The 70,646-nt window shown below is 46.4% G+C and overlaps 2 protein-coding genes and 2 long non-coding RNA genes across 10 annotated transcripts in view; 2 read left to right on the forward strand and 2 right to left on the reverse strand.

The window, feature by feature from the left end:
- Window positions 1–1,318: 1,318 nt before the first annotated feature.
- On the reverse strand, window positions 1,319–22,145 carry LOC118550037 (uncharacterized). Its single transcript, XR_004924371.2, has 4 exons — window positions 22,046–22,145; window positions 3,901–4,018; window positions 2,869–3,011; window positions 1,319–1,828 (listed from the first exon to the last, which is right to left on the reverse strand). It is a non-coding gene; the product is annotated as an uncharacterized LOC118550037 (long non-coding RNA).
- A 1,913-nt stretch (window positions 22,146–24,058) lies between these two features.
- Window positions 24,059–30,020, forward strand: STMN1 (stathmin 1). The gene is made up of 5 exons (XM_036114686.2): window positions 24,059–24,195; window positions 25,866–25,938; window positions 26,431–26,603; window positions 28,787–28,978; window positions 29,504–30,020. Exons 2-5 carry the CDS (start codon window positions 25,926–25,928, stop codon window positions 29,573–29,575), a joined length of 450 nt encoding a protein of 149 aa, XP_035970579.1. The 5' UTR covers window positions 24,059–24,195; window positions 25,866–25,925; the 3' UTR covers window positions 29,576–30,020.
- Window positions 30,021–57,872: 27,852 nt separating this feature from the next.
- Window positions 57,873–58,692, reverse strand: LOC144381967 (uncharacterized). The gene is made up of 2 exons (XR_013448332.1): window positions 58,178–58,692; window positions 57,873–58,116 (listed from the first exon to the last, which is right to left on the reverse strand). It is a non-coding gene; the product is annotated as an uncharacterized LOC144381967 (long non-coding RNA).
- An 11,706-nt stretch (window positions 58,693–70,398) lies between these two features.
- The window catches only part of PAQR7 (progestin and adipoQ receptor family member 7), a 10,880-nt gene continuing 10,632 nt past the window's right edge, over window positions 70,399–70,646 (forward strand). For all 7 annotated transcript variants that reach the window (XM_036114792.2, XM_036114772.2, XM_036114811.2 and 4 more), the window contains exon 1: window positions 70,399–70,646. This exon is cut by the window's right edge and continues 105 nt beyond it. The gene's annotated coding sequence lies outside the window, so the exon portion shown is untranslated.

Raw genomic sequence — 70,646 nt, forward strand, 5'->3', positions numbered from 1 at the left:
TTTTAGAAATCCATTGTAGTGGACATCTTCTGTATGTGCCTATATACGTCTCAACTTCTAATTATTTCCTTTAGGTCGATTGCTATGAGAGAAATTGCTCATTAGAATCTACTCATTTCTACTCACTAGTAGAAAATAAGAGCTCTCGATCTCAGCACACTGGGGCTTCCTGGCTATCACCTAGGAAGCCTTGTGGGCACAGGAAACTGATCTGTATGTCAACAGAGGAGGAGGGACCATTGCCACCAGGGACAGACGAGTAGGTTCTTGGACCAGGGCACCCCTCCCTTAGCAGTGCTTGAATGAATGGGGACAGCCTATATTTGCCATTTCTGTGCTCCCAAGGTTGATTAACCTCTGTTCCAGTTAGCACATTGTTTCTTTAGGTGTATGATTATATTCTAGTGAATTACAGTCAAATCTTGTTGACCCTGGAGCCCTTCTATCTCATTAAGGCACTTTTTCTTAGCCCCTTATTCAGTAGACCTGGAAGGTTCTGGAAGGCTCCTGGCCCCTGTGAAATTGTATGCAGAATTTTGAGTGTATATTCAAATGTGCATTTTTCTGGAGAGAGGGTGTGTACATGTATCAGATTTTCAGAAATGGGTATTGTACTCAGAGTCTTGTACTCAGGGTTTCACATACATTATCTCATGTTATCCCCACTGAGTCAAGAACCTTGCCCCAAGTTATCAGTTTGGGCAAGTTAAAGAACCACTGCTTTCTTTCTTTCTTTTTTTTAAAGATGTATTTATTTATTTGAGAGAGAGAGAAAGAGAGAGACAGGGAACATGGTGGGGAGGGGCAGAGAGAGAATCTTAAGCAGACTCCCAGTGCGGGGCTTGATCTCCAGACCCTGAGATCAGGGCCTGAGCTGAAAACCAAGAGTCAGATGATTGACCGACCGCGCCACCCAGGCGCCCCAAAGAACCACTGCTCTGTGAATCTTTTCTGGGGTACAGTTGATGCCTGTCCTGTAAGGAGGTCCTGCCCCCCCCACCTTTTTTATCTTCCTAAATGATGAACACGTTATTGACAGCAATATACCCACACCCCACGCCAAGTGAAGCTGTGGAATGGCTTTGTTGATTCTTCCTACAGACTGAGCTCCACTGTCTGTCTCAGCATCTCTAGTTACCTGTTTTATTCTCTTATTTACAGATCCCTGTGTGAGCTCAAATTAGCTTGTGAACTAGTGTCTTGTGTCTGTGTCTTGCCCTCTTGCCCACTGTGGCGGCTTGGATGACATCTTCCGCTCTCCTGTCTTCCGAGAGGTAGGCCCGCTGTCTCTTTACTCTCCCTTTTACACCATCTGAGTCTAGAAACTTTAGGGTTGTTTTTTTTTTTTTTTTTTTTTAAGAGGGCCCCACGTCCTCTGGGCATCCTCCCTAAGGCATCCTTGCTTCCCATCTTGGCTTCTGTGGCCTGGATCACGCTGCTGTCACAGCTTTTTTCTTTTCTTTTTTTTAAGATTTTATTTATTTATTTGTCAAGTATGAGTGTGTCAAGCAGGGGGAGTGGGAGAGGGAGAAGCAGGCTTCCTGTGGAGTAGGTACTCGGGGCTCGATCCCAGGACCCTGGGATCATGACCTGAGCTGAAGGCAGCCGCTTAACTGACTGAGCCACCCAGGCGTCCCTAACTTTAGGTTTTCTGAAGGACCATTGGGTTGCTTTTTATCAAAAGTGGTATGCATTTCAATGTTAGCTTTCCAGTAGAAAGTCAGGCAAGAGGCTTTTCAACATTTGTTTATTCACTGAATATTCGTTGATTTTCCACATACTGTTCTAAGCACTACAGGTATGCTGAAAATCCTCGCCTTGGTGGAGCCTAGGTTTTAGGGGAAGAAAACAGATGGTAAACAAATAAGTAAAAATATAGTAGGTCAGAGGCTTTTAGGTGCTGAGCAGAGGAAGAAAATAGGGGCAGGGCATAGAGAGTGCCAGGGACGGGGCGCTGCATGTTTACTTCGGGTGGTCAGGGAAGGCCTCGCTGAAGAGTAACGAGTGAGCAAAGGCCTCTTGTGGTGTAGTGGAGAACATGTGGGTTTTGCGGCCAGACAGGCCCAAGTTCAAATCCTGACTCTCCACTTTTAACTGTGTGGCCTTGGGCTAGATCTTAGCTAGACCCAGCTTTAGTTTCTTCCCTTAACAGCATGAAGATACAAGTACCTGCTTCATGAGAATGCTGTAGGATTGGAACAAAAGAATATATAAAATGTCTGGCACCAAATACGTGAATGGGAGCCACTGTCCTAGCTTTTGCTACATGATCCTGAGGGTCCATCCAGTCCAGGTTCCCTTCGTTTTGGAGGAGGGTCTTACTTGGATCCAGAGTCCCCAGGGGAAGGGCTGGAGTCTCCTCCCTTCCTGAGTCCAGCACCAAGAGGAGGTCTGAACCTTCTCTAGTGATGATTTAGATGCACGCTGCTCTGCAGCAGTAATGTGAACACTCCTCTCCGAAAAGAGAGGCTTTTTGTTCTTAAGGAATATTCTTTGTATTTTTTTCTTTTCCCTTCCTGACAAGGGTGTGGTCTGCCATCCGTTCACTGATTGCAAAAACCTCCACTGATTCCACACCCTTGATCTATTTCCATCTCTCTACCATTTGTTTAAAATAAGGAGCTCATTGCTATTCTGCCCACGGCTGCGTCTAAATCATAACTGGGCTGGGAGTTGAATACATTTTTCTCTCTTCTGCTAAATACCACTTTTATCTTTGCGAGCCCACAAGCCCTCGGACCACAGTCTGCTTTAGCAGTCCAGGCGAGGGCCGGAGGACCCCTCCCTAGCTCAGAGTGAGCTTCCCTCCCCATGACCTGTGTGTCTCCCCCTGAAAATCCTCCCACACCTGGAGCTAGCCAAAGCCACCTTCCAAGCAGTCCCCTCCTGTTTTCACTGTCCTTCACTCCTTGGTGGGGGTGGGTGCTCTGTGAGCCTTTGCATCTCCAGTCTGTCCTGTGAAGACTTGAGTCTCAGCACCCTCTGGACTTACGTCTCCCCTTTTTTGACTCCTGTTATAGGAGGTAGAAGATTGGCAAAATGAGGGATTCAAGGAACCACAAAAAGCAATTTCATAAACATGACTTAAAAGCGACTTTTGATTCTAAAAAGAAATGATGTCATGCTCTAAATTCAGCCTGAAACTCGTGCTTTTTCATCTCTAATCTTTTCCCGTCTAAGCATTAACTCCTCCCACGTACCTCCTTTTCCTTCCCATGAGAAGGGTCAGCATTATTATCATCATTTTATAGACCATCAAATCAGCCCCACTGGGGAGGAAGGCAGTGGCTTGGCCCAGATTAGGATGTGAGGCTCCCCTGAGGACAGACGAGCCTGGAGTGTCCCTTGACTGCCTCATTATTTTAATCATTATGAATTTTTCCTTTTCAGTTAGCACTTGTGATAAGAAATCCTTGCCCCCACCATCGAAGTCATCGGGTCTAAGGAAAAAGATTAAGTGCCCCATTCTGTTGTTGGGACAACTGAGGGTCACTGGGAAAACAAAGGGTGAAGGCCCCAGAGAGAGTCGGGAGTACAGGATGGGGGATCAGAGCCAGCCTCTGCCTCAGCTGCAGAAATGGCCCTCTGAAGGAAAGGCTTCCCCAGCAGGGGAGGTGGGTGGCCGGAAACAGGCTCTGAAGCTAGTCAGCCTCTATTCAGTTCTGATTCTGCTCTTTCCTGGCTGTGTTCACCCTGGACAAGCTATTTCACCTTTCTGAGCCTCAGCTTCCCCATCTGTAAAATGGGAATCATAACATTTCTACCTTGAGATGTTGTTGTGAGGATTACATGAGATGATACGTAAAAAAGTGCCTAGCGCAGTGTGCAACAAACAGTAGCTGTAATTATTAAATGCCTCCAGTATGCTGGACACTGTGCCGGTCACTGGAAATACTTAACATGAATAAGGCAGATTCCTCGCCTTTGAGGAGTTGACTGTCTTGTGGATGGAACAGGCAAGCATTTACCACGCAGCGCATTGGGAGTGGCACTGTCTATGGCGGTGGAATAGATCTTCCTGTCTCTAGGCGAAATTATATGTGTGAGAACAGAGGCTGAACCCATGACCTTAATAATGGAAATGTAAAAAAAATCATAATAATAGCAAGTAGCAACTGGCCATTTCCGGGGAGAGGGTGTAAAATGTCACAGCGACCAGTGATTTCATTTTCTCCCCGGCAAGTCTGGTGATGAAAAATGGAAGCGCTGAGTGTGGCTTTTCTAGGGTCTTAATAAAAGTAATTGTCCCTAAGGCCCTGTGCATACCAACCCCTCCTCCAGCAAAGGCCAGCAGGGTCAGAACTGGTGTGGTATGGGCTCCCCACCCACCTCTTGGGGGGGAAAATAAGTAGCAAAATGGCCAAAGGGCGATTTGGGAAGAGGCTGCTGGCCAGAACCTGGTGAATCTAGTAAGCAGATCGCCGGGGCGCCCGGCTGGCTCAGTCGGTAGAGCATGTGACTCTTGATCTGGGGGTTGTGAGTCTGAGCGCCATGTTGGGCATAGCGATTACTTAAAAATAAATAAAGTGACCGCAAAGTAAGCAGATCATTTTTATGAGGTCAAGGAATTTAGGAAAATGCCTTTTTGCAGGTTTAGGTTAAAGTAGAACCCTCTCCACTGTGCTTCCTTCGGTTGCCTATGGGACGTGGCAGGAGAGGTGGGACTGGTATGACAGAGGGCAGTTTGCCCTGTCGCCCTGCCAGTGACTTCTGCCCACACATAGAGCTGCATCTGACGGCATGTCCTCGTGCAGGTTCAGACTTGAGGCCTTGTCCACCGTGCTTTGTTTGCCCTGTCATTTTTGTTTTTCCCCTCACATGCATATGATACTTTAACAGGGTCTGAATTCTTTTCAGCACTGGAAACCCACAGATTCTATAACACCTCTGTGAAGCAAATACCTGTCACTTCTTAGGAAACTGAGGCTCAGAGAAAGTAAACAATTTATCCAGGATGAAATCACTAGAATGTGGAAATCCCAAATCTGGAACCCAACTCTGCTGGCTATGAGCCCAGTGCTTCCACAGTTCTAGATGCTTCCTTCCCTAGGGCCATGGATTTGGGCTTTTGCCAAGAAGGAGAGCGTCCCCCAAAGGGCCGAAGATTTGTGTGGCCTCAAAGCTCCCTTCCTTGTCTCAATGCCCCCTTTCGTGTGGGAGGTCACAGGGACATGAGGAAGCCAATGGTGGGGGGTGGAATGAACCCCAGCTTCAGAGGCAGGAGGTCTGAGCCATCTCTCCTGTGACCTTGAGCAGGTCACTGTCCTTCTCAGAGTCTTGGGGTCCTTCTCTACTGTGGGGAGTCTCTGCCCTCTCCCTGCCTACCTCTTGGGTATGATGAGAATCAAAATGACAAATAACATCAGAAATGCTTTGAGAGTATGAAAAGCGTGGTAACAAATGCCAGGCACGATTCTGAACATCTTCATACAAACATGAGGGCTGGCGGCGCTCAGATTGTTTCTCTCTTGCACTCACTCAGTGCTGGAAAAAATGCTTACGGAATCCTTCCCCTGTGCCAGACACTGTGTTCAGTACTGAGGACCCAAGGAAATCTCCAGGCTTTGAGGAATTCAAAGGGAGAAGAGACAGATCTAGACAAAGAATGACAGGACCTAGATGTGAGGACTTTAAAATGATGTCCACAGTTGAGACCTCTCATTGAGGTGTCCCAAGGTGCTGTGGGATTTAGAAAGGGGTGTGGTGAGCAGCGGGTGGGACCAGAGAAGGCCCCACAGAAGGAAGATGAGTAGGAAGGTTTGCGGATGGGAGTGGAGAGGAAAGGACACGCACGAGTCTGTGGGTGGTGCAGCGTGCTTGCAGCGGGGGCTGCTCGAGGAAGCGTGGTGGCTGTTTCTTGTTGTCGGAATGGAGCCTCGTGGTCACCCTGGAGTTCTTTTTGCGGGGTGTTTAGGCAGGTATGTCTGTGTGTATTGGGTTGCCTTTCTGGGTTACAAGAAGCCTGTGTAAATGAAATTCGGTGACGGAACTTTGTTATGAGGGTCCCCTGGAGGGGGGCAGATTTTCTGTTGCTGTTTTAAACTGTCCCAGCTGCTACCCGGACAAGTTCAGGGTCCCTCGCTTCCAAGTCAGTGCAGTGCTGTTCAGGTTACAGCCTGAGCTGTAGGGTCCCGCCAGCTCTGTGAGCTCCTAGTGGTGGTGGTTCCTCAGAGAGAGGCCGGTTGCACTGGTTGGCTGCTGACTGGCATAACTGGCCCCAGGGTGCAGGGTTTTCAGCCAAGCCCCCAGGGCAGGAGTTGGTTTCCCTTGGGTCCAGCATCCACCAGCCATCCCATCCCGGGTCCAGACATGACTGGTTTTGATCACAGTCCACTACAGCTTTATACAGAGAGAACTCAGGACGCCTCCCTCAGAAGGAGCTGTGAATAGGGAAGGTAACTTCGCTTTCCAGAATTCATCTCAGGGATGGCATTTAATCTGCATAGACTGTGTTATTTATCCTGTGAGCCCTTTTCAGTTGGGACATTAGGGACCGAAGTTACCATTTCATGATTTCTTTTTTCTTTGCTCAGTCCTGATCTTGACCCAGTTTCCCCTACGGAGAGCTGTGTGGATTTCTGTCTTGGACAGAGAGAGTTGGAGCGGGGGAGCAATCTTTAGAGATCACAGTCCTACCTCACAGATGGGGAGAGTGGGGCCCAGAAGAGGCAACAGACTTGCTCAAAGTTGCACAGGAAGTTAGCTGCAAGGCTAGGCCCAGAACCAGGTCCGCTGACTCGAGTCAGATTTTTTTGGTTGGTATATAAAGGTCCTTCTGTGCTTTGGAAGTGTTCATGAACCCATCTGCTGTGTACGAAGCAATATGTCATATCCTGGGAAGAGACAGCCGTCTAATCCCTGTCCTCTAGGAAGTTACAGCCAGGGTAGCAGAACACAAATAGAAAAAAGATAGCTGTTTGATTTAAAACGGCCCTGGGGGAAGCCAATATAGTTATGCAAATTTGACTATGTCTCCGGGAGAGATCTGTAAAGTTCCGAGTGCCCGCCTAACCCTCCATGAGCTTCTGAGAAAGGTGATCATCAAGATTTTTTGTTTAGAAAAGGAAAAAAAAAAAAGATTTCAGTCTTGTTAGAACCAGACAGCCACAGCAGGACTTCTGGCCCAACCATAGGCCAGCAGAGAGCAGTGAGGAACCTGAGGGAATGCAAACGAGTAAGATGGGGGACCTTCTTGCAAGTGAACCTGTTCCCTAAGCCATCTGTTCTTGCAGATCCCTCCTAGCAGCCCAGAGCAACTAGGGAGCAAGACGGGGGTCTCTGAAACACAAATCACCAGTGGCGACAAGGCCATTGGGCAGGAGGCTGTTTGTCTTTCCTCTCTCTCAGTGGGTGGAGTTTATAAAGGACACACGGAGGATTTTTTCTGGCTGGCCCAGTGTCCTTCCCATGCAATGGCTAGGGGATGCTATCAGAGGCTCCTGGGAGTGGCAATGGATTGGCTTCCAGAAAGACAAGTTAAAACCCTGCTCCAAGGTAAGCTCCCGGAGCCTGGACCCTGGCAAATTAGTCTTTTGGCCTGGTTGCCATGGAGACAGACAGGCAGCAGCTGCGCTGGGAAAGGGACCAGCAGCTTCACCAACATCTAGGATTCTGAGAGAGCCATGGAAGGGGAGGGGGCTTGACACCGCCCTTTCTCCCCCAGATACAGAGGCTCCTGTCTGTCCCCCACCCCCCCCACCCCAGTACCCAGACTCAGAGGATCTGGTGAGTTGCCAGGGTCACAAAAGGGGCCACAGCAGCGCTGGCTCCTGAAACCCTGCTTTTCTTCTTCCAGGCCAGTGCCCTCCTGCGGCACCATAATTGTCTCCTGCTCAGCTTTGGGAGCAAACAGATCTTCCAGTGCTGAGCTCCTGGGCCCTGGGAGGGTTCCCCAGCTCCCTCCTTGGAGGTGAGTCCCAGAGTGTTGGCCACCGGAGGCCAGTTGGGCCCCATGCTCTGTCGCAGTCTCTCTGGAAAACCTGGCAGAGGCTATGTGGGGATATGACCAGTCATTGTCTGGGAAGGGAGCTTGAAGCTGAGCCTAGAGGGAACTCGGCAAATGATGGGGTTTATTGTTCCTTCATTTGATGCTAACTGATATCATTAATGTGTGGCTTGAAGCCTTGTCCTCCCTCGCCTGGTGGAAAACAGTCCCTGGCTCTCCCTTCCAATGGGTTATCTCTGGAAATTGAAGGTGGGAGAGCAGGGGCCTGGGATCCAGGTCACCTGCATCCACTTTCCCAGCAGAGCTGCCAGAAGGTTGTGTCTCAGCATCTCGGTTTCCTCTTTGGTAAGAGGAGAAATGAGCCTGGTATTATCTGGGGCTTTGCACGCCTGGGTGGTGCCTGTGACCAGGCTTGTTACCTAAGAGAGCAGAGCCCTAAAACAGGGACAGTGGAGAGCTGGAGAAATCCAGAGGCTGCTACCCATCAGCCAGGACTTTTGATGTTGCTGTTTTAATTATGAAGGTAGTTCATGTGTGGGCGTGAAGAAAAAGTCAGTGCCAAAGTATATAAAGTAAATTGGGAAAATGACCCATCACTTCAAGCCCCAATCCCTCATTCCTGCTGAAAACCATGCATAATTTTGTTATGTATCTTTTTAGATCTTTCTCTATGCGTATACGTTCCCCCTATATTATGTTTTAATTACACAAATGATATGAGAATACGTTGTCATTATAAGAGAAACAAACACCGCAGATAAATGTAGAGTCCAGAGCAGAAGTCTCCTTTTCAGCATATTCCCTTCCCCAAAGACAACTATTGGTAAAGTTTAACATCCTCCATACATTTATGTACAAACACAAACACCGAGTTTCAGCTTTCCTTTCTTTAGCATAAATGCAATCATAACATCCATATTCTTCTGCAAGTTGCTTTTCCTATCACAATAATACGTTACCCTGGGGCGCCTGGGTGGCTCAGTTGGTTAGGCACCGACTCTTGATTTTGGCTCAGGTCATGATCTCGGGGTCATGGGATCGAGCCTCACCTCAGGCTCCTTGCTCAGTGTGGAGTCTGCTGGAGATTCTCTCTCTCCCTCCTCCTCTGCGCTCTCTCTCTCAAATAAATAAATAAATCTTTAAAAAAATATATGTTACCCTGTAGATTTTTCCACGTTGATATACCTACCCCATTCTCCATAACTGCTGCTTAATATTCTCCATTATGGATATTCTGTACTAATTAAGTGGTCTCCTCTGATAGACACTTGAGTTGTTTATAATCTTTTGTTATTCATATTATGCTCTGAGCATTTGTGCATCTATCTATTTAGGGTTTATTTCTAGAAGTAGAATTGCTAGGTTAACATGTTTTTGTATCTTTAGTTTTTCTAAATACTGTGGGGATTTATTTTTAAGTGTGTGTGTGTGTATGTGTGTTTAATTATCCAAGACATGGATGCTCATTGCAAAAAAGTGGAAAAGTATAGAAAGCTGTGTAGGGAGAAAAAAATCACTCACAGTCCCTCCACCCACTTGCCACAATTGTTTACTTTTTGGCATGTTTGCTTCCAATTATTTCCTATGTCCTACTGTTGTTACAGTGATCAGATCATACTGCAGAGATCATTTCTGTCCAGCTTTTTTTATTTAACATAATACACATTTTCCTATGTCACTAAAATGTTTTTGTAAGCATCCTTTTTATGATTTCATGATAGGCATTGCATGTACATACCATAATTCCTTAGCTATTCCTCTGTTGTTGGACTTTTGAATTGCCTATATCTTTTTCACTGTTACACCTCAGTGAATATCTTTTTGTATAAATCTTTGAAATCCAGTAATTTCCTTAAGCTAGATTCCCAAAAGGAGAATTACTGGGTCTAGAGGTAGGATTTTAGTGCATCTGTTTTTTTAAGTGGAACTTTGAATTGCTAATGGGCACGCATGGTACATAATTCCAAAGGTACTATTCCACTACGCAATGAAAAAAAATGTCTATATCGTATTTTTTCCCTCAGCTGTGGTGTTCCTCCATAAAGGCAACACTATTACCTGGTTTCTTGTGTATCTTTCTTAGAAAAAATATATATATACATATATATATATATTCCTGTTTTCATTCTTAGAAAAAAAAATATATACATATATATATATTCCTGTTTTCATACAGAAATAGCATACCAGATGCATACTTTTGTACTTTCTCTCTTCACTTAATATTTTTTGATGATTGGTCCATATATAAAAAGAACTGCATCATTTTCTAGAAATATTGCATAGAATTTCTTTAAATGGATGTGCCATAATGAATTGTATTGAAATGTTTTTAGGTTGGTTCCCATCTTTCGCTGTTGGAGCTACGCACTAAGGAATGTCCTTACATATATACCATTTTGACCCTGTGCTAGTGCATCAATCTATAGAATAGATTCCTTTGAATGGAATCGCTGGGTCCATGGAAATGTGCATTTTCCATAATGCTAGCTGGTGCGGTCTCCTTAGAAGGTGCCAATTTCCTCATTAAAGGGCAAAGAAAGTTTTTAAAGCTCTCGATTCAAATGGCCAAACTGCTTTCCAGAAAAGTATTACCTATTTACACTCTTGCCAGCAAAACACCAGCGCTCGGTTCCCTCCTCCCACTGAGTAAAAATAGCATGCCGGTGTTTGTGGGGTTTGTGCTCAGTCATCCTTTTTTCAAAAGGATCTGTGAAAGACTAGTGGAAGTGAGCAAATAGTTAATTTTTAAACCTAAAACAGTTTTTTTTTTTTAAACACATATTTTAAAAATGTCCTAATCCCACTTTTGCCACTCTGTATGTGTGATCTTGGGAAACTGCGTGTCCTCTCTGAGACTAAGGTCTTAGAGTTGTCCAGAGGAGGAGATGAGATCATGCACATAGTACAGTGCTTGACATATAAAAAGGGCTCAAAACGTGGTCCCTAAGAAGAAAAGTTTGCTAAGGAAAAAAATGCCAGCCCTCCAAGTAATCCCAAGTGTGAGGGGAAGGGAGCCTTCCAGGCTCTGAAAAGAAGGCTGGGCGGTGCCAGCTTTGTTCTTTCCCTCAAATTCTCCCTCTGGTCTTTCCTGCCTTGAAGAAAAAAAGGGAAATCTGGCCAGCAGCCCCTGGGGAGAAGCACCTCACACCAAGACTAGCTCTTAAGAGGGGCTGGGATCTGGGACCTCACCCAGTTTCCCCTTGTGCACCTCGGAGGAGGAGCGCAGGCAGGGTTAGTCTTCATCCTCCATGGGGGTCCCTGTCGCAGAGCCTCCGCAGACCCGATCGGAGCCTGGGAAGTGAGAAGTGCTGGCCCAGCCTTGTGTCTCTTACTCCGAGCGGCCGGGCTCCAGCATCTCAGAGCTGCCCCGGTGGGCGCAGCCCTGTGGTCCTTGGGACTTGTTGTTAGTGCCGTTCTCTACAGCGTTCGCTCCCTTCCAGCCACTCAAGCGCTGGCTGCGGGGGGGGGGGGGGGGGGGGGCGCCCGGGCAGAGCCAGCCCACCCTCAAGGTGCTGCAAGTGGCAGGGAGGGGTCGCCGGGGCTCGTGCTGGGTGCTGGGTGCTGCGCTCGGCTGGGCGAGCCTGGGATGCAGGGTGGCCTTCGTGGGCTCCGCACCTGCACGAGTCCCAAGAGGCTTGCCCTCCCCCACCTCCCAGAGCGGGGCTGATGCACTGAAAAATCAGCTGCTTAGAGACGCCATTTCTGTCCCCACCCTTGTCTGGGCTGGAAGAGCCAATCACATTCCTGTGTGGAGCTGTGAAAGCTGCAGGTAGAAACCGCCTCGGGTGGGAGAGCAGATCCGTGGAGCACAGTGAAGCCATTTTCTGGGAGGATTTGGAGCCATTTCCACTCACAGTAAAATCAGCATGCTGGAGAATTTCAGCCATTCCCTCCCCACCCACCCCCTTCTACCACAGCCTTTCCCTTGATTTTCCAGGGAGAACGGACAGTGACCATATGGTGTGGTACAAACATTGAGCCCTGTGGAGCCAGGGGGTGTGGGGGCTACTCTTGGCCCTGAACCCCCAGCCTGCTCTGTAACTGAGAAAGCAGCCCTAGGCCTGTCTTCTCATTTCTAAAGATGCAATGAGGAATAGAGTTAGACCATGTCAGGTATTGGTGAGGTTGTGGGGAAATGGGTTTATACCCTGTGCCCTGACAATTCTATTTCTTGGTTTCTACCCTGGAGAAATATTTAGATGGTATATTCAAGGAGGCTGGCCACTGCAGGATCATATCTAATAACAAAGCACTGAAAACAGTTCAATGACCATCAATAGGGAAAGTATAAATAAGAGTCTGTTTTCATAATGGGCCACTATATTGCAGTTAGAAGGAATAAATTGGATCTATATATGCGGGGACATGGACAGAGCTCAAAATATATTAAGACAGAAAGTTGCAGAATAATGCATACAGCATAATACAACTTTTGCAACATATCAAACAGAACTGTGGTATATTAAAACATATATAATGCATTTTTTAAAAAATAAAAAGATACATTCCCATCTCATAAGAGTGGCTTTCTCTGGGGAGAGGAGCAGGGAGTTGGGATAGCCAGTGGAGGTGAAAGTGAATTTGAGCTTTCCTTATAACATTCTGATTTTTTATTTAAAAAAAAATGACAGTGCGTTCATATATTGCCCAAGGAATTTAAAACTATAGAGTCATAAAGAGAACACTGGGGAACAAAATATGTCAAAATGTAAACAATGGTTGATTCCAGATGGTGGGGAATGTGAGTAATTGTCTTCTTTGTACTTTTGGGGGTTGGTTTTGGTTTTTAAAATGCAGGGAAGGAGTTCAAGAGTGACTGTAAGACCCGTCAAGTCCCTCAGCTCAAAGAGCCTGTGATCTTGTGATTCTAGGTCAGCATCCCTGAAGTCCTTGCCCCCCGCTGAAGGGTTTTCAAGGGCCCTTGTGCTCCTGCCCCAGCCATCCCCCAGGCTTGAATCCAGTCTTACCAGTCAAAACCTGAGACCACTTGTGGTTCACTACTGTGCTTGGCTGACTCTCTTTTCTGGGCATTTAGTTGCCCTGTTTCCTCTTCCTGGCACCTTCTTCCCCTTCTGGAGACTACCAGAAGCTAGAAGCATAGCAGATTCTCCCTCATAGCCCTCAGAAGGAACCAACCCTGCCATCACCTTTGATTTCGGACTTCTAACTCCTAGAACTGTGCACCAATACATTTCTGTCAGGGGCTCCTGGGTGGCTCAGTCTGTTGAGTGTCCAACTCTTGTTTTCAGCTCAGGTCATGCATGATCTCAGGGTCCTGGGATCAAGCCCCACAGTGGGTTCTGCATTCAGCAGGGAGTCTGCTTGAGGATTCTCTCTCTCCCTCTCCCCCTCCCACCACTCTCTCTCCCCCTCTCTAAAATAAATAAGTAAATCTTAAAAAAAAACAAAAACAAAAAAACACTAAATTCTTGTCATTAAGGCCACCACCCAGCTCCAGCTTGTGACACTTTGTTAAGGCAGCCCCAGGAAAGTAATACACCCCACACCCTCCTGCTTAGATGGGGGCCGTACTCTCCAGAGATCTGAGTTGGCTGGTGCCCATGCTGGCAATGGATTTGAAGGAGGGGGCGGGCAGAAGAGCACTTAGGAGGCTGCTGTGGTAATCCAGGAGCGTGGTGGGGTCTGCCAGGGCCCGGCAGTGCTGATGCTTACTAATCGATACAAGGGCTTAGCAATAAGCCAGTGAAGGCCTATAAATCAACCCGAGTTCCAGTGACACATGAGCGTTTCTTCCCCTTGTGTATTCGCTCTTTTTCAGCATCCCACCCTTCTCCTGACACCCCAGCCCCCTGCACCTTCTGGCTTGAATTCTACTCAGTCTATACTTCACCCGCATTCCAATGGGTGTGATTTCAGCAGGCTTGGCTTCAGCTTCCTGTGACAGCTGTAACCTCTGTTCTCACTGAATTGCTAAGATTGCTGATAAATGCCAACTGCTGGGAAGTTTTCTAAGTAACTGGGAACATGTCCTCATGCCAGGCCATGGAGAAGTGGGCTATGGAATGGCCCAGAAATTTAATGAATTAAAAGTAATCTGTAAACCCCCTCTGTATTTAGGCCTACAGGTGCCCATTCAAGAAAAAGACTAGATCTTATGAAATGAAAGCCATTGCCCTAGCCCCATTTGGGAGGAACAGTCCACTTACTTGCCCAAAGCGCCAGAGGCCCAGGAGAGGGCGAGTGCTGCAGCCTCGCCATCCCCACACCATCTTTCTTGCTCACATTTTGATTATTTGGAAAAAGGTTGGTTGGACGAAACAATAGAAAGCAGTCACCTCAGGCTCCACATTAAAAGATAGGTCACTGGGTAAGGAGACACGATGCTACAAACAAGGTGGTATCCTAAGTTGGATCCTGGATCCAAAGGGAAAATGGAGAATCCAATTAAAGCTAGCCATTTCGTTGTACCAGTGTTAATGTTTTAGTTTGGATAAATGTTCTATGATTATGTAAGATGTTAACGTTAGGGCAAGCTGGCTGAAGAGTATATGAGAATTCTGTGTACTATCTTTGCAACTCTCTGGAAATCTGAAATGATTTCAAATTAAAAGCTTAAAAACAAGTAAAAAATATATATATATTTTAAAGATTTTATTTATTTATTTGACAGAGAGAGAGCAGCAGAGGGAGAAGCAGACTCCCCACTGAGCAGGGAGCCCGATGCGGGGCTCGATCCCAGGACCCTGGGATCATGACCTGAGCCGAAGGCAGACGCTTAACCGACTGAGCCACCCAGGTGCCCCTCAAAATATATATTTTTAAATGTCCCTGGCATGGTACTTTTTGAGTTGCAGGAGACTAGACTCCAGGATAAGCCCTCAGTTATACTGTCGACCCGTGGCCCTAAGTGTTGTTTAGTGGTCAAAAAGACATCAGCCAAAAGATTCAATATATGCTGAGTGTCTGTCTATTCATGGCACTGTAGGGATACGAGGAGGAAATCGTATGTAATCCTGCTCTCAAGAAACTCATTCTCTAGTGAGGAGGACAGAGATGTGTATGGACCGACTCAATACCAGGCATAATATGGAGGAGTCAGAGAGATTAATCAAGACCTTGAGGGTGGAGAGGATTTCAATAGACACAGAAGCCAAGGGACTCCAGGCTGAGAATTAGTATCAGCAAAACACTGAAACATATTAGGTGCATGACTTTTCATGGAGCTGGGAATAGTGCAATAAAACTGAGACTTGGAGGGGGTCGTGGGAGGGTAGGGGTTCCAGAGACAGGAGTACCTAAGATCAGCCAGGAGGATAAAATTCTTTTCTGTTTTTACAATACAATGTTTTCATATTAATAAAAATAATGTATGTTCACTTTAAGAAGTTTGGAAATTTCAGAATAGTACAAAGAAGAAAACTAAACTCAATTGTTATTTTACCCTCCAAACAAATATTTTGGTGCCTTTTATTTTGCTCTTATCTTACTTGAGTTCATATCGTACACGCAGTTTGGTAGCCTTTGTTTGTTTCTTTCATTAGCATAATATCACAAGCCTTTTCCCATCTCATTAAAGAAGATTCTTAAGGCATGAAGGGAGTCCACCTTCCTCCTAATGCAAGAATCCTTGCATTCCCAGCAGTTGAATGACAAATCTTTGTCTGGATACCTCCCATAGCAAGAATCTCATTCATTCTTATGAGGTCCATTCTGTTGTTAGCTAACTCCTTCCATGCATCTTAACTGTGCTACCCTATGACTATCCTTTTTTGAGATGACAGATCTTCAAATACATCAAGAACCCAAGAGTCTCAGGGTTTAATTGATCTTGAAGTAGACTGCAGTTAGCTCATGGAGGGTCTCAAATGCCATGCCAAGGATGACCCTTGGGACTATAAATCCAAGGGAGTCATCAAAAAAAAAAATTTTTTTTTTTTTTTTTTTAGATTTCAGGAATTTGTATGTTTCTCAGATGATGTGCCCCAAAGTTTAATCCATCAAATATTTTCAAGCAGAAAAGTGGCACGATCAGAGATGTGCTTGATGACTAACACTATAACTCTCACCTATTGAGGGTTTATTACGCATCAGACACAATGCTAGGTACTTTACATTTAGTATTTCAGGTTGTTGTTCCTGACGACAACCCTATGAAGTTGGGGCATTATCCCAATTTCACAGATGATGAAATGCAGGCCTAAAAAGGGAGAAGTCGTCTGCCCATGCTCACATGAGTAATAACTGAACAGTCCCTGGAGCATCATTTAAAGCACAGGATTCAAATTCTTGCTGTGACATGAATTAGCTGTGGGACCTTGGACAAATGTCTAAAGTTCTCCGGGCCTTTCTCCCCAGTCTGGAAAATAATAGAGTTAGCCAGCTAAAAGCATAGACTTGGAGCCAGGCTGCAAAAGCTCTGCACTTCTGTGTAACCTAGTCGGACTAGTGATTCAATCTCTGCAGGCCTACTGCTAACATTTGGCAGACTCGAGGAAGGAGGATAAAAGAGAAGCCCACATACCTTAGGTCTAAGTATGTAAGAGTTATAAATCAAGCTCACAAACTATTTTTAAAAAATATATGTTTTATCCTTCTACCTTGAGAAATATACCTCCGTAATAAGCTAGAATGTCAGGTTTTAAGTTGAGAATTCTTGGATTCCTTGGAGTTTCAGGTTAGAGCGTGGCAGAGCCAGCCCCCTTCACTTCCTTTTCCTGGCCCTCATGCCCAGGTTCTGTCCCTACCCCTTACAAGTAGCCAGCCCTGCACTCAGGCAGGGAAGTTTGCCCTTGGGAGGATGAACCAGGAAGGTGCTGGCGGAGATGCTGAAAGTGGACTCAGGTCATTTGGACAGGGGATTCTAGAGTCCCGGATACCTACAGTGTGGTTTCAAAGGGTTGCCCAGGTTCCAGGTGGGCTCATATCCTTGGCCCCAGGGGAAAGCTTGCCTGGGAGAAGTGGCACAGCTGGAGGGTCAGAGTGCAGCCCTTGAAAGTGCAGGGCCTAGGGCAAGGACCCTGTTTGGTACGTCTAAGGAAGATAATGTCTCTCTGTGTCTCAGTTTCCTTTAGGATGACCAGCTCATCCAAGGTTTGGCTGGGACTTTCCTACTTTTAGCACTGAAAGTCCTACATCCCAGAAAAACCCTCAGTCCTGGGCAAGACAGGGTAGTTAGTCACCCTCCTTTCCTCAGCTTTACAGTTAGGCTAATAATATTTCATAAGATCGTTATGAGGATTAAATGAGTTATCTCATGGAGAGTGTTTAGACCAGTGCCTGCCTCATGGTAACATTCTGTATGTTAGCTATTATCATTTTTTTCCCATTATTTTTATTGTATTAAAATACACATAACAAAAAAATACACATATAAAATTTGCCATCTTAACTATTTTTTTAAGATTTTATTTATTTTAGGGCGCCTGGGTGGCTCAGTTGGTTAAGCGACTGCCTTCGGCTCAGGTCATGATCCTGGAGTCCCGGGATCGAGTCCCACATCGGGCTCCCTGCTCAACAGGGAGTCTGCTTCTCCCTCTGACCCTCCCCCCTCTCATGAGCTCTCTCTCTCTCAAATAAATAAATAAAATCTTTAAAAAAAAATTAAAAAAAAAAGATTTTATTTATTTTAGAGAGAGAGTGTGTTCAAACGGGGGCAGGGGCAGAGGAAGAAGAGAGAGAGAATCTCAAGCAGACTCCCTGCTGCATGTGGAGCCCCATGGGAGCCTCGATCCCACGACCCCAAGATCATGACCTGAGCCAAAATCAAGAGTTGGATGTTTAATTGGCTGAGCCACCCAAGCGCCCCCTTAACTATTTTTAAGTATTCAATTCAGGGATATTAAATACATTCATAATGTTGTGCAGTCACCATCACCACCCATCTCCATAACTCTTTTCACCCTGTAAAACTGAAATTCTGTACCCACTAAATAATAACCCCCTAGTTCCTCTTCCCTCCAGCCCCGGCAACCATCATTCTACTTTCTAAATCTCTATGATTTTTGACGACTTTAAGCATCTCATATAAGTGGAATCATACAGTATTTTTATCTTTTTGTGACTGGTTTATCTCACTGAGCATAATATCCTCAAGGTCCATCCATGTTGTAGCCTGTGTCAGAATTTCCTTCTTTTTAAGGCTGAATGATATTCCACTGTATGGACATACCATTTCACTCATGTGTATATCTGGAAATGGACACTTGATTTGCTTCCACATTTTAGCTATTGTGAATAATGCTGCTGTGAACATGGGTGTACAAATATCCCTTCAAAACTCCGCTTTCAATTATTTTGGGTGTATACCCAGAAGTGGAATTGCTGGATCATATGGCAATTCTATTTTTAATATTTTGAGGAACTTCCATACTGTTTTCCACAGTGGCTATACCATCTGACATTCCCAACAATGCACAAGGGCTCCAGTTTCTCCACATCCTCTCCAGCACTTGTTATCTTCCGTTTTTTGTTTTGTTTTGTTTTGTTTTATAGTAGCCATCCTAATGGGTGTGAGGTGGTATCTCATTGTGGTTTTGATTTACATTTCCCTAATGATTAGTGATGTTGAGTCTACGGCCATCCCACCCTGAGCGCGCCCGATCTCGTCAGATCTCGGAAGCTAAGCAGGGTCGGGCCTGGTTAGTACTTGGTTGGGAGATTAGTGATGTTGAGCATCTTTTCATGTGCTTATTGGCCATTTGTATATTATCCTTGGAGAAATGTCTATTTAAGGCCTTTTTTTGTTCATATTTGAAGTAGGTTGTTTGTTTGTTGAGTTTTAGAAGTTCTCTATGTATACTGGATGTGAATCCCTTATCAGATATATAATTTGCAATTATTTCCTCCCATTCTGTGGGTTGCTTTTTGATTCTGTTGATACTCTTTTGATGCACAAAATTTTAAATTTTCATAAAACCCAATTTGTCTATTTTTTTCTTTTGTTGTCTGTGCCTTTGACGTTACATCTAAGAAATCATTGCCAAATTGAATGTCATGAAGCTTTTGCCCTATGTTTCCTTCTAAGAGTTTTATAGTTTTATAAACATTTAGACCTTTGATCCATTTTGAGTTGATTTTTGTATATGGTGTGAGGTAAGGGCCCAGCTTCATTCTTTTGCATGTGAATGAATATCCAGTTTTCCCAGCACCATTTGTTGAAAAGTCTGTCCTTTCCCTATTGAATGAATCTTGGCCTCCTTGTCAAAAGTCATTTGACCCCATATGCAAGGGTTTATTTCTGGGCTCTCTATTCTTTTCCATTGGGCTGTATGTCTGTCTTTATGCCAGTACTACACTGTTTTGATTCCTGTAGTTTTGTAGTAAGTTATGAAATCAGGAAGTGTGAGCAGCTTTGTTCTTTTTGTAGCAATTATCATTTTAAAGGTTCTGTTCTACTAGAAAATGCTAAGTTTCCATAATTGGAGGCTTGGGCGAGAAAGAGGGAAGAGTTGAGTCTGACTGAAGTTTTAAACCTGGAGGGTGAGTGTCTAGCAAAGCCACCAGCTAAATGGGAAACTGTGAAGGTTAGGACTCGGAGCGAGAGGACTGGCAGGAACAGCGACATCTTGGCCGTCATTCCACTCACACATTTAATATGGGTGCCCTTTCCAACATTTCGCTGACTCAAAAATGCCATTGATTTTTAAGATACCATTATTTTATGTCCCTCTAAGAAAATAGGCTGTCACTAATTATGACATGCTATTTATTGACCATGAGGTCTAGCCAATTTCAGAGACACAAAAATGTGGGGAAAACATACATCTTAGAATTAATTAAATAAGATGCATGCCAGGCACTGTGTCAAGCGTCATGGGAGGGGAGTGGGATACAACCAAGAAAAAGACCCTGCCTTCAAAAGGCTTCCAATCTCATAGCAACACCTGCAGACACTTCTACCACAGGACAGAGTAGGAGGAGCACTACTGTGTGGACACCAGAGCTGTTCTGAGATCAGCTGCTGCTTGTCAAGTATTTATAGGAATTATTAATATAGACAGAATTGACAGCCACGTCTTTCTTGGGATTTCTAGTCCTCCCCCTCCTTTTCCCTGATGCCTGAAATTTCTAGGGACAAAGCCTTTCAAACCATTTTTGAATGAATTGAGACAATGAATTAAAACACCACAAAGTGAGTGTGGAACTAGTACATCTCCCATGGAAGGCAATTTGGCACTGTCCAAATGACAGATGTGTTTGCCCTTTGACCTCACAATACCACTCTCGGAAAATGTCTTACAGATCTACTCACCCATGTGGAAAATGCCATATATATATATATATGTGGTTATTCATAACAGCAGTGTTTGAAATAGCAAATAATTGGGAATAACCTAAAAGCCATGGAGAAGGCACAGGTTAACTAGATTATGGAATATTCATACAGTGAATCCCAGATCAAGGAAACGCTTGATGTACGAACAGGGAAAAGATCCCTGACATGTATCGTGAAGTGAAAAAATGCTAAGTGCAGAACCGTTACAGTTGACTGCCATTTGTATGATGAAGGGGGACTAAGAATACACATCTAGAAACTTGTTGAAGAAACTCTAGGATACCCAGGAAACTGATGACAGTGGTTATGGTTGGGGAGGGTTGATGGATTTGGCAGATCGGGACAGAAAAGGGAAGAGGACTTTTTATTCTTTCTTTCTTTCTTTTTTTTAATTTTAAGATTTTATTTATTTTTAGAGAGAGAAAGCATGAGAGGGAGAGAGAGAGATCATGAGCAGTGGGGAAGGGCAGAGGGAGAAGCAGACTCCCCGCTGAGCAGGGAGCCCAAGGTGGACTTTTTCCCAGGACCCTGGGATCACGACCTGAGCTGAAGGCAGACGCTTAACCGACTGAGCCACCCAGGCACCCTTTTTAGACTTTATTTCTAAACTACATGAATGGGTTATCCAAAATGTTAAATTAATTGAATTTTTAAAAACATCGAATAGGAAGAGTTAACCCAGTGACTCTGATTCCTAACAAAGTGTGGGAATTCATCCATCCATCCATCCATGCATGCATGCATTCATTCAATAATCCATTCATTCATTCCATAACCTATAGTAATCAAGCGACTACTTGTAACTAGAGTAACAAGTAACTCTAGCGACAAGAGTTAACACATGCCAGGCATCGTGCTAAGCGCCCTCATGTACATCATCTCATTTAGTCCTCACCACCCTTCTAGGGAGCAGGTGTCTAGCAGCACAGAGGAGGAGACAGAAGATGACAGAGGTGGTTCTTGCCTCAAGTCAGCTGCACACATGCAGGTCCCACCGTCCTGGGCCAGGCCCCGTTCTGGGCCCCAGGGATGATGAGACCCTGGCACAGGCCCCGCCCTCTGGGACTTAATCGTCTCCTGAGGGAGAGGGCGTGTGAAATAGATTCACAGACAGGGCTTGAACAGGGACGGGAGTGTTAGAGCACAGTGCCTAAGGTTTAGGGGACAAAGGGAACAGAGAGGCTGGGGACAAGGAGAAAACCTCTCCCACAATATCCTTTTGCCAAGGACAGGCCCCGTAAGCGCTGGAACCCGGCGGCGCCCAGGCGAGCGACAACCCCGGCAGCCTCAGACCCAACAATGAACAAAGGCTGCGGTGCTCTGTAAGAACAGAGGAGGTTTGACAACAGCCCGGCTCGTTTGATCAGTGTAGACATCCCTTCTAGACTTTGAAGCCTGAAGTGCTCTCCTTTAGCTGTCTACACAGATCAAATAAGCTGGAGGGCTGCCATATCTTGACTTCACTTTGTGCTAATCCATAGTCACAGCGAGCTCCACAGCAATCCGACCACACCATCTGAGCAGAGGCAAAAATAATTCTCATGGGCAAAGATAGGCAGTTCCAAGATGGGAATGTTAACTCCTTGCTGCCACTTCAGGAGGGAGTGGCTTTTGAAGGGAGTTTTAGCCAGCTTCCCGGAAAGGAGCTTCTGTCCCTCTCCATGAAGTGGCAAAGCTGTTTTCTCGCCTTCGAGTTGAAAGCCCTTCCTATTCCAGGGCTCGTATAGGAACCTCTATAGACAGAGGTGACAATTAATAGCTGTGGTCTGGCTCTCAGAAAAGCAGCCCCACCTAGGAAACTGGGATCACCTCACCACACATGCACCTTTTTATGCAAAGGATTGTTAAAGGGGCACACTTACCCGCCCCCGCCCCCTCAGGCCTCAAGCAGCAGTGAGGAGCTCAGGAAATCCTTGTGGCAGGACTAGGCATCTAACAACAAACCCACCAGCTAAGTAGCATTGTTACAAAAGATTAAAAATCTCCATGAGTTCTAACATCTTCGTTCCTAGCTGTGGTTTCCATGGAAATAGACATCTGCTCTAGGGAAAAAGGGAAGGTGGGGGGAAGTGGTGTAAGTGCTTTAAAATAATCAGTGTTTTGAAAGATTTATTTTTTTTTCCTGTCACAACATTAATAGTCAGAAACGTAAGATTTTTGCATGGCAATTTCTTGTATTTAAAAGAAATATACATCAGATGGGTGGGACCTTCCTCTGCAAACCTCCAGTTCAAGTAAAGACTTCAAGATAAAGGCTGGTTCGGGGATAATAGACCTCTTGGCCTTGGGTTCCGGTGCTCGTTTGTGTTGCCTGCCAATCTGTCATTTTCCGGTGAGCTCTATACCCACCCCGCTCCAGGCTTTCTAACGATTTCTGAGATTTTGCTCAGAAAACTGACAGATGGAAACACCTGGCCGTTTTGTAGCTAGGTTCGGTCTGAGAGGGAGAAGGCTTTCAGGGCTTAGAATCTGAATTATTCCTGGTCTTGCTCACATGCTAAAGGAAAACCACTTCGATTGGGGGCGGGCGAGAGACTGACCCCACACAAGGGCGATTGTTGGAGAAAATGCTACAACAAGCATATTTCAGGCAACAGCAAATGGCTGTTTGCTTTGTGTGGTGTGTCTGCTGCCTCTATGATCCAGTTTTCCTTGTCTCAGGCACCCAGTAATTGTATTTATCTCCAGCACATCCCCAGTGACTGGCTGGAGCCTTTTACAATTAGGACTGTTGTTTCTGCAGAGTTAGTCATATTTGTTTCTTGGTATGGGGAGTCTGGACCCATTGATTAATAAAATGAAGGTGTCCTTCTACCCACTCAGGATCTCAAAGCAGGTGCGTTGGTGTAGTGACCACCACCGGAAGACCAAAGACACAACCTTGGTCTGGGGAATGGGAAGAGGGATCTGGAAACCACGTTCATTTTATTTTTCTTGTGGCCTTTCTGTGGGAAGAAGGCGGCCAGTCATTCTAAGATCGCTCAGGTCAGACCAGTTTCCTTTGTGCCTCTGCTGTGCTTCTCATCAAACCAGGCCAGGAGGAACCGTGACCTTGTGGTTCCCCCTTTTGTTTTGATTCTTTAAAAGGGCCCAGCACTGCACTGGGAGCACGTGCTCCAAGAACAAAAGCAACACTTAACTGCAGTCTGTGTTGTCTATAACTGCTATTGCTCTTCCGTCCCTATTATCAGGCAGAAGGCTAGGCAGAACAGATGGAGTCTGCCTTTAAGCGGAGTAACTGTTAGACCAAAGGAGATCAAATTCCAGAGCCTCACTCTTTCCCCCCCACGGTTCTCTGGTCATCAGCTCCGGGACCCGAGTATGGTAGCGAAAACTCGCACGGTGAGGAAGGGCCACGCCCGTGACCTGTTAGGGCTGAGTGGGTTAAGGGATTACAATGATGTCACAATGCAGGTTACACGCGGGTGTCGAGGTAGGGCGCCGGCTTGCAGGGGGGCCTTACAGGGGCAAAGAGTCGCATTGTCCTATAACAAGGGCTTGGGCGTCTTGGGTGGCAGCAAGGGGTGGGGCACTGTAGGGGCACTGCGCTGTCCGAGTGTTGCCCTTGGGGCGATGCGGGGCACGTGGCTCCACGGAGGAGGAGTCCAGGGGGCCACCCTCTGAGAGGTAGGGAGGGACCCCGCCCCGCCCGGCCCCGCCCTTTTCTTAGGGATGGGAGAGCTGGCTCAGATCCAGGCTAGGGACCACAGTATAGCCCTCTTCAGCGGCCAGACAACCGCCCGGGCCCCCTGCTCACATCCGGGGAGACCCCCAAATGCCCCCCACCCCTCGCATTGTCCCCCTACCCCGCCAGCCTGGACTACACTTCCCGAGGTGCTCGGGGGTCCCGAGGGGCGGGGCCACCTGGGCTGTGGGGGAGGGGGCGGCACGTGCCGCTGGTTTCAGCCAATGGAGAGCCCGGTGGGGAGGTCACGTGCTGCTGTTTGGCGCTTTTGTGCGCGCCCGGGTCTGTTGGTGCTCAGAGTGTGGCCAGGCGGCTCGGACCGAGCAGGTGGGTGCGGGGCTCTGGGAGGAGGCGGCTGGAGGCTGGGGGCCAGCGAGAGGGATGCGGCCGGCGGGAGGGGCCGGGCCATGGCAGCGACCCCCAGCCGGAGGGCGGCGGGCGTGGCCGCGGGCCCCAAGTGGGACTGGCGGGCGGGGGTCGCTCCGCTTTGTGTATGGCTCGGGCGGAGCCTCGGCTTTGTCCCCGCTCCCTGGGGGCGCGGCTATCGTGGGGAGGGGGCGCGGCCAGCTGGGCGAGCCCTGGGCGTTAGCCCTGGGTGCCGTCTTGGAGACAATAGGGGGCGTGGGCCCTCGGTTGCCTCCCTCCTTTCACTTGCTAGCTCAGCCCCGCTGGGGTCCCCATTGTCTGAAGGGGCGGGGCGGCGCCTCTGGAGGGCAGCGGCCATAGCATCGGACTGCGGGCGGCTAGGGCCGCTCCCTCTCCCCGCTGTCGCCTTCGCCCAGTGACTAGGGCCGAGCCCGAGAGGCTGACATCCCACGAGAGCAATCCTGTCCTCGCGGCGGGGGGCGCGGACAGCTAGGGTGGAGGCAGGGTGGGTGGGAGTGAAAGGAGGAGGTAGCGGGCCGATGCCTGAGCTACCCCACGGCCGGTTTCCCGGGCCTGCCCCACCCGCCGAGCTGCTGCGGGGGTGGGGGCGGCCTCGAGATGTTTTTGGCGGGAGTTGGGGGGGGGCGTCAGCGCGCGGCGAGCCCGGGAAGGGCGGAGTTACCCAGATAGGACCGTTAGCCCCGCCCATCCCTCCCCTTCCCACGCGCGCGGGCTCCGGGGTGTTGTGAGTTCGGGGAGATTCGAAAAGGCGCGGGGAGGAAGGGGGCGGGGCCAGGGGCCGGAGCGCAGGGCGTGCTCTGATTGGCCGGGGGCGCCCACCCGCTTTTCCTCACTTGGACCGGGGCCACGCCCATTCTGGGTCCGGTGCTGCGTCTCTTGCTCTGCCGGGGTTAGACCGTTTCGCTGCTTAGGGTTCTTAATTTCCAGCTGTTGAAACCTGCAATCTTAGGTTTTCTTATTAGCCTGGGGTGTACAAGGATAATGACCTTAAAAAAAATCAAGTAGGGATGTAGAATTTTTCGTGATATAAGGCAGCAAATATTATAACCTAAAGCCTAAAGGTTCATAAAACTGATGAATTTTGCTCGCTGTTGGCTAAGGAGCTTAAGCCCCTGGAACAATAGGAGTTCAACATACTGGTTAATATTAGCTTGGGCGTTTTGTTTTCCACCATGGCAGACGCAGACAAAGCAGGGGTGGGCATTTCATTTGCACAATGAGTTGTAGGCAGTATTAAGATGGCTCCGGTCTCACTGTTGAGTTGAATCTGGAATATCTTTTCGCCGTTGTGGGGGGAAATTTTTAGAGTTTTTAGGGGAAAAAATATATTGGGACTTAACGTCGTCTAATTTTTAAAATCCAAGATATTTTTTGAACAGGCAAGCTCAGTTGACTTGATTTTCTGCAACCAATGTTCTATTCAGTTCAAATTTACCAGTGTTTCAGTATTTTGTTGATTTTTATAATTTTCTAGTTAATGATGTCTTATTTAATTCCATGGTAGTGATTTTTCTGACACTGATTTATGTGGATGTGATTTGAGGTCCCTTTGGATCAATGACCTAGAAATGCAAAGAAATTGATCGCATGCTTTTGAAAATCGTTTTCAGGGTTTTCCTTGCCAGTGGATTGTGTAGAATACACTGCCAGTCTCTTGTCTTCTGTTCACCATGGCTTCTTCTGGTAGGTAATCTATTTGGAAAAGCTGAATTGTGATGGGTTTAGGATTTTATAATAGGAGATGGATTTAGGTCTTAAGCCATTAATTGGGCAGTTGTATTTTGGTCTTATCAAAAACCCATTGTATAAATCCCGGAGAATAAAGAAGAAAAAATTATCACTTGAATGTACTGAGAGCTCCTAATTGTTTCATAATATGATGATTTGGCTTGGTTGAGAGCAAAACTGTGGAGTTTTGCACAAGTCTTCCTTTTGTTTATTAAAGTGATTGTCAAACACTGATATCTCAGAGTGGCATTTTTTTAATCCAAAAATATTGAGCTTTGGGTTTGTGGGAGGTGGTATTTAGATAATTTCTTGCCTGCAAACACAGCTTCTTTATCAGCCCGAATTCTATTCATTAAATTGATTTGGTTTCTAGAAAATTATAGGATAGTTTACTAGAATAGGAAAGCCCCATTTTTCTGAATACATTATGAATATGATCAAATCCAGATATCCAGGTGAAAGAACTGGAGAAACGTGCCTCAGGCCAGGCTTTTGAGCTGATTCTCAGCCCTCGATCAAAAGAATCCGTCCCAGAATTCCCCCTTTCCCCTCCTAAGAAGAAGGATCTTTCCCTGGAGGAAATTCAGAAGAAATTAGAAGCTGCAGAAGAAAGACGCAAGGTAAACATCACAATTCACAGAAAACAGGATATTTATTTATATAATGTGGCAGATCAGTTTTATTTCCATAACAGGAGGAAAACAGAATTGGAGCTAGATGTGATTATAACTGTGAAAATTACATATGCCAGCAGCTAGAAGAAAATGCCTGGCATCATTTACTGAGCTCATATTATGTACCAAGTCCTTTACTTCTGTTTTTCTCCTTTAACCCTTTGACCCTAAAAGGGTAGATGTCTGAGATACTGAGATGAGAAAATGGTCTCGGAAATGTTGTCATTTTCCCAAGTCCTATAGCTAGTGAGTTTTGGAGCCAGAATTCAAGCTTAGGTCTATCTGAAACCAAAGTTCCTGCTTCTCTTGCTTTCTCTTTGAAAAATAGATTTGTTGGTGGATGATTCTTCCCCCTCCCCCTCCTTTTTTCCCGGTTTGGTTTGGTTTGTATGTGTGCCTGTGTGGTTTGTTTTTTTTCCTGAGAGCTGTACAATAAAAACATTTTAAATTGCTGGTAATGTGATTGTGTTGCTCAACTGGCCTAATGATATTGGAGCAGCTTTTCTCTTACCTAAGCAGTTCTATAAAATACCCATTTTTAAAAACAAATCAGAAAAGGGGCGCCTGGGTGGCTCAGTCAGTTAAGCGTCTGACTCTGGATCTCAGCTCAGGTCTTGATCTCAGGGTCTTGAGTTCAAGCTCCATGTTGGGCTCCATGCTAGGTGTGGAGCCTACTTAAAAAAAAAAAAAACAACCCAAATTAGAAAGATCAACAAATATTAATATGCTTGTTATAGAAAAATTGGGAATCTGAAGTTTATACATAGGAAATTAAAAGTATTCCTTACCCTACTTCCCAGAAATAACCATTGTTAACATTTTGGTGCATTTCCTTCCATTCAGTATTCTTTTCCTGAAGAACTTTATATAAATTCTTATTCCCTTCCAACAACCCTGATTAAGGTGAGTGGGTTTAATTTTAAAATTAGGGAGGGGCCCTGGCTGGCTCAGTCAATAGCACATGTGGCTCTTGGATCTTGGGGTCGTGAGTTCAAGTCCCACGTTTGGTATAGAATTTACTTAATAAAAAAAATTTTTTTTAACAAAATAAAATGAAGGAGAGTAGGCACAAGAAGGTGAGGTAGTAACATGCCCCTGACCAACACAGTTAGTCCAGTGTGAAGTCTGACACATCTCACCACACATACAGGCCCCTGTTGAAGCTGCTGTACCATGTGCCCTGTATGTTTCGGTGACACGTGTGAATGTGCACTGACCCTCTGTCGGCACTGCCGTTCATTTCCCCGGGTTGGGTGGCAGTGTTTGCTAGGGAGCTCCGTCTCCTACCTGCTCGTCTGCGCAGTTTGAGCTCCTATGGAGGTTGAGGGAGTTTTGTGGAGTTTTGAGTTTGTGAGGAAATGCAGCCAACGGCTGGACGGAGAAATCTGTAAGGAACCGACCCTGGCCCTGTAGTCAGTAGCCTGTGCTTTATATAGTGAAACTTGGGACTGGGATATTGCAGAAGAGTGAACAGAACCAGCAGCAGGTGCTCTGTAGTTTTCCTGCCTCGGTGATGCTTCCAGGCACATCGGAATCTGTTTGGTAACATGCTGTTGGGTGTTGAGTCTGTTGAAGGAGGCGCACGTGGTAACAGCTCCGGTGGCATGGAAGTGAATGCCACTTCCAGAGAGAAAAGCCATGAAGCTTTTCCATGAAACAGAAATCCCGCCTGGCTCAAATAGTAATCTGGGGGCTTAGTCTTAAATTCCCTATCATTCATGTTTTTTTCTTTTTATCGATACGGTTACTTCTGTTATAATAAGCTAATTTTCTTCAGGTGGACGTTGAAGTTCAATAACCAGTTCTTGACAGTAGAGCTCCATTTCCCCCGTGCATGTTACCAGTCCTCTTGTTACCATTAAACAGGAAATCTTACAGGGATTCCTTTAGAGAACAGTTGGGCAAGACTGAACAAACCTGGGCAGTTGTCCAAAGTAAACACAAACACTAGAAAAAGAGGGTGATTTTCACAGTATTTTGGTACAGACGATTCAGGCCCTGGCTTAGGTTATATTTAAAGAGATCTCAGTTTCTGCCTCTTTTCAGTCTTCCTGCTTAATAACTTCTCTTGGTCAAAAATTTAATGCTAAATAAACTTGCGACCGTCTAGCCTGTTAAACATTTTTCAGTCCCACGAAGCCGAGGTCTTGAAGCAGCTGGCTGAGAAGCGGGAGCACGAGAAAGAGGTGCTTCAGAAAGCCATAGAGGAGAACAACAACTTCAGTAAGATGGCGGAAGAAAAGCTGACCCACAAAATGGAGGCCAACAAAGAGAACCGAGAGGCCCAGATGGCTGCCAAACTGGAGCGCTTGCGGGAGAAGGTCGGTGGCCCAGCTTTGCTGTGAGAGGGTCGAGAGCTTGAAGTCTGCACCCGTGAGGTGGCTCGGACTAATTGCCTTGATCAAGGCGTTGGGTGTGTCTGTCCTCAGTTTCGGGGCTCAACGTATTAAATGAGAGGTATCTTCTTTTAAAATAAGATGGAGCGGGGGCACCTGGCTGGCTCAGTCGGTACAGCATGCGACTCTTGATCTTGGGGTTGTGAGTTCGAGCTCCACATTGGGTGTAGAGATTACTTAAAAAATAAAACCTTTAAAAAAAAAAGTAAGATGGGGTATTCAGTGATTTCCAGAAAAATTGTACATTCTTTGAAAGAGCAGTAGGAGCCTCAGTCATCAGGTTCCATGAGTGACCCAAGGAAGTTTGAAGATAATGTTCTAGAACTCTGTGTGCTTCCCACTAACGTAGTATGTAACGCACGCCCAGATGCTGCCGTCGGGCCTCTTTCAGGGTGCGCGGCTTGGCGGGCTTTGTGATTTGACTGACTGACGGATGCTGTTTCTTTCCAGGACAAGCACGTTGAGGAAGTGCGGAAGAACAAAGAATCCAAAGATCCTGCTGATGAAACTGAAGCTGACTAATTTGTTCTGAGCACTGACTTTCTCCCCTTCCCCTGCCCAAATATCCAAAGACTGTACTGGCCAGTGTCATTTTATTTTTGCCCTCCTGACAAATCTTCTAGAAGCTGATGTAGGACTGTATAGGTAGATCCAGATTGTATGATGTTGTTTTCGGGGCTAAAGGGGAGAAACGGAAAGTGTTGTACTCTTTTTCTAAAGTGTTGAAGTCTTTCTAATGTAGCTACTTTTTCTTGTTACATCTTTTCTACTTCAGTGCACCTGGCGTACTGGGTTAACGGCTAGTACTGTATTGGCTCTGTGAAAACATGTTTGTGAAAAGAGTATGTAGTGGCTTCTTTCAAACTGTTAGATGCTGAATATCTGTTCACTTTTAAATCCCAATTCTGTCCCGATCTTCCCAGATGCTACTGTACTTGAATGGTTAATAAAGCTGCACAGTGCTGTCGGCGGGGAGTCCTTTCTGTACAGGTAATAAACTCTGGAGTGACGGAGACCCTCCTAGTTTCTGTTCGTTCCAGATGGGCCTTTGGCCTCCAGAAATACCCAGTGCACATGTCGCCGCAAGTTCTCTGCCCTGGAGTTTCTCGCTCCAGAGTCCTTTGCATTGTCTTCTTCCACAATCATCACTTTGTTTTGATGCCTTGGCCCAGATCAGCTGCTACGATAGTCTTTCAGATGTTTATTTGCAAACAAGCTTATTTTTGTTCCCGTGTCCCTGTTAAAAAGGCAGATTGAAGGCACACGGGGTTTCTAGAGAAGGGTTTAGGGGAAATCGCGAGATCCGGGTTAGCGGTATTTGACAGTTTACTGGCTTTCTGTTACAGGTGGTGGGATGTGTTCTCTCGTACTTTCCTGCCATAGAAGCCATGACTCCAAAATTGGAATATTTAATATCATTCTCTGGGCCCACATAGCAACCTTTGGTGCAGAGGCTAAAAGGAACCTTCTTTTCTAGAGTAACGTGTGATTTGGGTGGTTCAGGTTGGCATCTCCTTCATCTTGTATCCGGAGGTTACAATATTCACCATTGTCAGAGTGTTGCCTTTCAATTCAGGGACAGCCTTTGGCAGCTTTCCTATGCTATTTGGGAAATAGCCTTAATTGCATATGATTATTTGCTTCTCAGGAATCTGTATAAAAGCTCTTGGAAGCCCAGCACCTCATAGCGAGAAAGCGTGCTGGGTGACTTAATGCTGGGGGAGGGTCTGCTGGGTGCCGGGCACGGACTTCCTCAGCTCCGGCTTTATCTTTGATTTGGGTTTTACCAAACTTAAAGGATAATAGTGGCCTATGACAATCTTCCTCCTATGTTGTTAGGATTAAATTGTGTGTGTGTGTGTGTGTGTGTGTGTGTGTGTGTGTGTATAGAGGCACAGTTAGAACCCTGCTTTAGTATTTTTTTTTTTTTTAAGATTTTATTTATTTATTCATGAGAGAGAGAGAGAAGCAGGCTCCCAAGGAGCAGGGAGCCCGATGCGGGGCTCGATCCCAGGACCCTGGGACCATGACCTGAGCCGAAGGCAGACGCCCAACCATCTGAGCCACCCAGGCGCCCCCCGCTTTAGTATCTAGCATGCATATAAATGACAACTGTTCTCAACCAGAGGCCAGTGAGTGAGCTAAGTTTATACTCTTAAATTGGAAAAGATGATGCAGCTTTTTGTGTGCCTTGAATTGACTTCCAAATTTACCTAGACCAAGATGATCAGTTGTAGTTCTGGGAAAAAGCTGAACGTAAAGAGTTCGGCCATGCAGGGCAAACAACAAGATCAAGTGTAGTTTAGTCGAACGCTAGTTCAGACAATAAATAGAACAAAGTAAGGCTTGTGTGCAGGAACTCAGCATCGTTTATCCTCAGTCTCTGACACGTCGCAGGTGTTGGAGGTTTGTGTGGGTGACCTGGCGCCCACGGGGATGTTTTAGATGCCAGTTGTGAGTAGCTGGGATGTGAAGACAGCGTGAAGATAGAAATTCGGGGTAGTGTTACTTACTGGGTGTCCGAGAGATGGCAGGAAACTTGTGTTCTGTAGGACCTGCACGGAAGGGAACAGAACTTAGGGAAAAGCAAGAAAAGAGTCAAGATGGGCTGAGGGAGGATACCCCAGTTAGTTCCCACCAACCCCATGGTGGCTCTGACTTCCCATCCCAAGGGTCCCGAGTTCCTACCTCATGACAGTGATGCGTCACAGGGACCTGGAGGGCGGGTGCAGCTTACCCATGACCTCAGAAACCCTGGCTTGCTATTTTACCTCTGACCTTTGGAGAGGCACTTAGTCCTGGGCCTCCGTTTTCTCCTGGACAAAAATGAGAAGGTTGAACTAGGTTAGTTAAATCGTTCTTACTCTTGGCATAGAACTTGGAGGGAAGGAAGAGTGGGTACCCGTGACGTCCGGGGAGTGTGCGTGTACTACCCCAGCCTGGGTGTTCTCTGTCCTGGCCTCCAGCGCGCATCTCTCCCGGTGGGGCCAGCCTTCCCTGACAGCCCCTCAGGCGTAGGTAGTCTTGCAAGGCCAGGAGGTGTACCCTCAGCCCGGGGGCTGTCGTCAAGGAGCCCACTCCATTCCTTTTGGCTTGAGTGGAAAATGAGGTTTGTCCCTTCCTCCTGAGACTTTTGTGCTTAGGTGTGATTGACTGGCCTTGGTGGGAAAGAGATCTGAGGGATGGGAAGGCCCTTAGATCTGCTGTGTCCAAGCACCTGGAGTGTGTTACACACTGGGCTGTCCGCTAGTGATGAAAATGGGATCCCAGTGCGCCACGTGCTGATGGTGAAGGGGAGGGGAGTTGTACAACACTTAGCTGAGAATACTGTTCCTGGCCAGAAGCTCGTACTAGCCAAGTGTGCTTTAGTGGTTTGGTGGCCTGGAAGGCCTAATAGAGGAGGAAAGACTCCAGCCAGTCTTCTGAGGGGTCAGATATGGACCCCAGCACTTAATAACGAATGAAGCCCTTGACAAGCACTTGGGGCGACGGGGGCGTTGGGGCCCGTAATGAGGTCCTGTTGACTGAGAGTTACTTTCAGTTGCTTTTATGTAAGTTGGCTCCTTGGGTCCAACCCTGTGAGGTAGTAGAGATAGATCGTCCCTGGGGTGCAGAGGAGGTAAGCAGGGCTAGGAGGTTATTGACTTGCTTGAGATTCGGAGCTGGCGAGGGTCTAGGCACACTGTCTGACTCCAGGCCCTGCGTGTGGAGGGGGCTGCTCCGGCCACTCACATCTCTTGTTGCAAACAACTCCCGGTGCCCCAGACTCAGCCAGGGCCCCCCTCCTCAGAAAGGCAGTTGCTGACCATCTCCGGTGATGCTGGGGAAGAGAGGTGTCACCCGCCACCCATAGTCCTTTATAAAAGTGTCCCTTTCTACTGTGTGGATTATTCTCCCAGTGGAAAGTTCTGATTTCCAGTGATGTTTTAGCGCTCCCAGTAAGTCTGTCCTCTCAGATAACGGTTTGGCCACCTTACTGTTAATTCGGTTTGTCTGAATCACTATTAAACGTGATTCATTTAGGAACAAGAAAAAGAGGAAAACTGGGCTCCTTAAAAGGAGCTTTCCCCTTTGGGCGGGAGGTAGGATTAGGTGCCCCGGAAGCTCCCTTTCAAATCCAAGACTGGGGTTCTGGGTCTTCTCTACCTGGTGAGATCGCAGACCCCTGAGGTCGGGAACCATGTCTTGACCACTGAGGATTCCCCCCACTGAGCTGAACTTCACGGCCCCAGAAACATTGCTGGCGCTTCAGTCCCTTGCCATCTGCCTCCTGCCTCTTGGTCCAGGTCAAACAAGGTCCTAAGGGTCCTGTGGCTGAGACCTCTGCCAGCAGAAGCTGGTATTCTGCACTGAAGGGGTCCAGGGAAGATTTTCTGGCTTGTTTTATACATGCATTCAGATTCTTAAAGCTTAGTTATAAGGCTCGAAGAGCTCAGTGGAGGGGCTCCGGCCCAGAGCTGGAAAGGCCCAGCCTTCTCCCAGCATGGTCGTGAGCAACACCATCCCTGTCCTTGGGCACCAAATCCTACCGGGGGCAAGTGGGCTGTGAAGTGGACGGAGAGGGTAAGAAACAGAAGCAGGAGATGAGCCAGATGCCCATGGCCACCACCTCCACAGAATGGAGGGGACTGAGCCTCTGTAGGCACAGGAGGCCTCCGGCCCGGGCCTTCAATCTGTGGCCTCCCCCTCCCCTTGCGGGCAAGAAGCCCCAGTATCCCTAGGATGGGGAGGGGCGTGGGGCGGGGGACTCCCTGCCAAACCTAGGCTCCCCTCTTATGTGGGAGCTTATTATTTGCATGATCTCAGTGAATCCCCAGAACAACCCTATGATGTTATACCCATTTTACAGGCAAGAAATGAGGCAAGTGAAACTCAGATTTGCCCAAAGTGACATACCTAAGAGTGTGGAGTCAGGATTCAAAACTTTATATATATATATTTTTTTTTAAGATTTTATTTATTTATTCATGAGAGACAGAGAGAGAGAGAGGCAGAGGGAGAAGCAGGCTCCCAAGGAGCAGAGAGCCCGATGCGGGACTCGATCCCAGGACCCTGGGATCATGACCTGAGCCGAAGGCAGACGCTTAACCATCTGAGCCACCCAGGCGCCCAAAACTTTATATTTTTTTAGACTTTTATTTATTTGACAGAGCACAAGCAGAAGGAATGGCAGGCAGAGGGAGAAGCAGGCTCCTTGCTCAACAAGGATGCAGGACTTGATCCCAGGACTATGGGATCATGACTTGAGCCGAAAGCAGATGCTTAACCAACGGAGCCACCCAGGCGTCCCTCAGGACTCAAACCTTAACTTTCAATCAACCCCCAGCTTTACTGCAGCTCCTTATGTATCACATAACAATGATTATGCAATTACTTCTTTCAAGTATGTCTCTCCAGCTAGAAGGAAGGTTCTCAGAGAGCAGGGACTGTGCCTGTTAAATTCACCACTGGATCTCTGACTCTGAGACTGGCATGTGGTGGGAGGTTAATAAATACGTGCTGGGGCACCTGGGTGGTGCAGTCAGTTGAGCATCTGACTCTTGGTTTCGGTTCAGGTCGTGATCTCATGGTCTTGAGATCAAGCCCCACGCTGGGCTCTGTGCTCAGTGTGGGGTTTGCTTGGGATTCTCTCTCCCTCTCCCTCTGCCCCTCCCACTCGTGCTCTCTCTCTCTCTCTCTCAAAAAAAAAAAATCTTTAAATTAATAAACATGTGCTGAATTAAATCATTATGAGTTGGTGGGTGACTCTTGTGGTCCACCTAGGGGCACCTGCTTTGTCCTCTTTTTGTGTGGACCCCATGGGAAGTCAGTCGGATTTTCTAGAAGCAGAGGATGGCTCTGTCCTGGTTTTCAGATTGGCCTCAGAGGTGCGCTACCCTCATGACATCCTTTCAGATCCAGAGGCAGCGGCTGGTGGCCGGCAGCCAGAGCCTGTCTGCAGGCAGCTTGAGTTCAACCCCGGCTGTTTAAATCTGTGAGTGAGTTGATAATGAATTCCACTCGAAAATCTGATTTCAGGCTTATCTTTAAAAACCTGGCAGATCTGACAGCCCTGGGCTCCTGGCGAGGCCCAGACGCAGTCAGCAGGCTCTGGGCAGCTGCTGCCCCCTTGAGGTGGGACGTGCGCTCTACAGCTCTCTGTTCTCCAGCCCGCCCACTTCTGTCCTTGACGGAAGTCGGGGGCCCCAGCTGCAGGCCTGAGTCTGCAGACCCAGACACAGATGACCGCAACTCCATCAGTCAGTCAGACTCTTATTTTAGGTCAAAGGTCCAAACGGTACAAAAGGAAATATAGTAAAAAGTGACCCCTTCCTCTGCTGTCCCTGAGCCCCCCTCCCAGAGGCCACAGTCCCTGTCTGTGCCAAAGACAGGCTGCACTTCCAGGAGCACCGTCTCCAAACGCTTGCGGACACATCTTATGGGCCAGACACCAGCTGGGTTTTTCAAAATAGACTCAGGGACCCTCATCAGACCTTTGGAGGTAGAATTTCTAAACTGGAGTCTAGGTGTCTGGTTCATTTTAGAGCCCAGTGTTTTCTGTTGCTCAGCAAGCAGAGACCACTGTACTCAGGATGCAAATATCCCTAAAAGAGTTCTCCCTCTCCAGTCCCCCAAAGTCTGGCGGAGATGGGCCCAGAGTCCGGCCATCGGGGCCACTGCTCAGCTGTACGGACCGTGCCCTGCCCAGGGGCACTCGGTAAAAGCCTGAACCCTGGCCGTACCCTCACACTGAGCCACGTTCCACCGCCCTCCCAAGCCACAGAGGAGCAGCACCACGGCTGAATTTACCATGTCAACCATTCAATACAAATACGGGGAGACCGGTGTTGGGATGTGGGGGGCGCAGGTGGGGCTTCTCCGTGCAGCTGCAGGCCCAGGATGACTTCCCGCAGGAGGTGAGGCTTGGGCCAAGTTTGGTCGAGGGGCTAGAAGAAAAGAAGTCACCCTCTACCCTGTCCTTCCCTCTCCCAGCTCACCCCAGCCCCCGTCCCCTCCCCCCCCATAGCTGCCTTTGTGTATCACTGGCCATCGACAGGGACACCTGAATAACCGTGTACATCGAGAAGGCCCTGGGAGACCAACGGGGGTAGAAGGAGGGGTCCAGCCATGAGTCAGACCAGCATGCCTGGCTCAGGGGGCTGCGTGGGGTTAGGTGGCTTGATATCTAGAAGTACCTTCCGGGGGGGAGAGGGGCAGGGATGCAGGAGTCTTGTTCCTTCTGGTCAGTCTCCTGAGAAGCTTTCCAAAGCCAGAGCCCGCCTCTCCGCAGCCTCAGTGAATGCTATCCGCTATCCAAGTGGCCCTCGGACCCCGGCCAGGCCACAGGCTTTCTGCTAACCGCTGTGAGAACACAGAATTGCAAGTAAGCATCTAGAAACTTTTCTAACCATTGCACAAGGTTATTTGAATACTATTAAAGTCGAGACTAGTACTTTGCATCTTTTTTATTCATTTTATCTATAAAAATTTTCATTGTAAAATCTACATAACATAAAATGTGCCACTTTAACTTTTAAGTGCATGATTCAGTGGTATTCGGTACACTCACACTGTTGTAACCACCACCACTGTCTGGTGGATTTCCTTAATTTTCCAAAAGCGGAAGTTCTTTGCAAATAAACATGCTTTTTGAATTTTTTTTAAGATTTTATTTATTTGACACACAGAGAGAGAGAAAGAACACAAGCAGGGAGAGGGAGGCAGAGGGAGAAGCAGACTCCCTGCTGAGCAGGGAGCTTGCCCTGGGACTTGATCCCAGGACCCTGGGGCCATGACCTGAGCTGAGCATGACCTGGGCCATGACCACGGAGAAGCCCCACCTCCTGCGGGAAGTCATCCTGGGCCTGCAGCTGCACGGAGAAGCCCCACCATAACTGACTGAGCTACCCAGGCACCCCTATGTTTTTTGAATTTAGTTTGAGAAACACTAACCTACATCCTGACCTGTGGGCTTCCCAAAGCCTTGAAGGTGTCGGGGGGCGGGGGGAAGAGGCCCCTGACTGCAGGGCTTGATACATTGTTGGGCTTCATTTCCCCAAACTGTTGGGTTCAGATTTGCCCCCAGAGAAGGGTGAGGGATGAGGTCCAGCGGGGAGAGGAGGCTTCCATGCCGTCTGGGGCGCAGGGCCGAAGCGGGGCTCTCCCCGGGCAGGGCTACCCTGAAAGTTGGGGGCAAGAAAGTCGGATGGGAGGCTGCCAGGCTTTCTGGCAGGCTTTCCTCCTGACTCATCCGGGGGAGGCGCGTTGGTTTAGAATTCCAGTAAAGTCAGCTCCAGCTGGGAAAGCTCTTGGTGACCCCTGTAGTCTACCCTTCTTGTTCAGGGGAAGAGCTCGAGGCCAGAAAGAAAAGACTTGACCCAGTTTACAAGCAGCTAGTGGTGGCCCCCCTTTCAATTCCCAGAGAGAAGCAAGGCAGGTGTTCCTGGAGTCACACAGAATACGACTGAAATTCCAGCTCCATTAGCTCTCCCCGGCCTTGCATCCCCATCCTCGCCCATAAAATAGGGATAACCCCTCCCAGGCTGGACGAGTATTGAGCCCGGGCCAAATTTAATGACGGGCATAGCACAGAGCCCGGTGCTTGGGTGATGGGAAGGTCAGCCCTCTGCCCCTCTCTGTCCCTCCAAGCCCAGTGTTCCATCTGTGGACTCCAGGGTCTTCTCTGTCCACCATTTCCCCCCACTAAATAGCTGCAGGGACAGAGGAGAACAGGGAGCTCATAATCTCCTGCACTGGCCTATCTGAGCGTCTCCCTCCCCAGCTGGCCACCTCTCTGTGCTCAACTCTTCTGCCATCTCTTTGGGCATCTTAGAGAAATTTTTGTCCTTTCTGGGACTCAGAACAGTTGTAAAATGAGGGAGTTGAACCAGGAGAACTCAAAAGTCCATTTTGGGGAGGAGGTGCTATAAAGTGTGGGATGCTTTACATTTCTATATCTTTTCTGGGACAAACTCCCAGCATGTCAGACCGGGTTGCTGCTGGTTTCCTGGCAGCCTGCTTTTGTGTCACCTCTCTCTGTGCTCTGTCACTCCTTCCTGTCCCTCTTTTCTTTCTCTTTTCTGCTAAGGGTTCCTGAGCACCTGCCATTTGCTTTGCACTGTAGCAAATAAGCATTTCACCTATCCCATCTTACTGAATCCTTAAAGCATCCTGGTGAAGTCAATGCTATTCTTAGCCTCTTTTCCAGACAAGAAACTGAGGTTCAGAAAAGTTGCGTCACTGACCCATGGCTGGTCAGGGGCAGAGCCAGGAGCTGGTGCGCTCAACACCATTCCCCAGATGGTCGGGTCCCATCCCAGCCTGAAGTCAGTGGTTCGATATGGCACGTGCCTGTGCCCACCGCCTCCCTCCTGTTTTCCCCAGGTGGACTCTGACTCCCAGTCCCAGATACGCTCCTGCTGGCAGGACCACTCGGGGTGGTCAGGGAGGAGGGTTTGGCTGTTGGTGGGAAGATGATCAATGGTTGGTTCCAGTTTCTGACTCGTATCTCGGATACCAGGTCCTCTGCCCCAATCTCCTTCCTCTCCTTTCTCTTTAGATGTCCCTAAGAGAGTACCCAAAGCAAGCCTTTCCATTCATTCATTCATCCATTCATTCATTCATTGAACAAATACAAACAGTTGTCCTACACGCCAGTCAGAGTCGTAGGCCCTGGGGGTTTAGCGATGTGCGAGGCAGGCAGGTCCTTGTCCTCAAGAGCTTACATTCTGGGGCGCCTGGGTGGTTCAGTCGTTAAGCGTCTGCCTCCGGCTCAGGTCATGATCCCAGGGTCCTGGGATCGAGCCCCACGTCGGGCTCCCTGCTTCTCCCTCTCCCACTCCCCCTGCTTGTGTTCCCTCTCTCGCTGTGTCTCTCTCTGTCAAATAAATAAACCAAATCTTTAAAAAAAAACAGAGCTTACATTCTGGTGGAGGAGACAGACATTACAAAAGGATGCTGAGTGCCCTGGAGGGAGTAGAAAGGGCTGGTAGAGGCAGTGACTGCGGCAGGGGTGAGGGTCTCTGCAGGTGAGGTGGGCTGGGCGCGGTGTGTTCCCGGCAGATGGAACAGCATGCAAAGGCAGGAACCAGCAGGTGGGAGGAAGGAGCATAAACAAGGCCCTCGTGGCTGGATTAGGGGAGGCGGGGTGTCCGGCGCCAGGGCGGTGGTCAGGGTCCAGCCGTGCTGGCCTATGGGCCAGAATGAGGGGTCGCATGACATTTCATGAGCAATGTGAAGCTTCTGGGGGCTTTAAGCAGGGAGCATGTGATTGGGTCGTGTGTGTAAAGGATCCTTCAGCCACTGTGAGAAGAGTGGATTGTGGGGAGCAGGCGTGTGGGAGAGAGGAAGGTGGCTTGGATGGAGTTGCGGTCAATGGGATGGAGAGACAAGGTCAGATTCAGGATCTCTGTGGGCCGCGGGGTACAGCTTCCCGCCCACCGCTGAGAGGGAGTTGGCATGTGGCCGGGAGCAGAGCAGCGCCTCATCTCTGGGCACCTGGAGCAGGGGATGCCAGGCTGTGTCCTCCTCCGCCTCCCCCCCCCCCACCCCGAGAAGGGCTGTGAGCTTCCGATGGTCAGCAGTCACCCTTGGCAACAGGAGGTCCACGTGTCCAGAGCATCTCCTCCAGCCCTCCTTCCTGGGCTTGTAGTTGTTAAAAATTTTTTTTCACCGAGCACATTTGAAAATCTAATTGGTTTTATTAAGCCATTCATGAATGGGTCAGCAGCCCCTCTAGCGGGTAGAGGGGAGCTTCAAGGAGCTGTACAAAATGGTTTTTATTTTTTTTAAAAGATTTTATTTATTTATTTGACAGAGAGAGACACAGTGAGAGAGGGGAACACAAGCAGGGGGAGTGGGAGAGGGAGAAGCAGGCTTCCCGCCGAGCAGGGACCCCGATGCGGGGCTCGATCCCAGGACCCTGGGATCAAGACCTGAGCCGAAGGCAGACGCTTAACGACTGAGCCACCCAGGCGCCCCTGTACAAAATGGTTTTTAAAAGCAGAGAGGGGCAGGGGCGCCTGGGTGGCACGGTCGGTCGGGCGTCTGACTCTCGGTTTTGGCTCAGGTCATGATCTCAGAGCTGTGAGATTGAGCCCCACATCGGGCTCTGTGCTCGGTGTGGAGTCTGCTTGAGATTCTCTCTCCCACTTGCCCTCCTGCTCATGTTCTCTCTCTAAAATAAATAAATCTCAAAAAAAAAAAAAAAAAAGCAGAGAGGGGAAGAAAAAGGAATTTATTAGCAAAGAACGCATTGTTTTAGGCAAGGTCACCCTCTCAAGGGGAATTGTAGAGGTCTATTAGGGGAATACCTCCGCCTGTTGACCAGGAGATTCCAGCTGGGCTGGTTAAGGGTTACATTTCTCGGAGGTCGAAACCATTGTTAGGTTAGGCATTAAATCTTGGTTTACTGATGTGGGGCCCTAACATAAGTGACACTATTTTGAGCCATTTTTTAAAATAGTTCCTCCATTTTGATCAGACTCTCAGCTTAACTGAAAAATGCAACCAAAATTTAAGACATTAGCGCAACTCTCAGCTAGTGCTCTGTAGTTCTCCAATCTTGTTGCTCCTTTGGCACAGTATCCACAGATTGTGACTTTTTTTTTTCTTTTTCTTCAGATCATGACATTTTTGTTTATTTATTTATTTTAAAGATTTTATTTATTTATTTGCCAGAGAGAGAGAGAGAGGGAGAGCGCTCACAAGCCGGGGGAGTGGCAGGCAGAGGGAGAAGCAGGCTCCCCTCTGAGCAGGGAACCTGACATGGGCTCAATCCCAGGACCCTGGGATCATGACCTGAGCCGAAGGCAGATGCCCAACTGACTGAGCCACCCAGGGGTCCCATGATATTTTTGTTTAATTTCTGTGATATTCACAACCTCTGGTTCACAAAGGAATGTTTGGTGACAAATCCACAGTCTGAAAGGCAAAATTTACCCCTTTGTCGTTGTCTTTCCAAGCCAGGGTCAGAGGAAAGGAAAGAAGAAAGGGTTTTGTCTTTAAAGTATGAAGTCTTGACCTGATGTCTTGAGAGGAAGCAGTTCACCTTGACGTCAGCTGCTTCGCTTCCTCATCACTATGATTTGGAGGGGTCTCCATCGCTTATATAGGACCAGAGGGCGAGTGGGACCTTTTCCAGCTGTGAGATGCATATCCAAGGTGTAAGTCCCCAAAGTTTGGCTGCCTTTTGGATGGTGAAAAGGGCCTGGTAGAGTCCCTTCCAAGGAGATTCAGGGGCAATCTTTGTTCTTACCAGTTCCAAATCAGAAGGGCAGGAGAAAATTGGAAACATTAGTTGGGAGTCATTGCCAGATTTTTGAAGAAACTGGAGGAATTCGGGATCCAGTCCAATTTATAGGTATGTAACTTCAAAGACAGTGAACAGGATTAGAATTTGATACAAAGATGCAAATGTAGTTTCTTCTCTCTACAATTACCTTCATATTTTTAATAGTAAAACTAATTTGTTTGCATTAAACGTTGCCTGATTATTTATATGTGTGTTGCAAGAATAATGCTTGACCATATAAACTCTCTCTCTCTCTTCTTTTTTTTTTTTTTAGGAATCTCTGCATCCAACATGGGGCTCAAATTCATGACCCAGAGATTAAGAGTCTTATGCTCAGACTGAGTCAGCCAGGTGCCCCATATATAAGCTCTTTTTAAATTTTTTTATTGTTATGTTAATCCCCATACATTACATCATTAGTTTTAGATATAGTGTTCCATGATTCATTGTTTGTGCATAACACCCAGTGCTCCATGCAGAACGTGCCCTCCTCAATACCCATCACCAGGCTAACCCATCCTCCCACCCCCCTCCCCTCTAAAACCCTCAAGTTTGTTTTTCAGAGTCCATTGTCTCTCATGGTTCTTCTCCCCCTCCAATTTCCCCTCCTGCTACATTCTTCTTCTTCTTTTTTTCTTTCTTAACATATATTGCATTATTTGTTTCAGAGGTACAGATCTGAGATTCAACAGTCTTACACAATTCACAGCGCTTACCAGAACACATACCCTCCCCAGTGTCCATCACCCAGTCACCCCATCCCTCCCACCCCACCCCCCACTCCAGCAACCCTCAGTTTGTTTCCTGAGATTAAGAATTCCTCATATCAGTGAGGTCATATGATACATGTCTTTCTCTGTTTGACTTATTTCGCTCAGCATAATACCCTCCAGTTCCATCCGCGTCGTTGCAAATGGCAAGATCTTATTCCTTTTGATGGCTGCATAATATTCCATTGTATATATATACCACATCTTCTTTATCCATTCATCTGTTGATGGACATCTTGGCTCTTTCCACAGTTTGGCTATTGTGGACATTGCTTATAAGCTCTTTTTAAAACTGCCTTGTGGTTAGGGGCGCCTGGGTGGCTCAGTCAGTTAAGCACCTGACTCTTGACCTCAGCTCAGGTCTTGATTTCATGGTTGTAAGTTCCAGCACCATGTTAGGCTCCATGCTGGGTGCAGAGCCTACTTAAAAAAAAAACAAAAACAAAAAACTACCTTGCTGGAGAATTGTAAGCAAAGTACCAGGTTAAGCCTTTTTAAGGGGCTTTATTGGCTCTGTAAAGTCAACCTTAGTTCCTTAAAACTGTCTGGTCATACCTGAGTCTAGGCACATCTCTTTCAAATATAATATTCCAGTCAAAGCCTTGGTAATATAACCAGGGTTTCTAATTGTCTCCTGTTGCAAGGAGAAAAGATTCTCATTGAACTTACGTAAATAATTATTTTGCCATCAGAAGAATACTCAACTGATGAATTACAGACCTGTACCCCTGAAACAAATAATACATTATATGTTAATTTAAAAAAACATTAAAAAAAGAATGTTGATCCTTCGAGCTGGATTAACGAGGAAAGACACAACAATCTTTCATATATATAAAAAGAATACTCAAGAGTTTTTGAATTCTGGCAGGATCAGGTAGGAAGGAAAAAGAAACATCTCATCTTTTTTCACAAACATCTCATCTTCGTTCACGCTATCAAATTGTTGATAGCGTAAGAGACAAAGATTTTCCCAAATCTGGAAAAGCAGAACATTAGAAAACCAGTGATATTTTATTTTACTTAAGATTTTATTTATTTATTTGACAGAGACATAGATAGTGAGACCAGGAACACAAGCGGGGGAGTGGGAGAGAGAGAAGCAGGCCTCCTGCAGAGCAAGGAGCCCGGTGTGGGACTCGATCCCAGGACCCCGGGATCATGACCTGAGCCGAAGGCAGACACTTAACGACTGAGCCACCCAGGTGCCCAGAAAACCAGTGATATTTTAAATAAGAGTCATAAAAATGATCATCTTCTTCAGTTCCTTTGATTCCGTGTTATTAATTCTCACTTTGTTTGAATCCATTTTTCCACTAGTTTTGGAAATTCATACCCAGTTTAGTTTTATGATTTGAAAGTTATCAAAAATCTGCATTCCAGATAGATTCATTTCCATGAATTTCTCTGATGATAAAACACATTTGCAGGAAGAAACATCTGAGTATATAACTCTGTAAATGTCAGAAGACTTAAAAATGTCATGCTTAATCTAATTGACAATGAAATTTGGTCATTTCTGTGACATACATTTTAAGATAATAACTAAAATTATGACTGATAACATTTTACCAGGGCATATCAGAATTTTAGAATTTTATGCAATAACACTTATAGGAATAACATTTACTCACACAGTATAACCGAAAAAGGTTTATCCTCACTTACTTGACAATGTTTCCCATGTAATTTAATGTATCAAATATGTCTGATTAATTTAATCTCTCTCTTTGAGATGTTTCAGGGGCTCCCTGAAAAATCTCCCAAATTAGCTAGAGATAAAAATGACTTCATTTAGAATTTGCTTTTTGGGATGTTTGTCAAAAAATGCTTTTGAGACGGTTTCTTAGCTTTTTTTTTTTTTTAAAGATTCTATTTGTTTGACAGAGAGAGAGATTGAGAGCGCAGGCAGAGGGGGAGAGGGAGAAGCAGACTCCCCACTGAGCTGGGAGCCCGATGCAGGACTTGATTCCAGGACCTCGGGATCATGATCCAAGCTGAAGGCAGACGACCAACCATCTGAGCCACCCAGGTGCCCAGTTTCTTTTTTTTTTTTTTTCCAGGTGCCCAGTTTCTTAGCTTTTTAATTATTGTTTCTTCTTAGTGGTCTCTGTAAGAGTGTAGAAGTATTCCTTCTTTGATAATGTTGAATTTGTAAGTTTCAGATGACCTGTGAAACTTTTTAAAAGATTTTTCTCTAAGTTTTGAAAAGCTATTAGCCAGGATCATGATATAATAAGACATGTTTTTCCTTTAAAAAGATTTAAGTGCTGGGGCACCTGGCTGGCGCAGTCCATAGAGCTTGTGTCTCTTGATCTCAGGGGTTGTAAGTTTGAGCCTCATGTTGGGGATAGAGATTATTTAAAAATAAAATGTAAAAAAAATAATGGGGTGCCTAGGTGGTACATTGAGTTAAGCATCTGTCTCTTGGTTTCGACTCAGGTTGTGATCTCAGGGTACTGGGATTAAGCCCTATGTTGGGCTCTGCGCTCAGCTTGGAGTCTGCTTGAGATTCTCTCTCCCTCTCCTTCTGCCCTCCCACTCATGCTCTCTCTCTCTAAAATAAATAAATAAATCTTTAAAAAAATAAAGAAAATCTTTAAATCTTTTAAATCTTTAAAAAAATGTAAAAAAAATTTAAGTGCATGTGTAGAGTTAAGAAGTTGTACATTTATGATTTAATAAAATAATTCTAAAGGAAAAATACTAAAAAATATAAAAAGGTTTTAAAATGTGTATCAATTATATTCAAATAAAAAAAGTAAAAAAAAAACCATTTTAGAACACTTGGTCAAACAAGATCATAGGTCACTGTGAAATAATGCTTAGTTATCCATTTAACCAAAATGACAATTTGTAGGCAAATACAGAAAGTTAAATATTTGTAAAAAACCTCACTCTTTTACAGTTGAAAAGACTCAGGGCCCCTGCCTGGCTGGCTCAGTTGGAAGAACATGCGATCCTTGATCTCAGTGTTGGAAGTTCGAACCGCATGTTGGGTGTAGAGATTACTAAAAAATATAAATAAGCTTTAAAGAAAATATTGAGAAGACTCAGTTTTTTAAAAATTCTATGTAATTACAGCCTTGATAAAGGCAAAACAGTATCTTTTTCTTTCTAGGCAGATTACATTAAAGGTAAATAAAAACCTTTGTTTACAGTTTCTTATTAAGAGCAAACTAATAACCTAAGAAAACTTCGTCCTTAGGTCACCTGGCTGGCTCAGTTGGTGGAGCGTGCAACTCTTGGCCTCTAGGTTGTGAGTTTGAGCCCCAAGTTGGGTGTAGAGATTACTTAAAAATAAAATCTTTTTTAAAATTTACCAAAAAATCTAAAAAAAGAGAGAGAGAGAGAAAACTTTGTCCTTTTATTTATTTTTAAAAATATTTATCTATTTATTTAGAGAGAGAGCGAGTGCATGCATGAGCGGGGGAGAGCAGCAGAGGGAGAAGGAGAGGGAGAGAATCTTCAAGCAGACTCCCCACTGATTGCAGAGTCTGAGGTGGGGCTCGATCTCATGACCGAGATCACGACCCATGAGATCACCACCTGAGCCAAAACCAAGAGTCAGATGCTCAACTGACTGAGCCACCCAGGTGCCCCAAACTTTGTCCTTTTAAAAAAAGAGAGAAAAGGAGCGCCTGGGTGGCTCAGTCGATTGAGTGGCTGCCTTCGGCTCAGGTCATGATCCCGGGGTCCTGGGATCGAGCCCCGCATCGGGCTCCCTGCTCAGCGGGAGGCCTGCTTCTCACTCTCCCTCTGCCTGCCGCTCCCCCTGCTTGTGCTCTCTCTGTCAAAAAAATAAATAAAATCTTAAAAAAAAAACCCAGAAAAGCCAAATTCTAATTTTGCACCAGTATACTTTGATATTAAAACTTGTTCTTTTTTTTTTTTTAGAGATTTTATTTGTTTATTTGAGAGAAAGAGTGCGAGAGCCAAGAATGAGCAGGGAGAGGAGCAGAGAGAGAGAGGGAGAAGCAGGCTCCCTGCTGAGCAGGGAGCCCGACGTGGGAACCAACCAGGACCCTGGGATCATGACCTGAGCCTAAGGCAGACACTTAGTGACTGAGCCACCCAGGCGCCCCTAAAGCTTATTCCTTTTTTTTTTTTTTTAAGATTTTATTTATTTGACAGAGAGAGACAGCGAGAGAGGGAACACAAGCAGGGGGAGTGGGAGAGGGAGAAGCAGGCTTCCCGCTGAGCACGGAGCCTGATGCGGGGCTTGATCCCACCTGAGCCGAAGGCAGACGCTTAACGGCTGAGCCACCCAGGCGCCCCCCTAAAGCTTATTCTTGAATGAATTTTAATCTTAGCCAGCTTGACCACACACTAAAATTCCTTTTCAAAGATTCTTTCTCGGGGTGCCTGGGTGGCCCAGTCGTTGAGCGTCTGCCTTCGACTCAGGTCATGTGGGATCGAGCCCCACGTCGGGCTCCCTGCTCAGCGGGAAGCCTGCTTCTCCTTTTCCCACTCCCCCTGCTTGTGTTCCCTCTCTCGCTGTGTCTCTCTCTGTCAAATAAATAAATAAAATCTTAATAAAAAAAAAAAAAAGATTCTTTCTCTACAAACTATCTACAGTTTTCTCTTTTACACTCAGATCTTGGTCTATATTTTCCCTCTTCTAAGTAACCAGTCTCACTTTAGAACAAAATTACTTTCTTTTCTCTCAACAAGAATGCCTTTCCATTCCTCATACTGTCTCTCACAGAAAACATGCATTCTACTTTTCTGGCATACGGATATGTTTCCCTTATTACTTTCAGTGGCTTTAATCACATATATTAATTAAAATTCCTAACCCTTGGGAACTTTAAGAAGTAAATAATTATGAACACTTTTACATGAGCTTTCTGTTACAGGCAGACTTACAAGTACTTTTTATGATTTCTAGGTATGTGCTTTTTTTATAGAAAATTTCTCAGTGTGGGGCGCCTGGGTGGCTCAGTCAGTTGAGTGTCCAACTCTTGATTTTGGCTTGGGTTGTGATCTTGGTGTCGTAGGATGAGCATCCCGTCGGGCTCCTTGCTCAGCGGGGGATCTCCTGGAGATTCTCTCTCTCTCTCCCTCTGCCCCTCTGCTACTAAAATAAATAAACCTTAAAAAAAATTGTTTTTCAGTGTGGCATAAAACATGTTTGCTAATAGACACAAATATCTTTAGTTCTTCTGTCAAAGGCAGCAAAAAGTGATAAGCCTATGCTCAGTAATTAATGTTTCAGTATTTTATCTTATTTAAAAATTATCTGGATATTCATTGAATTTAACTTAACTCATCACTTAACTTAGCAAAACATTAAGGTCTGAAGCTACCAAAATGATTTTGGGAAAATACCTAAAAACTTTTTACCATACTAACATCTATTCAATTTATTTCTTCTTTTTTTTTTTAAGAATTTATTTATTTAGAGAGCTCGAGCAGGGGGAGGGGCAGAGGGAGAGGGAGAGAGAGGATCTCAAGTGGACTCCGTGCTGACGGGGGAACTGGATGTGGGTTCAGTCCCATGACCCTGAGATCACAACGCCAGCCAAAACCAAGAGTCTGACGCTTAACCAACTGAGCCACCCAGGCACCTGAAATTTACTTATTCTTGGCAATTATGTTTAGATATCTTTGTGAGACATTAGATAATATAACTTATAACAGTAACTTATTCCAAATTATTTATTTTTTTGCTAGCAAATTTTGCAACATAACGTGAACTTATTTGATTAGTAAAACTGGGTAAAATCAAAAGTTGTATGTTTGCATTATATTCAATGTTGATAACTCTAAGACATGTCCATTTTAATCAAACCAGCAATTTTTAACTAGTTTTGATACAGAATATTTCCCCAGATTACCTAAATCTGAAATTCATTTGAATTAAACTTTTTATTTTATTTTTGAGAATTTTTATGAATACTAAATTTATAAAAATGCCTCATTTTCTTTAAGCTGATTAAGTAGAGCTCTTAACTACCAATTAATTTTGGTAAAAAAAATAGAGCTCTTAAGCAACCAATTAATATTAGTAATAACACTCAGAGGTATAAAATGCTGGTTCTCAAAACAAGGTTTCTATATTAAGATAGTCATAAAAACCGGGCGCCTGGGTGGCTCAGTTGGTTAAGCGACTGCCTTCGGCTCAGGTCATGATCCTGGAGTCCCAGAATCGAGTCCCGCATTGGACTCCCTGCCCAGCAGGGAGTCTGCTTCTCCCTCCTCTGACCCTCCCCCTTCTCATGTGCTCTCTCTCTCTCATTCTCTCTCTCAAATAAATAAATAAAATCTTTAAAAAAAAAAAAAGATAGTCATAAAAACCTTTGCAAAATTGGACTAAACCCCACTCATCTGAATATGAATTTTAAGGAAACTTTTTTAACACGAGTAGTGAGATACATGCTCTAAGTTGGGTAGGCATGTCCTACAGTTCAAGGTCATCATATAATTTAACAAAATGTACAACCACAAGGCTCTTTACAATTAATATGAAAAATCAAATTTTCAAACCAGAACTATTCACTTGAAAACACCCTAGTAGAATGTTTACTTAAGAAATAAAATAACAAAGGGGAGCTGTATCACCAATGTAAGAGTTATAGTTAATTGTAGGTTCTGCCATTCTTAACAATTCTTTGAGATGTTAAGTGTTTCAATTCGTGTTTAATGATACATAAATCGTGGGACTTTTAACGCTTGTTCCAAAATAGCAGAAATTGTAAAAATTGTGAATTATTGGCGAAAATACCATTACTTGTATATCTGACATTTAACCTTTTAAATTAGGGAGTGTACATATTTTTGTAGTATAACATTAACAAAATAGGGCGCTATTTTGTTTAATATTTAATATTTAATAGGTGGCTCAGTCAGTAGAATGTGTGACTCCGGATCTCAGAGTTGTAAGTTCCAGCCCCATGTTGGGTGTAAAGATTATGTAAAAATAATAAAATCTTTAATATTAACATGAATACAATGATTAGTCTCTTGTAAAAGAGAAGGAACACTAGTAAAAACAAGTTTTAGTTGATGTTATCTGCTTGCGAGGATCAATTACTTAGTATTTAAAACTGTAAGGCATTGCACACTTTTCTTTAGAACACACAAGTATCTTCCTCCACCTTATAGCAATAGAAGACTGAAGAGTTTATTGATATGATCAAATTTATTGACTTTAAGAATTAGTGCCAAGGGCGCCTGGGTGGCTCAGTTGGTTAAGCGACTGCCTTCAGCTCAGGTCATGATCCTGGAGTCCCTGGATCGAGTCCCGCATCGGGCTCCCTGCTCGGCAGGGAGTCTGCTTCTCCCTCTGACCCTCCCGACCCTCCCCCCTCTCATGTGCTCTCTCTCTCAGTCTCTCTCTCTCAAATAAATAAATAAAATCTTTAAAAAAAAAAAAAAAAAGAATTAGTGCCAAGAGCTGGAGAATCTACTTTTTGGAGGGAAATGCTATTTAGAATATGTAGAAATAAGTGGTAACAGTTAGTTTAGAAAAATTGGATAACAAATGCTTTTACTGCTCCTAGTAAAGATGTTCTGTTATCCCTAAGGCACTGGCTGGTACCCATGGCTTTCTGATTTTGTGATTGCTGTATATATTATATTTGGGCAATAAATAATCGGTGACAGTATCTTCTAACTAGATGCTGTTCTACAGAGCACCTCGCCCTACAGTGTGTGAAGTTACATCGATAACACTATGGGTTAATATGTACTGATTTCCCCCTCAACTTCTCCACATCAGCTTTTTAAAATAATTCTTTATTCTTTAGTTTCCGGGAAGTCTACCTTAATATTAGAACGCATGAAAATGTAGGTCAGTTTTATAATGGAATTCTTAGTGTAATGAACTTTTTTTTGGTTTTAATTTTAAGTGGGCTCCACACCCAACGTGGGGCTTCAACTCATGACCCTGAGATTAAGAGTCGCATGCTGTACCAGCTGAGCCAGCCAGGTGCCCCCTTAACGTAATACTTTTTAAAATACTTCCTTAAGTGGGATATCCTATGGCAACAGTAATTTCTCCCCTTAATGCAGATCTCAATGCAAATGAAAGGGACCCAATTAGAAAAGAGTAAGCAAAATTTCTTTAGACATAATTCATAATCAGGTCACGTAATGCTTGCTGAATATGCTTACTGATAGAACAAAAGACGTGTTCTAAAAAAGAGAGAATTTGGTTTTGTGCTGGTTTTTTAAAAAATACTGGTTAAAGATAATGAGGAAGAGACAAGCCAAGAAACAGACTCTTAACTCTAGAGAACAAACTGGTTGTTGCCAGAAGGAAGGAGGGTGTGGGGGATGGGGGAAATCGGTGAAGGGGATCGAGAACACTTACCGTGACGAGCACTGAGTAATGTATAGAATTGTGGAATCACTATATCATACATCTGAAACTAATATAACAATATGTTAACAGTACTGAAATTAAAATTTTAAAAATAAAAATTAGAAAAGAATATGTAATAATAAAAGAAAAGGTAATGAGGAAGTGAAGGGGAATATGGAAAATAGGAGTAAATTACAGCTGTATAGCTTAGCAATCAACACAACTTATATTTACTTTTTTTAAAATTATTATGTTATGTTAATCCCCATACATTACATCATTAGTTTTTGATGTAGTGTTCCATGATTCATTGTTTGTGCGTAACACCCAGTGCTCCATGCAGAACGTGCCCTCCCTAATACCCATCACCAGGCTAACCCATCCCCCCACCCCCCTCCTCTCTAGAACCCTCAGTTTGTTTTTCAGAGTCCATCATCCCTCATGTTTCGTTTCCCCCTTTGATTCCCCCACCTTCATTCTTCCCCTCCTGCTATCTTCTTCTTCTTTTTTTTTTTTTTAACATATAATGTATTATTTGTTTCAGAGGTACAGGTCTGTGATTCAACAGTCTTGCACAATTCACAGCGCTCCCCATAGCACATACTCTCCCCAGTGTCTATCACCCAGCCACCCCATCCCTCCCACCCCCCACCACTCCAGCAACCCTCAGTTTGTTTCCTGAGATTAAGAATTCCTCACATCAGTGAGGTCATATGATACATGTCTTTCTCTGATTGACTTATTTCGCTCAGCATAACACTCTCCAGTTCCATCCACATCGTTGCAAATGGCAAGATTTCATTCCTTTTGATGGCTGCATAATATTCCATTGTATATATATATACCACATCTTCTTCATCCATTCATCTGTCGATGGACATCTTGGCTCTTTCCACAGTTTGGCTATTGTGGACATTGCTGAACTTATATTTACTTTTTATTTATTTATTTATTTTTTTTTAAATTTTTTTTTATTGTTATGTTAATCCCCATACATTACATCATTAGTTTTAGATATAGTGTTCCATGATTCATTGTTTGTGCATAACACCCAGTGCTCCATGCAGAACGTGCCCTCCTCAATACCCATCACCAGGCTAACCCATCCTCCCAACCCCCTCCCCTCTAGAACCCTCAGTTTGTTTTTCAGAGTCCATCGTCTCTCATGGTTCTTCTCCCCCTCTGATTTACCCCCTTCATTCTTCCCCTCCTGCTATATTCTTCTTCTTCTTTTTTTCTTTCTTAACATATATTGCATTATTTGTTTCAGAGGTACAGATCTGAGATTCAACAGTCTTGCACAATTCACAGTGCTTACCAGAACACATACCCTCCCCAGTGTCCATCACCCAGTCACCCCATCCCTATTATATTTACTTTTAAGTGTTAATACATATGCTTCATATCCCCTCTGTTAGAGTGGACGTGTTAAGGCTAGTAGTTAGAGGTCCACCTCAGGCCCTGGACCTCTAGATCTGAGTCCCTGCACAAGGCTTACCAGTAAGCATCCTCTCTGTGCTTCACTTTCCTCTCGGGGAGGGCGATCATGACAGCTAATTCTGGGGTTGGTGCGACGATTCAATGACGCATCAGATGATTAGACGTATCAGATGATTAGAACAGTGCCTGGCGTATAGTTAATGCTCAGACGTTTGCTATTATTATTATTTGTATATCAAAGTAGATCAGTAGAGTTCTGTTGCCTTTTAAGTGCGATAAATCCTCATATTTAGGGCATACGTTATTTAAATAATTGGTTTTGTTATGTTAAAACTTGCTTTATTTGTGGTTTATAATTAACGAACTAAAAACTGAATGGTTGTATCTGTAAATATTTACACAAGCGCATGTAATACTGAAAATCTGGACAAGTGACAGTCTGTGCTCTGTGACTAACTTGTTCTGTGACGTAAGGAAATCACAGAGCCTTTCGAGGCCTCCGTTTCTACCATAACTTTGTGGTTCTATAGCCGTTACCCTCTTATTCTGCTGACCACGTCACCCTGGTCTCACTTGCTGATGGCACAGTGCTGATGGACCAGTGACTTGGATGTGAGCCCCAAGTCAACTAAACATAACTAGCTTTGCCCTATACTTTGGCTACACTTGTCCCAAACTTGGACTTGAGGTCTTGTACATGTGTGCCACTGGTCACAGACCACATAGTCTGGAGCTCTCAAAAACTTTAGTGAATAGGGGTGCCTGGGTGGCTCAGTTGGTTAAGTGTCTGCCTTTGGTTCAGGTCATGATCCCAGCGTCCTAGGATCGAGTCCCACATCGGGCTCCTTGCTCAGTGGGGAGTCTGCCCCTGCTCATGTGTGCTCTCTCTCTCACTCTGTCTCTCAAATAACTAAATAAAATCTTAAAAAAAAAAAAAAGAAATTTTAAATGACACACGCATCTACAATAGACAAACATAAACATAAAAACAGAGAGCCTATAATTATTGTTTAAAATTTTTTAGCCGTGAGATGAGCATGATAATGCAAAACTCACTAGTTTATAAAAGAACAGTTGGATCCAAACTGATTTTCTGTGAGTTGGAATAAGTTAAAGTTACCTGCTCAGATGGCTCAAGTTTTTCTACTAATATTCGTGAAGACACATGATATTTCATTTGTCTAAATTTCAAATGACCTTTTCCCCTTTTTTTTTTTTTTTAAAGATTTTATTTATTTATTTGACAGAGAGAGACACAGTGAGAGAGGGAACACAAGCAGGGGGAGTGGGAGAGGGAGAAGCAGGCTTCCTGCCGAGCAGGGAGCCCGATGTGGGGCTTGATCCCAGGACCCTGGGATCATGACCTGAGCCGAAGGCAGATGCTTAACGACTGAGCCGCCCAGGCGCCCCTCCCCTTGTGTTTTACTTCTGATAAGAATTATATCCCTGGGGTGGCTCCGCAGGAAGCCTGCTTCTCCCTCTCCCACTCCCCCTGTTTGTGTTCCCTCTCTCACTGTGTCTCTCTCTGTCAAATAAGTAAACAAAATCTTAAAAAAAAAAAAAGAATTATATCCTTGGGGTTCATACTTTTAATATTTTCATCTCACAGACACAGGTTAAGAATGAAAATTCCTCCAAGAAGGACTTTGGTTTCATAAGGCCAATAATTTACAAGCCTTTTGAGATAAATAGAGGATGTTTTGGGATTGTGAAAGGACTAGGTAAACTCTGAATTCCCTCTAGAGCTGCATTTCTAGTTTTATAAAGATTTGTAAGATAAGGACAGTTGCTTTTAATTCCTCAAAGAGTTGGATTGTAGCCTAGATGTTAAAGAACTGATCTAAGTTGGAATTTTTTTTTTTTTAATTTTAGTTTTCCTTTGGCTGCTTCAAGGAATAATGTAGCAGCTTACCAGAAAATCCCTCAGTCTCATCACCTCTGGAAGGGGCTCACCAAGGGCTCTTCTTTGAAGGGAGATATGGGGGTGTCTGTTAAGTCATTAACTTGGCAGACTTCTGTGTCAGGGCAGTTCAGACAGAGGGTAACTAGAATGAATGTTCAAATAAAGGAGTGTGGAGGGAAGCAGTAAGAATGACATCCATCTTAGGTATCAGGTTCCTCTTGTGTCTTTTAATATTTCATCAGTTTTTTGCAGTTAAACTTTTAATGGAGTTGAACTTTTTGCAATGCTCAAAGCCTTTGCTTTTAAGTGCACTTCTTAACGATCTCTTTTAATTGGAACACTCTTCATAAGGGCCATTGCAATTCTAGGTTGTAATTCCCCTGAGGGCTGATGGCAGTTTGGTAGAACCTGAGCCAAAAATGGACTTTAATCCATATTTCTGTCCTGCCATGTCTAGCTGCAGATGGGGGGCAACTCCCATGTCTTTCTGGCTGTGTTTTGGGGCCCCCAACCTGATGGTTACCAAGCCAAGTTCTTCAGGACACAAAACAAGCTTAGTAAGATTTTGCCCTTTTTTTTTTCCTTCCAAGATATTTATAGCTTTGGGGACCATAGTTTTTATATATAAAATAAGCAGGTGTGCCAGACAGTGGTGTGTTTAACTCTTTGGATTTCAAAGATCACATCTCATTATTTTTTTTTCTTTTTCTTTTAGCTAAGCCTTTACTCCATACGCACATTGACGGAAACCAGGAGTAACCCAAGGAATGGAAGTGTGAGTACTGCCAGTAACCAGAGACCTAGGGCCTGGGGAAAGGATTGGACCGGCAGGCCTCAGAGAATAGAGACTGTTGGACTGGTTCCCAGTGAACAGAGAGCCAGAGCTGCCATCAGTAGTTCCCAGTGTGGAATTTGGGGTTTCAAAGTTCCCGTGGACAGGCCAACAGAATGCCCTGTATGCACTACCCGCAATTCTCAGTGTAAACGAAACCAACAGACTCTAGTAAATGGGGACTGCGGACTGGAACTGGGGAAAGGGATTCCACACAACTGGAGAATTGCAGACTGAACCAAGGGCGAAGGACTGGTGCACTGTTCGAGCCTCCTGTCCTTCCAGACAGACCTGTGAATCCCGGGCTGGAAAGCTGATTGGATCGGGAGCTCAACACAAAAGGAGCCAAGCTCAGACCAAGAGGAGCTTACCCAGGGCCTAGGAAATGGTGAGAAAGACAGTGAACTCACAAGGGTTCCCAGAGCAGCAAGTCTGTGCTTCTCACTGTCCCTGAATGCTGTAGAAGTTCACTTTGGATCCCACTGCTGCCACCAAATCTGTTAAAAACCAAAATTTAACCAAGTAAATCTGAAGATCTAATTGGCGTTATGAAACAATTCACGGATACAGCAACATCTCATCTAGCAGGTAGAAGGGAGCTCCAAGGAGCTGTGAAAAATGGAAGGTTTTTAAAGGCAGAGAGGGGGGCAGAAAAAAAGAATTTATTCACAGGGAATGCATTGTTTTAGGCCACTCTCTAAGGGGTTACCTCCTAGCATTGACCAGGAAATTCCATTTGGGCTGGTTAAAGGTTACATTCCTGGGACACTGAAACTGTTGCTAGGTATTAAGTCTTGGTTTACTGCAATAAGGCCGTAATATTAGTGACACCATTTTGGGCCTATGATTTTCTTTATAACAGAGGCCTGTGGCATTTCATGAAATCACACTTAGTCCAGTCTTGAAGTATGATGCTGACACCCCAAAAGTCCTGTATGCCCATACGGCATTGTCAAGGGACCAACAGGATGCAGGATGAAAATACAGCCGGGGCGCCTGGGTGGCTCAGTCGGTTAAATGTCCGTCCAACTCTTGATCTCGGCTCAGGTCTTGATCTCACGGTCGTGAGCTGGAGAGCTGTGTTGGGCTCCACGCGGGGTGTGGAGCCTACTTAGAAAAAGAAAAAGAAAATATAGCCAACAAAGGGGGCTGTGCCTCTGGCCCTCAAAGCTCCTGGGTGATGGCTTCCCTGCAGTCCGCTCTCCCCACTTCCCTGCAGATGTGGGCCCGCGAGCAGCGGCGGGGGGGGGGGGGAGGGGAGTCAGGCCCACCCTCCAACCTCTGCCAACACCTCCAGATGATGCAAGCCCACGGTGTTTAACGCATGGTTCACTCTGCCCTGGCCAAACTTACACATTAATGCCCCTGATAGGGACATAAACATCAGCCCCAGGCTGTAAAGTAAGCAAATAAAACAAACACAAAAACAAGCTAATAAAATATAAGTCAGATCCTGTCACCCCTCTGCTTACTCAGAAACCCCCTGTGGACTCCCCAGAGCACTAAGCCTGAAATCCAAAGTCCTGACCATGGGAAGGCCCCCCCACCCCGGAAACTCTCTGATCTCACGACTTCTACTCTTCCCCCTGCCATCCTCAGCACACCAGCGGAGGCCCAGTTTCAGGGCCAGCGTACTTGCTGCTCCCCACGAAAATCACACAGTGTGCCCTCACCGACCGCAAGGCCTTTCCCTGATCACCTCCCTGCCTCCAGCGCCACCCCCTATTTCCTTACCCTGCATCCTTGGATGCACAGTATTCACGTAGGTCTCTTCTCCCCATGAGGAGACCAGCTCCCCGAGGCCGGAGACCCTCCTCTCCTGCGTCCCTGGCACCTGGAAGAGGGGCCAGCACTCCGTAGGTGAGGTGTTTGGCAAATCCCTGTCGCAGGAGGATGCCCAGATCCCTGACAACCCCATGTGGCCTGTAACTAGAACTGCTGCCCCCCCTCCCATTGCTGGATCTCTGTCTGTCTCTCGCTCCGAGGCACCGAGTCTCCCACCAGCTGTCAGGGCGAGAGTGGAAATTTCCACCGGAAGCTGGAAGGACAGCCATGCTCCCCAGCTGGGCTAAGAGGGGCTGAGAGGAAATTTCCACAAACCACGTCTGGCAGCGTGATGAAGCTAGCTCGTTCAATGGCTGCTTCCCCTGGGGGTCGTCTGGTGAACCCCATCTGTCCCAGCATTGATGAGGTTGCTGCCAGATGCCCATGCGGCCTTGGCAAGGCTCTTTCTTTCTCTGGGCCTCAGTTTCTCTCGCTGTGAAATGCCTCTCTTTTCTGAAGGCCCTGCCAGACTTTGCCAGCCTGTGAAAAGATCTGAGGTCTCTCGGTTCCAAGTGGGAAAATTAAACGTGTCCTGAGCCCAAAGCCGCAATAAGCTCTGGTAGGCCTCAGAGGGCCAGTCAGTCAACGAGTCTGAAATCAGGCAGCGAGTCCGAAAAAATGATCTCCTCTGTGTGGTGAGAAAATAAAAAGTTTTAAATTTGTTGTTTAAAGATGTTAATTGCAATGTCATTCTTAACAGTTTCATTGAGACATAATTTACGTACCATAAAATTTACCTCTTCTATGTATACAATTCCATGACTTTTAGTGAGTTTACAGACTTGTGTAACCATCACCACGGTCTAATCAGAACACTCAATCATCCCAAAGAGATCTCTCACGCCTGTTCCCACCCCCAGCCCTGGCAACCACTAACCTACCTTCTGCTTTAGCAAGTCCCCTTTTCTGGACATCTCGTGTAAATAGAATCATGCATTATGGTTTTTGCATCTGGTTTCTTTCACTGAGCATGATGTTTCTGAGGTTTGTCTGTTTTGTGGCATGTATCATACTTTCTTCTTTTTTATGGCCAAAGATTATTCTATTGAATGGATATACCACATTGTATCTATTTATCGTTGATGTATGTTAGCGTTGTTCCCACTGTTGGGGGCTTATTATGAATAATGCTTCTACGAACATTTGTGTAGAATTCTTTGTGTGGATATATGTTTTCAGTTCTCTTGGATAACTTCCTAAGAGTGGAATTGCTGGGTCATACGATAATGCTGTGTTTAACTCTTTGAGGAATTGCGAAATTAGGTTCCAGGTGGCTACACCATTTTTCCATTCCCATCAGCAATGTTTAAAGGTTCCAATTTCCTCACATCCTCGATACTTGCTTTTCTTTTTAATTACAGCCCTCTTAGTGGGTGTGAGGTGGTAACTCATTGTGGTTTTGATTCACATTCCTACAATGACTAATGATGCTGAGCATTTTCTCATGTGCTTATTGCCATTCAACATCCTCTTTTTTTTTTTAAGATTTTATTTATTTATTTATTTATTATTTATTTATTTATTTATTTCGAGCACATGCAATGGGGGCGGGGAAGGGGAGAGGGAGAGGGAGAGAACCTTCAGCAGACTCTGAGCTGAGTGCGGAGCTCGAGGTGGGGCTTGATCCCACAACCCTGAGATCATGACCTGAGCCGGAACCAAGAGTTGGATGCTTAACTGACTGAGCCACTTTAGTGCCCCCCATTCAACAACCTCTTTGACAGAATGTTAGTTCAGACCAGGCCCCAGCAGGCTGGACCTCCTGGCGTGCAGTACATTTGAACAAATGTTAGTTCAAATCCTTTGCCCCCTGAGGTGCCTGCTTGAGACTCTCTCTCCCTCTCCCCCTGCTCGCATGTGCTCTCTCTCCCCAAAAAATAAATAAATAAATCTTAAAAAAAACAAATCCTTTGCCCCATTTTAAAACTGAATTGTTTGGGGGCGCCTGGGTGGCTCAGTCGTTAAGCGTCTGCCTTCGGCTCAAAGTCCCACATCAGGCTCCCTGCTTGGCAAGAAGCCTGCTTCTCCCTCTCCCACTCCCCCTGCTTGTGTTCCTGCTCTTGCTATCTCTCTCTCTGTCAAATAAATAAATAAAATCTTTAAAAAAAAAAATAAAACTGAATTGTTTGGGACCCCTGGGTAGCTCAGTCGCTGGGCGTCTGCCTTCAGCTCGGTCATGGTCCCAGGGTCCTGGGATCGAGCCCCGCATCAGGCTCCTTGCTCGGCGGGAGGCCTGCTTCTCCCTCTCCCACTCCCCCTGCTTGTGTTCCCTCTCTCGCTGTGTCTCTCTCTGTCAGATAAATAAATAAAATCTTTAAAAAAAAAACTGAATTGTTTATCATTTTACTGAGTTTGAGTTCTTTATATATCCTAGATACAAGTCCTTTAGTAGATATGTGATATTTGCAAATATTTTCTCCCAGTCTGACTTATCTTTTTTTTTTTAGTTGGCTTATCATAAATGTGAGGGTTATTCCTGGACTCTCAGTTCTAGTCCATTTATCTATGTGTCTACTCTTATATCAGTAACATAATGTTTTGCTTGAGTAGTTTGACAGTATATTTTGAAATCAGGAAGTCCTCTACTTTGTTCTCCTTTTTCAGAATTGTTGTAACTATTTTGGCTCCTTTGCATTTTCACATACATTTTAGGATCAGCTTGTCAATTTCTACAAAAAATGTCTGCTAGGAGTTTGATAGGGATTGAATATATACATCAATTTGGAGAGAATTGCTATCATAATGATATTGAGTCTTTCAGTCCATGAACATAGATTGTCTCTCCATATATTTATACCTTTTTTTTTTTTAAAGATTTTATTTATTCATTTGAGAGAGAATGAGATAGAGAGAGAGCATGAGAGGGGGGAGGGTCAGAGGGAGAAGCAGACTCCCTGCCGAGCAGGGAGCCCGATGCGGGACTCGATCCCGGGACTCCAGGATCATGACCTGAGCCGAAGGCAGTCGCTTAACCAACTGAGCCACCCAGGCGCCCTATTTATACCTTTTAAAATTTCTTTCAGCAATGTTTGGTAATTTTATTCTACAAGTCTTGCATGATCTTTATTCCTCAGTATTCACCTCTTTTGAGGTGATTATGTGCAACGTTACATTTTTGCAGTTATTTTAATACGGAAAAAGGGAAAGAAAGAAAAATAAAAATATCCTGAATATGCAACATTTGACAAATTAGCAAAGTATGGTCTGTTCTATATTGATGGGATATTTTGGAGCTCTTAAAAGTGATTGTTATGTGTTTCCCCTAGAAAGATCACTCTGATCATGTAGGACCATGGAGAATGTTGATGATAGGGACAATATCTAATTCAGCTCCCTTTTCCCAGGGGGGAGCAGACAGCCAAGCACAGACTACATGCTCCGTGAAATAGCTATCAGGGCAGGCCACCAAATACTTGTTTCTTCTCCTGCTGTACTTCTCCACTCCTTGAAGTTAGTTGTGGCCATAAGACTCGCTTAACCGATGAAACATCACTCCTGAGCAGAAACTGTAAGAGCCTGTGTGCATCCTCCCACCCTCTTAACCTCGGCAGATGCGGCTGCATGCACCTGGGGCCTGGAGTGAGGACGACGAGTACAGTGAGCGCGAATTACAAACTGATTTAAGCCCCTGCGAGACTGGTGGTGTTTGTTACTATAGCATAACCTGGCTAATCTCATTCTGAATAGTATAAGGATAAATGAAACTAAAGAGCAGAATGTGAAATTCCGTCTTCTCTGATTGAAACTATGAAAAACAATGCCTGAATATGGGCTGTAAATTTGAGGAAATTAAAGCCCGCTAGAGTGTGGGAGGACGAGATTGTGGGTGAATTGTTTCTCTTTTAAACTTTTTTTTTTTTTTTAAGATTTATTTATTTATTTGAGAGAGAGAGAGCACGAGTGGGAGGGGCAGAGGGAGAGGGAGAGAGAGAATCTTAAGCAGACTCCACGCTGAGCTCGGAGCCCAATGCAGGGCTCTATCTCACAACCATGAGAGATCACGACCTGAGCCGAAACCAAGAGTTGGGCGGCTTAACCGACTATGCTACTCAGGTGCCCCAATTGTTTCTCTTGTGAATGTGTCTCTTGGGTTCCCGGACCCAGTGCATTATTATATGATATGACAATGTGTCCCGGGGTGAGGCCACTCAGCTTTGCAGTCTTCCAATTCCATCTTGTCAGGTTCTGAACGCAGGACAGCAATGCTAGTCTAGCAAGCGCCTCCCCTCAGTCGGTTCCCATTCACATGGGGTCAGGTCACACAGGCTCGGAACTACATGGCCATACAGCTGCATCTGGCAGATGGGGTGAAGGCACACCCTGCCCATTCAGGCCCTTAGGAATTCTGACATAAGATTTAAAGCACAGTTAGTTTCTCACTTAGGAATCACCCCTGCTTCCAGCTCTGGTCATCACAGCCCTGGTCCTAGGACCATTGCATCAAATAGGGGGAAAAACAGCTGAGGTGATGTGGGAGAGTACCAGCTCCTTCCCCACCCCCTCTTGCCCAGATCCATCAGAAAAACAGAGAAATCTATCCGGTGGGGACACTCCTTGAGTCCCTCTCATATTGAGTGTGAGCACACACTCATGAAAGTATGTAAGCCAGCCCTCCATGGAAGCCGCCCCCATTTTAGCCGCCCCCATTTGCCAATCTTTCAACAGCCCATTCCAATTCTCTATCAAACTAGAACTCTAATGAGAATAGCTCTCTGCCTATTGTTGGACATTTTTGGCTGTAAAGTGTGTTCCTTGGTCCGAAGAAATGGTGATCGGCATCCAAATGCGTGCACTGTCTTCTTGTTCTGGTTCTTTCATTGAATTCTGAGCATTTGCATCTACCACCAAGTCAGCAAAGCCTCACTCATCGTAAGCATCTATCCCTGCCAGGACCCACTTGCAGCGCCTCCCTCCCGCACACAGCCAGGCTGCCAGCATCGCCTCCCTGGCCAGCTACGATCAGGGCCTTCCCACCAGGGAATCTGCCGCGCGGCCACCTGCCATCTCTGTCTCTTCTGCCGGTGGGCAGACCAGCTCCTATGGGCACCTTGTGCCTCGGAGGGTGCATAGGGAGAGTGCGAGATTGAGCCCGTCTCTGCGCTGCCGCAGCTTCCCCATGTCCACTTACACCATGGATCCAGATGGTCACCTCAAGGGGGTGCACCAAAAGAGCCACTTGGTTTTTCCAATCACCTCTTGAGCCTGGAAGGCAGCTTTTCTGATGGGCATTGACATGTCCTACTACAGGGGGCCTCTTAAATTCCCAGAGCGATTTACAGAGGGCTGCGCCCCTGTGGGCATCCCCGGAACGGTCCAGTTTTCCACTGCCCATCTCCCAGGTTCTTCCCTCACTGCTAGGACCACGGCACGCAGTTCAGTCCATCAAGCTGATTCATTCTTCCCTTCCTCCATCCGAGTCTATCTGCTGGTCTGAATGCAGCACCTTTCCAAACAGGAGGTTGTGCGTTCACCTTGGACCTGCCATTCATAAACTAAGCAGCATGTTGTTTAATCGAGAGCTGTTTGTAGGGCACTGTTCACATGGCAATAGGTTCCGGCAGGTGGTTCCAAAGTTGGTCCTGGGGGAAAAGAGGCTACGTCCTGGTACATAAGGTGGGTGCCTACTTGCATCTCCCCCATTGGCATGCTCCTGTAGAAACACTTTCCATTTTATTATGGAACTCTTCTGGGAACTGCCTCCTTATTAGAGTGTTTGTCTGACCTGACATCACCCAGACAGTATGGGTATCTCAGACTTCATGATTATCTTATCCATTATCTTATTATTAATGTCCTTTGGTCATTGGGGTAGCTTTAATTAATGATTGATAGCAAGGTCATAAATATCCCTCAAAGGAAAATTCTCTTATCCAAAGTCCCAGTAGTCATTGCTGGGAGGTGCCCACAAGCTTTGGACATAAGCCCCAGGCTGGGCTCGCCACAGGGCTATCATACAGAAAATTTGTCCTTACGAGAATTCTGGAGCATTCTACACCACGTGGGCTCAGGCGATCCTACTGATTCTCATTTAGCATGACTAATTAACATTGCTTGAAGGGCAGATTTACACGCCTTTCTGTTTTATGATACCAGGTAAGGGAAATGTTCCCCAGCCACACGCAATGTCCATCCCCAGAGTAGAGTCAGGTAAAAAAGACACTCCACCTAAACCCTGTTTAAACATTCCAATTTTCATAGATTTATTGGCTCTCCCATTTTTATGTCTCACAATCTAAATGGAGCCCACACCATGACTTCCTACCATAGCTCGTGGAGCTCCTGGGTCAAGAGTCCTGAAAAGTTTTCTTTGCCACCCCCTGACCATTTTGCCCACTTTTTGTGCCAAAGACTTTGGGTCCCTAGTAAGGGATTGAGCCAAGGGACCCTGGCCCTTTGGTCAATCTTTAACTTTCTTTTTTAATCTTTAACTTGATTAATCTGCTTGACTACAGCCGCAAGCACACGTGATTGCTGGTCAGGTCTCGCACTGTAATCTCTGCCTTCAGGTTTTGTTTTGTTTTTTTTTTAATTTTATTTATTTATTTGACAGACAGAGAGAGATAGCGGGAGCAGGAACACAAGCAGGGGCAGAGGGAGAGGGAGAAGCAGGCTTCCCGCGGAGCAGGGAGCCCGATGCGGGGCTCGATCCCAGGACCCTGGGACCACGACCTGAGCCAAAGGCAGACGCTTAACAACTGAGCCACCCAGGCGCCGTGCCTTCAAGCTTTTAATGTTTTTCTAAACAGAGAAAGATTGGACTTGAAGTTCTTTAATACTGAGGGACCAATAGGAGATCCTTTGGCCCACCCAACCTAAAAGCTTTGTTTCAACCCCATCAATATCCATTTTATTAATCCCATTTGTTAATAACCATCCAAAGATTTCCCCCTGTGGACGAGTCCTGTGACTCTCCCCTCTCTGTTTCCCCTTCATTTTGCCTCTACCAATATTCACTTTATTCACCTTCTTTCTTTCTTTTTTTAAAGATTTATTTATTTATTGAGAGAGAAAGAAAGCGTGAGTGGGGGGAAGGACAGAGGGAGAGGGAGAGAGAGAATCTCAAGCAGACTCCCCCCTGAGTGTGGTGCCTGATGCGGGACTCGATCCCAGGACCCTGAGATCATTACTTGAGCCAAAGCCAAGCGTTGGATGCTTAACCGACTGAGCCACCCAGGCACTCTTATTCACCTTATTTCTTAATAAAGGTCTAAAAAGGGGCGCCTGGGTGGCTCAGATGGCTGAGCGTCTGCCTTCGGCTCAGGTCATGATCTCAGGGTCCTGGGATGGAGCCCCGCATGCTTCTCCCTTTCCCTCTACTGTTCCCCCTGCTTGTGCTCTCTCGCTCTCTCTGTCAAATAAATAAAATCTTAAAAAATAAATAAATAAATAAAGGTCTAAAAATTTCCAGCTTGTTGGGAAGAGTCCCTTGACGTTCCCTTGGCCTTTTCTCATCCTCTAATAACCTCATGTTTTTATTAGCATCTAGAAGACCCATGAGGGGAAGCTGAGACAGCAAATTTGATAAGACTTCATGAACTGTTTTCTCGGTTTTACAGCCATAAGGTTATATAGGTGTCCCTGTGAAAGGGGCCCCCTTAACCACAGCATTCTCCATGAATGGGCATGGTCAGTGGGTAAAAATCCAGGTGGTCATAAGCCATTCCCAAATGATTTGCATATGAAACCTATCAGCTGCTTCGTCTGGGGTGTTCACTGGCGTTTATGGGGGAAAACAGACAGTCTCCCCTCTCAGGGCAAACCGGCTTGTACCCGGTCCGCTAGGTTGGCCCTTCCCTCAGGAATAACCCCCTTTGTGTCCGGGTTGCGTACAGCTGTCTGTGATTGTTCCAGAGTGAGCTGAAGGGGCTGCATAAACCCCACATGTTCTTCCCCTCTTCAGCATCCAAACCGCAGACACCGCCCTGAAGTCAGTTGCACTCACAACCCATTCAGTAAAGCTTCCTCGGGGACCCGATGATACAGATCCATGTGGCCACCCAGGAATCAAAGGTTTTTCACCCCCAGACTTTCATCTTTCTCTTCCCAAACCACATCTTTCCACGAGCCAGGGATGTTCTAGCAAATCCCACTTCACCACCACCAGGGGTTCTTGGACCCAATTCCAATGTCTGGGGGTGGGAGGGACTTCGCATGTAACCCCAAGCAATTCTCAGACACCTGCAGGGTGTTGGGACTTCAACCCACTATCTGCCCAGAGAGAGCATCAGATCCCATGGGTTAAGGGCTCAGTCCCACAAGACTGCCCCTTCCCCACTTCAGATGCCAGTCACAAACCCAGGTCATCATCTCTGCTTCTGACCAAATGGCTATAGATCAGAAGTTCCAATGGCTCCCTCCTTGGGTTTGATTAATTTCTTAATGGCTCACAGAACTCAGGGAAACACTTATACTTAGCAGTTTATCAAAGGATACAGACGAACATCCAGATGCAGAGATACATAGGGCAAGGTGTGGGAATGTCCTGAGCTCAGGAGCTTCTTCCCTCATGGAGTTGGGGTACATCACCCTCGAGGTGTGGTTGTATTCACCTAACTGAAAGCTCTCCAACCCATACTATTGGGATTTTATGGAGGCTTCATGTAGGCTCGATCCATTATTAACTCCATTTCTAGCCCCTCTCCCCTCTCTGGAGAAGTAGGGGGTGGTGGCTGAAAATTCCAAGCTTCTAATGGTTTGGTCTTTCTGGGGGCCAGCCCCCACCCAGGAGCCATCCAGGAGCCCACTGAGTTGCCTCAGGACAACAGATGCTCTTAGTGTCTGTACCACTTAGGAAATAATTACGAGGGCTTCAGGAGCTGTATGCCCCAGAGATGAAGACCAAGTATATATTTCTTACAATAAATCGCAACATCACACTGTGTTTTAATGGGTATTCAGCCTCACCCATAATAGGAGAAATTTGAAAAGAAGACTGAGATTCCATTTTTCACCCAGCAGATTGGCAAAAATCAAAAACTTTGATACCACAGTCAGTTATTGAGAGAAACAGGGATTTTTTTTTTCACTGTATGATTGTATTTATTTATTTAATTTAAATTCAATTACCATATAATGTGTTATTGGTTTCAGAGGTAGAGTTCAGGGATTCATCAGTCCCCCTCCCTTTTTTTTTTAAAAGATTTTATTATTTATTTGTCAGAGAGAGAGAGAGATCGAGAGCACAAGCAGGCGAAGCAGCAGAGGCAGAGGGAGAAGCAGGCCCCCTGCTGAGCAGGGAGCCCGATGTGGGACTGGATCTCAGGACCCTTGGATCATGACCTGAGCCGAAGGCAGGCGCTTAACTGACTGAGCCACCCAGGCGCCCCAAGATTTTATTTTTTAAGTAATCTCTATACCCAATATGGGGCTCCAACGTACAACCCCAAGATCAAGAGTCATACGCTTTACCGACTGAGCCAGCCGGGTGCCCCATTGGATAAGGTGACATTGAAACAGACATCTGAAGGCAGTGGGGCAGCAGACAGAAGTTCAGCTGTTGGGAACTACGACCGGCTTCCTGGCCATGTGACCCATGCAGTCACATAGGAGCTTGGGGTCAGGAGGGTCCCCCTGCTTGGTTTCATGTTCTGCTCTAGCTACATTGAAATTCTTAATTTTTGAACAAAGCTTTGCATTTTCATTTTGTACGGGGCCTCAGAAATTATGCCAGTCCTATCTGGAGCAAAGCGTGTTCCAGGCAGAAGGAATATCAAGTGGAAAGTTCAAGAGGTAGGAATGTGTTGGCAACTTGGAGTCTGGCGTAGGAGAGAAGAGGATGGTGGGCTTCTTTATTTCTGCCCTTTGAGCCTGCGCCCCTCCTTCCCTGCTGCTCACTGCGGTTCTGACCTCTCCAGGGCTGCCCAGGAGGGAACGGGAAGGTAGTGAGGTTTCAGGTTCAGGAAAGGTCTGCCTTATCCCATGCTTGTCCTGAGCATTCCAGGCTTGGCAGGTGTTTAAAGCTGACTCTTTTTCTTGGGGGTGGGGGGGTGGGGGGATGGGGTCTGGGAAGTCTTGGTCTGGTTTTCCCCCAAAGCAGAGCCTGAGGCAGAGATTTAGGTGTGGGTAGTTTGTTTGGGAGGTGACGACAGAAAGCAGAAGAGAGTGGGGGGAGAGACAAAGGAAGCAGGCAAAGCACAACGGAGGATGGGGTGTGTCTTCCAGGTTGCTGCTTTGGGTGGTAGAGCCTGGATTCCAGAAAGCCTGGTGCAGACCGAATGCCTCCCAGAGTTGTCTTTTTCTGAAGAGGAGGCTGGGCCTTTCTCCAGCAGTTCCACGAGGGCCTGAGGGCCGTTCTCGGGGCGCTAACTGCCTGCACTTCTAGACTGTTCCTAAACCAGCAGGCTGAGCTGCAGCTTCCAGGAGAGCCCAGAGGCCGGAAAGTGGAGGCCTGCCTGGCAGACGCTCGGAGTGGGGCTGAGTGGGCATGCGTGGAGCTGCCCACCCCTGCTGAAGCTACACTCTGACGGGCCACTCTTGTGTGTTTGCCTTGCTGGGGACACTCACCGTGGGGCCTCATCTGGGGATCCCTTGAGGAGGGCCGGCTGTTTACGATGGCTCCCCCCAATCCCAGGACACCCCAGGACCCCTCCAGCCTCTTTGGGCTGAGGCCTCCTGGCCCCTGCAGGAGACTTTCTTGGGCTGGAGCTCAGGCTGCCTGTCTCCTGCGGGGCAGCTCCCGCCTGGGGGCAGCACACCCCTGCGGCCTATTTCCTGCAAACACAGTCAGCTCCCTCCCACCACTGTCTTCTGCTTCTACTGCCAACCCTTCCCTCTCGGGATTCTTGGGCAGGAGTCTGATACCTGGCCCTGCAGTCCCAGGGGACACCCCCCACCTCTCCAACTGGTCTTCTTGAAGCCCCCTCACCCCATCCCACCCCCCTCTCTAATCTCTGCCTCCGGTATCCTCATGGCCTTCAGGATAAGGCCCTCCCACCAGGGCAAGGCTCTCTTCCTTCTAGCCTCTCCCTACCTTTCAAATGCCACCTGCTGCCCCCAGGCCCCCTCTGCTCTAGCCCTAGAACATGATGGCTCCTTCCCTAAACCTACCCCACCATTCACACCTCCCTACCTTTGCACATGCTGTTCCCACTGTCTGGAAAGTTCTTTCCCTCCTCACGGCTCGGAGAACCCTTCCTCGTCCTGTAAGTCTCACTCCAAGTGGACTTCAGACAGAGAATTTCTGTAGGCAATCAGTGTCCCCTGCGCTGCCCCCCCCTTCCCCCCACCCCCCCACACCACGCACAGCTGAGATTGTGGTCTTGGGTCAGACCCCTGCCTTTGCATCCTGGCTCTGCTATGTGTATGAGTCAGGAATTTCTGCAGTAATACTGTGTAAAAAACCAGCTCAGCATTGGGGGCTTACAACAAGCCTTTATTTTTCTCCCTTATTGGCAAAGGGAGGGAGTAAAGAACTGAAGCAGAGCAATAGCACGATATGCCTGGTGCCGTGAGTACTTTACATATGTGATTTCACTTACTCTTCATGCCGACCCTAAATGGAGGGTACTAACCTGTTTCAGGATGAATGAACCAGACATCCAGAGACACTACATAACTTGCCTGGGGTTAAGTGGCAGAGCCAAGGTGTGAACCCGGGCACAATACAGTCATGTGCTTTTACTGCTTTGCTGCCCCCAGAGAATGGATGCCCTTGTTTTGGGGAAAAGATAAGAATGTGTTCAGGACAGTCAGGCCCCACATCCTTTCTCTTACTTTGGGTGCACTGAAGTCCTTCCTGATGGTCTCCTCGCTCAGAGCAAGACTTCTGAGGCCTTTTGACTCTTTAGGTCCGCCCAGGAATCTGGTCTCCCTGGAGACCCTGTTCCTCTGACAGCTGAACCCGCATCTGGGAGGGCAGTTGAATGATGCACAGCTTACTGGATGGGTTCCCCATGTTCCTCTTCTAGGGTCTGGACTCAAAGGATTACAGAGCTCTGGGCTCTTGGAGCAATGGAGTCACTGGGCCTCACTCAGGTGGCTGAGCTGGGGAACAGCAGGGAAGGGAGCTGCCCTGGGCTGGAAAAGGAGTTGGGGCACAGCTGGGTAGGAAAGGAATTGTCCTGGCCTCACAGCTTCACTCCTTGTTACCAGTACTGTGTAGCACATCAGAGCAAGGCTGGGATGCAGGCCTGCCCCTAGCCAACTGGGTGGCCTTGGGCAAGTAGCATCTTCCGGAACCAGTTTCCTCATCCATGAAATGAGATAAGGAAACAACACCCTCGTGGGCCTATAGTGCATGGAAGGGGCTTTGCATTGGGCCGGGCACATGGCAGGTGCTCTATAACTAATCACTGTTCCTACTTTTGTAAATTTTTATCGTTCAGCTCTCAAATATCCATAGCCATGTTTCAGGGTCAAGTTTCAGGGACTTTTCTCCCCTAAGCACATGTTTCAGGGACTTTTCTCCCCTAAGCACACCTCCAGATCCATTTCTCGAGCCTAAATACATCAGGAGCTATGTGACCTGGAATACATCATTTCTCCCCTCTGGGCCTCAGTTTTTCTATCCATAAAATGGGGGTCATCACACCCAACTTGTAGGAATGGATGAGGCTAAATGAGATAATATAACAGTCCCATGTCTCCTTTCTGATCCTTAGTTTCCCAATTTGTAAAATGGGTTAATAGGGTTGCTTGGCTCAAAGGAGATAGTTTGGCAGCTATTTAGTGCACACGGCAAGAGCTTAATAAACTGTAACTTTATTTTTTAATTTTAATTTTTTTAACTGTAGCTTTAAAAACATGTCCAGTACAGAGCAGGTGTTCCAAAACTGAAGAGGAGTCTAAGTCATCTTCCAAGTTTTAAATTTTTATTCACTATGATAGAATATATTCTATCATATAGAATATAATTTCCATAATGTCCTTACTTGTTTTCATTTCCCATACCCTACTTGTTCTAAATGATTGGATCTTCTATGCCACTTTTTCTATCCACATGGGTAATAGAGATTTAACTAATTCTTAGGGTTATTATGATTATGATTATATATGTTTTGTTATTATATACCAAGGAAATACACATTCCTCTAGTAGTCATTGCAGTTGATGAAGAACCTTCATACCCATTGTTTTATTAATTCTCCTAACAACCTGTCAGGTATTATTACTTCCATTTCATAGGTAATAAACTTGAGGCCGAGACAAAGACTTGCCCAAGATCACATGGTGAGTTGGGGGTAGCACCAGGACTTGGATCCTGTTATCATGCCCACACCCCGCACCGTCTCTCGGAATGGACTCGAAGCTCCCTGAGGGCGGATCAGTGTCCCTTCTTAGACTGTCCCCTCTCAGCTCCGCATCCTTCAGGCTGTGTGTGCCCCAGCTGGGGTGGAGGTGTCTCCCCACTCTGCCTGGTCCAGGGCCAGAGGAGCGGACAATCCCTGTCAGTCTGTGCTGAGGACCTTCTCTATGCAGGGATCCCTCACCCTTTGGGTGCTCCCACTTCTGAGGGGGAGATGTTATACTAGGGAGTAGAAAGTGGGTGGTTTTTTTTTTTTTTAAGATTTTATTTATTTGACAGAGAGAGACACAGGCAGAGAGGGAACACAAGCAGGGGGAGTGGGAGAGGGAGAAGCAGGCTTCCTGCCGAGCGGAGAGCCTGATGCGGGCCTCGATTCCAGGACCCTGGGATCATGACCTGAGCCAAAGGCAGACACTTAACAACTGAGCCACCCAGGCGCCCGAAAGTGGGTGTTTTAATAGAGGTTCAAACACCATGCCTTGGGCCGGCCGCAGGGGAAGCGGCCCACGGAATAAGACAGGGGTGTAGAGGCGGGATGGGGCTCCCCGGGCAGAGATGAAAATGGGGAAGGCCAGGTCCATCTCGACCAGAAGTAGCCTAGTGCGCGGTGGCATGTGTGGATCCTCGTGGCTTCGGGGCTGGGCGGCGGGCTCTCGGGACAAACCGGTCCGCGCTCCTGCTACAACTTGCCCGGCGCCCGCCAGTCCGCCACCCGGACTCCGGAGCTGGTGCTTCCAGTCGGCGGAAGCGGGACCCGCTCCGCTGGAGCGTCCGCAGCGCCGCCGCCCAGCCGGGGGACTTGGGCAGCCGCTTCTGCTCTCCGGGCCTCCGTCTCCGCAACTTTCTGCACGACGGCCACAGGAAGGCCCACGGCTCCGTGGTCGCGGGGCTGGGAGCGCCCCCTGCCTCCGCCGGCAACACGTGGGCGTGGCGGGGGGGGGGGGAGGCCAGCGGAGTCCCCGCGCCCCTCCCGCCCGCCGCCGCCCCGCCCCCCGCCCGCCT

This window comes from Halichoerus grypus, chromosome 5, assembly GCF_964656455.1.
Source record: "Halichoerus grypus chromosome 5, mHalGry1.hap1.1, whole genome shotgun sequence".
Classification (NCBI taxonomy): domain Eukaryota; kingdom Metazoa; phylum Chordata; class Mammalia; order Carnivora; family Phocidae; genus Halichoerus; species Halichoerus grypus.

What these genes read in the sequence shown, in the direction of transcription:
- STMN1 (XM_036114686.2), top strand. An exon ending in CTGCAGAAGAAAGACGCAAG is followed by an intron (nt 26,604 to 28,786) that starts GTAAACATCACA and finishes AACATTTTTCAG; the next exon opens with TCCCACGAAGCCGAGGTCTT. An exon ending in TGGAGCGCTTGCGGGAGAAG is followed by an intron (nt 28,979 to 29,503) that starts GTCGGTGGCCCA and finishes GTTTCTTTCCAG; the next exon opens with GACAAGCACGTTGAGGAAGT.